Source organism: Marmota monax, unplaced genomic scaffold (assembly GCF_021218885.2).
Source record: "Marmota monax isolate L192 unplaced genomic scaffold, Marmota_monax_Labrador192_F-V1.1 WCK01_AAM20220418_F8-fsc00033, whole genome shotgun sequence".
NCBI classification, from domain to species: Eukaryota; Metazoa; Chordata; class Mammalia; order Rodentia; family Sciuridae; genus Marmota; species Marmota monax.
The window spans coordinates 7,499,193-7,571,281 of record NW_026694282.1 but is presented as its reverse complement, the minus strand read 5'-3'; the positions used below and the strand labels follow the sequence as shown (position 1 = coordinate 7,571,281).

Sequence of the window (72,089 nt, the reverse complement as noted above, 5' to 3'; positions counted from 1 at the left end):
ACTTTAATGTTTGTACATTGTTTTCACTAGTTGTTTGCTGAGCAATGCATTCTTGTTTCACCTGAATTAGGTTCTTATGATGAAGACAAAGGACAGTAAAAGAAAAGCAAAATGCTGCACTGGTTTTTCTCTATAATTTTCACAACTTCAGATTTTTTTTCTTATCAACTTCCATAGAGAGCAAAACTAGACAGTTTGTGAGTAAAGTTGGGGGAAAAATGGAAGTCTTAATTTCATGAAAGTGAAAGAAGGAAGTGAGTTTTCCTTGACTAGTGGCAGAGTGTAACTTGGCCACATGCAATGTAGCACAGTTGTGCACCAGGGCCATGGCAGAGGGGAAGACTCGGGGCCAATTCTCAGGTGCCCAAGGCTGGGAAATGTTTACTTTTCACAGAGGCTCAAAGACAAGGATCTTGTGTGTCAATGGACTGCCACAGCCTGGCACAAACAGCCACCTGACTATTTTTTCATTTAATCCAGATGTAATCATCCCTGAGAAGAGAGGGGATGTCACATCAACCAGCAGCAGGCTGACCACCAGGTCCTAGTACTAGCACACTCACCCTGTCTGGCAGGACAGTGGATATAGGCCTGCATGTATAATATGTCCAAAGACACAAAAGACATGGGATTTATGAACCAAGAAGAAGCCTGCAAGAAATCAGTAGAGCAAAGAGATTTAGATGACAGAGGATTCTGTATTACTCCTCAAATGCCAAGATATTGCTGTGTGTTGTTTTGTAGAAGAGGTATATTGTGGGTGAATGCAACTGACAGAATTCCAACTAGGTCATAATCTACTCCGACTGCCTTAAGAAATTTAGAGTTGAAAGTAGGAAATTAGATGATTCTAAAAGATTTTAGTCTTAGTCTGGGTAATACTAATACACTACTAATAACAAAATTAAAAAATTATACCACCAGATACTGATCCATAATGGTGGAGGCAAGGGAAGAATAGAGAAACTGGATTGGGTGGAGGGGAGTGAGGGGAGGAGAGGGTATGGGGGTGGGAAAGATGGTGGAATGAGATGGACATTATTACCCTATGTACATGTGTATGAATGGTATGAGTCTGCATCGTATACAACCAAAGAAATGAAAAGTTGTGCTCTGTTTCTATACAATGAGTTGAAATGCATTCTGCTACCATGTATAACTAATTGGAACAAATAAAAGAAGAAGAAGAACAATCCCCATTAGACAAAGGGGACTGAATGGAAGGGAGGGGGATGGGAATAGGAAAGATAATAAAATAAATTGGACATAACTTTCCTGTGTTCATATATGAATACATGACTAGTATAACTCCACATCATGTACAACCACAAGAATGGGAAGTTATACCCCATGTATGTATAATATGTCAAAAGATACTCTACTGTTATGTATATCTAAAGATAAAGAATTTTTAAAAATTTTAAATAATACCACCAAAATTTATAGCCAGATGACTATAGACCAACCACTATTTTAAGATTTTTGAAAGTGTTAACTCATATTTCTCAATAGCACTATTTGGGTTAGCTCAGCTATGCAGTTCTTTGGATACAAAAATAAATCTAGAGGAATAAATTATTCCAAACATATCAATGACCCAAGGTCAGATAATGACTTACCTGAAAGTTCTTTTTAAAGGACATTTAGAATAGATGTGGACATGGGATTTATGAACCAAGAAGAATCCTGTCTGAAATCAGTAAAGCAAAGAGATTGAGATGACAGAAGATTCTGTATTACTCCTCAAATGCCAAGATATTGCTGTGTGTTGTTTTTTAGAAGAGGTATACTGTGGGTGAATGCAACTGACTGGCTATAAGTTCTAAAGTCAAAATAGATAGCACATCTTTCAAATACTTCTAGAGGAATAGGTTTTTCTGCCCATTGAAAAAGAGTCTAAAATTAATGAGTGATTTCTTCTTTGAAGACATCAAAGTAACTAGAGTACCCCATCAACTGCAGATTCTCAGAACCCTATTTATTTACGACTCTTGAATTTTGTTGAGTTTAAGAAAAATAAAACAAACATGAAGGAGGTATAGTTGTATGGGAGAACATGTGCCTAATGTGTTCCAGGCTCTGAGTTCAATCCATCACACAAAACAAAACAACCTAAAATTTTTCACTTTAAAAATAACCCAGCCATATGGACACTGACTGACCACCTTTCTGTCCTCAGTGATTTCCATATAGTCTCTGAGAGTATGCAAGGTAAAGTCTCCACATTTCCTTTCTCTTTCTTTTTTTCCTTTTTAATTGATTTTTTTAAAAAAAATAAATGGCAACGGAATGTATTACAATTCTTATTACACATATACAGCACAACTTTTCATATCTCTGGTTGTATACAAAGTATGTTGACACCAATTCATGTCTTCATTCATGTACTTTGGATAATGATGTCTATCACATTTCACCACCATCCTTGCTAATCCCCTGCCCCCTCCTTTGCCCTCCCACCCCTCTGCTCCATCTAGAATTCATCTATTCCTTTCATGCTCTCCCTCCCTACCCCACTATGAGTCAGCCTCCTTATATCAGAGAAAACATTTGGCATTTGTTTTGGGGGGGATTGGCTAACTTCACTTAGAATTATTTTCTCCAACACCATCCATTTACCTGCAAATGCCATAATTGTATTCTCTATTATTGCTGAGTAAAATTTCATTGTGTATATATTCCACATTTTTTATCCATTCATCACTGAAGGGCATGTAGGTTGGCTCCACAGTTTAGCTGTTGTGAATTGTGCTGCTATAAACATTGATATGACTGTGACCCTGTAGTATACAGTTTTTAAGTCATTTGGGTATAGCAGGATCAACTGTTGGTTCCATTCTCAGGTTTCCAAGGAATCTCCATACTGCTTTCCATATTGGCTGCACCAATTTGTAGTCCCATCAGCAATGTATGAGTGTGCCTTTTCCCCCCACATCCTCGACAACACTTATTGTTGTTTGTCTTCACAATAGCTGCCATTCTGATTGAAGTGAGATGATATCTTAGAGTGGTTTTGATTTGCATTTCTCTAATTGCTAGAGATGATGAACATTTTTTTTTTCAGAATAGTTAAAGCAATCCTTAGCAGGAAGAGTGAAGCAGGTGGCATCACTATACCAGAACTTAAACTATACTACAGAGCAACAGTAACAAAAACAGCATGGTATTGGCACCAAAACAGACTGGTAGACCCATGGTACAGAATAGAGGACACAGAGACTAACCCATAAAACTACAATTATCTTATATTAGACAAAGGTGCCAAGAACATGCATTAGAGAAAAGATAGCGTCTTCAACAAATGGTCCTAGGAAAACTGGAATTCCATATGCAACAAAATGAAATTAAACCCCTATATCTCACCATGCAAAAAACTCAACTCAAAGTGGATCAAGACCTAGGAATTAAACCAGAGACTCTGCCTCGAATAGAAGTAAAAGTAGGCCCTAATCTCCATCATGTAGGATTAGGCCCCAACTTCCTTAATAAGACCCCTGTAGTGCAAGAATTAAAATCAAGAATCAACAAATGGGATGGAATCAAAGTAAAAAGCTTCTTCTCAGCAAAAGAAACAATCTGTGAGGTGAACAGAGAGCCTATATCTTGGGAGCAAATTTTTACCCCTTACACATCAGATCAAGCACTAATCTCTAGAGTATATAAAGAACTGAAAAAGCTCAGCACCAAAAAAAAAAAAATAACCCAATCAACAAATGGGCCAAAGATCTGAACAGACACTTCTCAGAAGAGGATATACAATCAATCAACAAATATATGAAAAAATTTTCCCTTCTTTCTCTTTCCATCCAGTGATTGAATTGTCAATGCTGAAATGACCTTTTTTTTAAGAAAATCACCTCAGTGGAAGAGTAGGATGTTGTGTCAGCACAGAAGTCCTAAAAGGCTGTTTAAAGCTTACTTACCAAGAAGATGGTTTGCTGGGGTTTTATTGTGTGGTACTGGAGATTGAACCCAGAGTTAGCTTTACAATGGAGCCAAATCCCTAGCCCTTTTGATTTTTTATTTTGGGACAGGGTCTTACTAAGTTGCTTAGGTCCTTGCTTAGTGGCTAATGCTAACCTTGGACTTGTGATCCTCCTTCCTCAGCCTTACGAGTTGCTGGGATTATAGATGTGTGCAACACCACATCCAGCTAAAGAAGCTGACTTTTTACTCAAAATTTAGCCACAGTTCATAGACTGGTTGTCCATATGAATTTTTCTAGAATCTTTCTATTAAAAACTCATAAAGCAGTATTGCATAATTGAAATAAATATGCCATTAAAGCTAACAATAAATGAGAAGGTGATCAAATCTTATTAATGAAGAACATTCTTTGCTTGTTTTTTGGACTCTAATCTTCAGGATTAATAGCAAACTCTTAAAATTAAATGTCTCTCTATTCAGGGCAGATGCACCTGCTAGATAGAAAACAAAAGAACTGCTCCATCAGTTTCCTCCTTTCAATTAATCCATCTAAATAACTGAATCCTCATAAGTCTTTGTTTCCATTAGAATTTGTGATTGTGAGCTTCCAATATGTGCATTATTAACATCTGTCTTGGTGGGAACACATTGCTTCATTTGTTTCTAAATGTGCTTACTTACCTGTTTACATCCTTTCTACTCAAGTACCGTTTCTTTTTGTTTTTTAAGGAAGGATGCACAGTGACATAGTGACTATAATTTAAGATCACGGCTCCATGCATGTTTTACCCCATGCTATGTTCATTTGCTGGTCTCCATGGGAATCACGCATGGCCCCTCCAACATCCTATGGTTTGCTATTTTCTCAGTATCACTGCACTGGGGACAGTGTTTTTGTATGCATCAGAGAACTTTGTGCTATCATCATGTACTTTGGTATTCTCTTCCTCTGAAATGAAATTGCTTCAACCACAGTCTCAATGCTGCCCATTCATATTCATTCATGTCTTGAGGCCGAGGACCCCCTATATCAGACATTTGTATTCTCCATGCACACTCTCAAGCTACTGTCTTCATGTGTGTTGATGTGAATTATGGTGTTTTTTCTTTTCTTTTTTTTTAGAAAATGATAGTCCTAATGCTCTGTACAATCTTTTCATTTAAAGTTTCCCAAATGGGGACAGAGGGGAATTCCTGGACTCTTCATCAGCTCATTGGGAGAGGGGTTTTATTTAATGTTTCTGTACCCGGAGGACCTCTGTGCAGCACTGAGATTGACAGACAGGAAGGGTAGAGTTGTGGCCACCTTTATCCTCTTCCTTCATACACTCACAAAGCTCAGATTTCTCCGTGATCTGTTGTAGCTCCAGGGGAACCACAATAGACTAAAGGCTCTACTTGTATCATTCTTCAGTCCTGCTTCCCTGGGACCTGGGAGGAACAGACTGTGATAGATCTTCCTGCTGCTAGCTCTACCACTCCCTTGCCTTGGTTTTGCAGTACTTTACAATATATAATAAATTAACTTCTGGATGTGATCAGGATGTGGTCAGAGTTTTTTTAAGGTAACATGAAAATATAAAGCCACATTTTGAAATTTTTAAATGTAGAATGATTTTTAGTATACTTACCTGTTAATTTTGTCTATTATGAAACAATAATTTTTAACCTCACTAGCTGTTGGATAATCAGCCTGAGAATGCTAACATTTTTTATTTTCATCATTTAACAAAATTACTGTTGTGGCCTGCTGACCAGCAGATCCACACTGGAGCCTAGGCCCAGGCCTAGGATTGCCCCTGCCAACTGGAAGACCCATGACAGAGCTCTGGCCAGAGCCCACATTCATCTTGGGACACTGCAGCCATCACCGTAGTCCTGCCCATGCAGTAACCTCCACCTTGGGACAACGAATAGGACATGGAGGCAGCTGCATCTCCAAACAGGCAGCTCACCCTTTCAGCCCCATCTCTGAACGTGGTTGTATCCATCTTGGGATATCCTCACTGCTATGTTGTGTTACCTTGGCTATTGCCACTATTTAGATGCAGTAGCATTTATCGTGGGAAACCAACCCAGGGTCTAGAAGCCCAACTCCAAGGTGAGGTACAGGTAATCTGCAGCAACATTATAATATTATAGGTTAGAAACTGTAATACCTTATACCTGCACCACAAGAAAGGAGGACACATAGACAAGATGAAAAAAAGGGGAGAGGGGAGGAAAGTGCCCGAAACAAACCAACAAACTATAATAATAGAATCCATGGACAGCACAGTTGATAAAATGTCAGAGAAGGAGTTCAGAATGTACGCAATTAAAATGATCTCTGAATTAAAGGATGACCTAAGTGAGCAAATACAGGCAAAAAATGAATACTCCAACGAAGAGATAAGAATAAATACAGGCAACCATCAATCACAGCAACAAAGAGATAAGGGAGCAAGTACAGGGAGCAAAAGATTACTTCAGGAGATAAAAATTTGAAGGAAAAAAATCAGAAATCCTTCAAATGAAGGAAATAATAAATGAAATAAAAAACTCAATAGAAAGCATCACCAACAGACTAGATCACTTGGAAGACAGAACATCAAATAATGGAACAAATACGCTTTCTTCTCAGCAGCACATGGATCCTTCTCCAAAATAGACCATATGTTATGCCACAAAGCAAATCTTAACAACTACAAAAAAATAGAGACACTACTCTTAATTCTATCTCTCCATAATGGAATGAAATTAGAAATCAATGATAAGATACATAATAGAAGTTATTCCACACATGGAGACTAAACAATATGTAATTGAAGGACACATGGATAACAGAAGACATCAGGGAGGAGATAAAAAAAAAATTCTTAGAGGTAAATGAGAACTCTGATATAACTTATCAAAATGTATGGAACACTATGAAGGCAGTGCTAAGAGGAAAGTTCATTGTATTAAGTTTATTCATTAAAAGAAGAAAAAGCCAACAAAAAAACCACCTGTCATCTCAAAGTCCTAGAAAAAGAAGAACAAACCAATACCAGAAGTAGTAGAAGACAGGAATAATTTAAATCATGGCAGAAATCAATAAAATTAAGACTAACAATTCAAAAAACTGACAAAACAAAAAGCGAGTTCTTAGAAAAAATAAATCAAATTGACAAACCCTTACCCACCTGAATGAAAAGAAGGAGAGAGAAAACTCAAATTACTAAAATTCATGATGAAAAAGGAAATATCATGATAAATACTATTGAAATACAGAAGAAAATTAGAAACTATTTTGAAAATTTACACTCCAGTAAAATAGAACACCTTAAAGACACCAACAAATTTCTGGAGGTCTATGATTAACCCAAACTGAGTCAAAAAGAGATACACAATTTAAACAGATCAATTTCAAGCAAGAGAATAGAAGACCCAACAAGAGCCTACCAACCAAGAAAAGCCTGGGACCAGATGGATTCACAGCTGAATTCTACATGACCTACAAAGAAGAAATAATACCAACACTCCTCAAATTATTCCATGAAATAGGAAAGGAGGGAACCCTTCCAAACTCATTCTATGAAGCTAGTATCATCCTGATATCAAAACCATGCAGAGACACATCAAGGAAAGAAAATTTTAAACCAATGTCCCTGATGAATATTGATGCAAAAATTCTTGATAAAATTCTGGCTAATCACATATAAAAACATATTAAAAAATAGTGCACCATAGTCATGTGGGGTTCCAGGGATGCAAGTTAGTTCAACATATGGAAATTAATAAATATAATTCATCACATCAATTGACTTACAGATAAGAATCATATGATTATATCAATTGTTGCAAAGAAAGCATTTGACAAAATGTATCATGTTCAAAACAATATGAAAACTAGGTATAGTAAGAACATACCTCAACATTGTAAAAGCTATCTATGCTAAACCCAAGGCCAACATTTTTCTAAATGGAGACAAATTGGAAGAGCATTCCCTCTAAAAATTGAATCATATGATTCTTATGTTGAACAAAACTTGTATCCCTAGAACCCCACCTGATCATGGTGCACTATTTTTAATTTGAGGAGTATTAGTATTAATTATTTTCTTAATACTGTTGTATTTTGGATGTATCCACATCCATATATAACAGCCAGCTTCTTTGGTAAATGTTGTGTTATTATGATTGTTCCACTGATCTCCAATTCCCCCATTTCTATCCCTTTGTTTGCACTTCTCCTATTCCCTGAGACCAAACAAATTTGAAATTAGACCAATGAATAGGCCTATAATGAACTTTAGGAGTTCAAGTAGAAGGAGGATTTGTAGGTCTCTTACTTTAAATCAAAGGTAGACTTGAGACTTAATTTAACTTGTGAGCAAGTTCTATCAAAAACTGAAATAGGAAAAAAGTTAGACTGCTTTAACAAATAGTCAACCTTTGTAAATGCAAAGGGAAAGTTTCCCAAAGAAACTCAAAGGGCTAATCCAGTTAATGCATGAAGGACAAGTATGGAAAATAGCTTTATTGCTAATATGGGGCAAGTTTTTTTTACTGGTCTCCATAGAAGAACAAACTAGTTATAATGTTGCCTTCAATCAAAGTCTTTTCCAGAGAAAGCACTTAACTCTCGTCAGTTCTGTGAAGGATGAGAGATGGGGAAGATGCAGAGGAAAGGTATGAAGCCAGCAGAGGTTGGTTCGTGAGTTTTAAGGAAAGAAGCTATGTCCATGACATAAAAGTGCCAGGTGAAGGAGCAGGGGCTGAGGTAGAAGCCTCAGCAAGATATCCAGAAATCCCAACACACTTGATGAAGGTGGCTATCTCAAACAACAGATTTTCAATATGGACAAAACAATCTTAAATTGGAGGAAGATGCCACCTAGGACTCAAGAGAAGTTTATGGCTGGCTTCAAAGCTGCAAATGACAGACTGACTTTCTCTGCATTAATGAATAACAGTTAGTGATTTAAGATGAAGCCATTCTCATTTGCCATTCTGAAAATCCTAGGGTCCTTAAAAATGAGTAATTCCTAATTTACTCAGCCTTTGTTCTATAAAACAAACAGAAAAAGGATCAAAGAGATCCTATTCATATATACGATAGTTTGCTAAATTTTTAAATTTACTGTTAATATTTGCTGCTCAGAAAAGATTTCATTCTAAATATTGCTACTCATTGACAAACCTGAGCCCCTAAGGGTTCTGATGGAGATGTACAGCAGATTTTTATTGTTCTCATGCCTAGTAATACTAAATCCATGCTTTATCTGATACATCAAGGAGTAACTTTTTTTAAAAGACAGATGAAAAGCACCCCCTCTCAGAAAAGTATACACTGAGTTCCAACATGGGCTTCACCTATTCATGAACCACCTGTGCTTTCATTTTCTTTTGTAAATGATAACAACAGTAGAAGCTCTCACTGTTTTGGTCACTTGTGTCTCTAGTAATTCCATAGGCTGAGCATATGGTACATATTTGACATGTATGAAAAGCAAAAGTATTGCTATTAATAAGATAAGGATAAATTTTGCAAATTCTTAGTGTCTGACTCACAACAAACACTTTACACAACTTAGATATTTCTTTTCATTAACATAATCTATATTATTTAACTCCATTATCTTGGGGGAAATAAATTTTGAAAGCATCAATTTTTGCTTCTTGTCAAAAAAATGACAGGAAGAATATTATCTTTGAATTTTTTTTCCTAGGGGAGCACATGGTGCATCTAACACTTATCCATTATCCAGAGGAAAACAGATTTCACAAGTTTATTGCATATGAACTTGTGATTTAGTTGTCTTGTGCTTCCTGACTCTTTGAAGCCTGGATTCAGCAAAGCTTAAAATAAGCCTTGGATCACGGATTAGTGACTCTTCTTTTGGCCCACACCTGCTTGATTCTTTATAGTCTTTTATCTATCTCACCTCTCCTCTATCCCATCCCATAATTTCCATCTCTGCTAAGATGAATGTAGTTGTTATTTTTGGTATTTTTCACCCCAGCGGGGTAGAGCATTCCTTATATTTTTATCACATTTAGACACACATTTGTATTCATTTTCTGTCCCCAATCAATGGGATACAAAAAGTGAGAACTTTGGTTTTCTGTTAAAAGAAAATGAGAAAGAAAAATACCTTGTGCCTTGCATGACAGAAAAATACATTGTGCCTTGTGTGCTATATAGAACAATTACACAGGCCACTGACCTGTATATCTTTAGATTCCAGTATTGGCATTTAGAAAAAATTGATTTCCTTCAGTTTTATAAGACACTATGAGGATTGGACCTCTGCAAATTCTTGAAAAAAATTGGTAATTACATGAAAAAATAAATAAAATTGATGACTTTTTCTCAAATTTGTTTTCTCATTGTAATGATATTGGTTCCAAAAGTGTTAAATTACTCATTTAAGGTATGAATAAATCTTAGTTATTATAAAGGTTTGTGGTGCACAAAGCTCTACCCTATTTGACAAACCTTATATCTTAGTATCTTTCTCATTGGGTTTTCTAGACTGGAGATGTCGCTACCTGGTAGAGTACTTTCCTAGCCTCAGCAGGGCTCTGGATTTGATCCCCAGCACTGGGAAAAGAAGTCACTAGGCTTTCCTTCATATGATATGAAAAGCATGCATGCTGAGATCATGGAGATAAGAAAAGTGTGTGTAAGATTAGTGCTCCAGTCCTGTGGCAAATAGATGACTGGGGTTGGAGGACATCTTGGGTGGCTTGATCTCCAAGTTACATCCTGAGAGGTGGCCTCCCTGTAGGGATGGGCTGTCATTGTCTTCCATATATATGCTTTTTATGTTTGAAATTCAATACTTACTAATGTGTTGTGGGCTTTGAGAATTAAATGCAAAGTTTTATAACTTATTATTTAATTCAATTAATGTTAATCAACAAATAAATAATTATGTAGTGAACTGAAGAGTAGGCAATAAAAATTGTCTAAATTATATCCAGCAAAGAGCAAATTCAATAAGTTTCTTATTGAAGATAAAACAAAGTACAACCGAAATAAATGTTACGAAAACAATTTTTGTAGCTTGTAGCACTTAACTGATTTTTAAGTATTTCATTATGTTGCTATTATTATATTTTTATAAAATGTTTATTTGCACATGAACTTGATACATACAATTTCTGTAAGTTAGTTTTATTAAAGACACTCAGTAAATTTATTTGGAAAATTAAGTTCAATGCCAATAACTTTTCAGCTTAACTTTTAGCTGAATTTTAAAAAGACATTTGAAACTCTGTATTGAATATAAAGTTAAATTCAACATTTAAACTTAACTTAAAAACTACTCATATCTAGTGGGTACATAAATACATAAGTAGTATATCTGTTATTAAAATTTAATGGGCTGAGTGTGGTTGTGCACACCTTTAATTCCAGTGACTCTGGATGCTGAGATAGGAGGATCACAAGTTCCAGGTCAGCCTCAGGAAATAAGTGAGGCTCTAAGTAACCTAATGAGACCTTCTATCAAAATAAAATAAAAGAGCTAGGGGTGTGGGTAAGTGGTAAAGCTCCTCTGGGTTATATCCCCAGTAACTCCCCACACCAAAATTAAGAAATTAATAGAAATTTCAGTTCAGAATATAATATTAAAATGTGGTCTGAGAGCAGTTGAAGGGTAACCAATAATGAAAAAAAGGATTGGAAACTCTCCTCTAAACACATGTTGCAAAAGCATAAAGGAAAGCAAAAACAGAAGTAGAAAGTTCTGGGGATGACATTCAGAAAACGGAAATCATATTGGTTCCTATTTAAGACATAGGAACAAGTCAAGGGCTTCAGAGAACCTAGAGGCAAAGGTGCAAGATCACCCATCTCAAGCAGCCCAGCAGCATCTGCAAGATCCCCAATGGCCTTGCCCTTGCCTTTCCTGCTGGCCCTGGTGGTGCTCAGCTGCAAGAACACCTGCTCTCTGGGCTGTGACCTGCCTCAGATACACAACCAGGGTCTTGAAACTCCTGAGAAAAATGAGGGAGGGTCCCTGACACTCCTGAAAAATATGAGGAGAATTCCCATTTTCTCCTGCCTGAACTACAGAAAGGACTTTGCCTTCCCCCAGGAGCAGTTGGAGGGTGAGCAGGTGCAGAAGGCTCAAGCTGTTGCTGTCCTCCATGAGATGACCCAGCAGATCTTCAACCTCTTCAGCACCCAGAAGGCCTTTGCTGTTTGGGACAAGACCCTTCTGGACACCTTCCTCAGTGGCCTCTATCAGCTGCTGGATGACCTGAAAGCCTGTGGGTCCAAGCAGGTGGGGGTGGAAGAGGCTGTGAGGAAATACTTCCACAGGATCACTGTCTACCTGAAGGAGAAGAAATACCTGCCTTGTGCCTGGGAGGTGGTCAGAGCAGAAATCATGAAATCCTTCTCTTCATCAGCCAACTTGTATGGAAGACTAAGGAGCATGGAATGAGACCTGGTCCAGCAAGGAAATGCTTCTCACTGATGAACACAACTTACCACACTCCCACAAGTTCTGCCATTTCAAAGACTGTTATTTGTTGCAGTAATTCAGAGAAGAATTCAACCAATTTGTCAAATCTATAGGCACTAGACCCTTACATCCTTGCAGATGTTATCTATTTATATATTTAAATGTTATTTATTTAACTATTTATGAAATTTTATTTATTTAATCTATAATATACTATGTATACCTTTACAATATGATTAATAAAACCAATCATTTCTTTATATTTAATCAATTGATTTTTGTTCTTCATTAATTCCTTCTTCAATTTTTTAAATTCTTTCAATCTTGCAGGAGGATGGGAGGTTAGGTAAATATTTCTTTTCATTCTCTCCCATTTTTGTGTTAAGCAGCAAAATTGAAATTTTAGTTCTAAATGCTGATTTCTTTGTTACGCTCCTTTCATGCACATCATTATATTTGCATTTTCCCATCAACTTAGTTGTGATACTTTCCGACAAGTTGAGATTTAAAAAAATCAACAAAATCTGGATATTATGAAATCTCACCCCATATAAAGGGAAAGATAATGGGATTTCTCTTACTCATCTCTCCTCCAACTCCCATGGGGTTACCACTTAAATATTATTCATCTCTCACTAATTATGCCAATTCCATCTATTTTCCTCTGCAGTGATGCTTTTAATACACACAACAGCTGACATATCTGGGTCTGGGAGGTGGTGCATATTAGTGGGGTACCGTATTATGTTTGGTGCAAAGTTTAAATCAAGTTAAACATGCTCATCTCCTTGAACATTTATCACGTCTCTGTTGTGAACATCTGAAGATCCCTCCCTCCAGCTTTTCAAATGGACAGGAGGTTCGTGCTCTGAACAGTCACCACATCCTGCAATTGCCCACCAGCTTCTTGCCCCTTTCCACCTGTATTGGGGAACCATTGATCAGCCTTTCCCATCTTTCCCCACCTTCTGATCTCTGTGGCCTCTGGTAAGCACCATTCCACTCTCAGCTTCTATGAGATAATCTTCTCCCTATTTCACTCCTGAGTGAGATCGTGTGGCACTTGTCTTCCTGTCCAGCTCATTTCACTTTACATGATGATCTCCAGTTCCATGCATGCTGCAGATCACAGGTTTTCATTCTTGTGTATGCATGTGTGCGAGTACATGCACATGCACATATATGTCTATGAATAATATATCATATAGTATGTAATATATAATTTAAAATATTAGCATAATATATATGTATATATACATGTGTTTGAAACACTTCATTTGTGATTGCTGTGACACTCCTCCTTGCTCCATACTTCCATGGATCCTGTCATGTCACTCCCAAACCACAATAGTTTCCAACCTCTCTGGTTCAGAAATCTCCTTTGTCCCTGGAGTGGTGGTGTGTGCCTGTAGTCCCAGAGGCTCCAGGCTAGACAGGAGGATGGCAAGTCAGAAGCTGGCATCAGCGACCTAGCTAGGCCTTAACCAATGTAGGGAAACACTGCCTCAAAATCAAAAAGTAAAAAGATCCTGGATGTGACTCAGGGTTTAAGTAGCCCTGGGTTCAATCTCTGGTACCAAAACAAACAAACAAACAAACAAAACGACTGTGATGTCCTCCTTCATTTTCATTAACCTGCCTGTGTATACATCTTTTTTTTGTGTGTGTGTGTGTTCTGTTAGGGTTTCCAGCTGTAAACTTTCTCTGAAATTGTATGCAGCCACCAACTGAAAGCAATGGTTAAATGAAAGTTCTAGGTTTTCCAGAAACCTCCAAGAGAAGTTTTAGTTCCTCCTGGTTAATATTTTTGGAAATAAAAGCCTGTAGTTATTACAGTGGTATAAGAGTAGTTGTGACACAAATAAACAAAGAGAAAGCATGATTTGTTTTACTGTGGAAGCGATTAAAATATTGACAGAAGAAGACAGAAGCCTACAGGCCAAGATGGACAGAGAAAGAGTCCAAGTCTGGCAATTAAGCTTCTGTTCTATGCATAATTCTGCGTACTGGCAAGACCTTTTTTACATAGAGCTAAAATAGGCTGTTCTCCTGGGAGGAAGTGACCCAATATTGGAAGAGTCCATTTCCTTAACTTTTCATCTCAGAGAAGGAAAAGACTCCTAGCTCCAGGCAGGTAGTGTCCTCTTTGGGCAAAGGACAGGTTTGTGGGAGAAAGGGTCAGAATGTTTCACTTCTCTCCAGCCTGATCAGCCTTCCAGAGTCTCCTGGCCCTTCAGTTTCTCTGTATCCTATGTGATGCTAGGAGCCAGGAGAGCACACCTGAAGGGAAATCAGGAAAAATCTAAGTGGCTAGTTTTACAATTTTACTCCTAGTATATTACCCAGCATGACTTTATAGTAGAGAGAAAATTATTTTCTTGGAAGGAGGGATTGAAATCAGGACACTTTACCACTGAGCCACAAACCCATCCCTTTTTATTTTGAAACAATGTAAAATTTGCCAAGTTGCTTAGGGTTTCACTAAGTTGCAGAAGCTGGCCTTGAACTTGCCATTTCTTCCTTCCTTAATTTCCTGAACCACTGGGATTTCAGTGTGTACTTAATGCCAGATAAAATTCTGTCTCTTTGAATAATGACTTGGAAGTCTTACTCCACCTTGATTCAGGACTAAGACACAGCAAGAGCCAATTAAAGAGTTTTTAAGGAATGCAGAAATAGCCTGGTGACAGCCTGTGGAAGAATCCATTGGGAAAGACTCTGGGAAGTTTAAAGAAGTCTGAATAATATTGTTGCTTAAGAGGATGATCGAAATTGCCTGTAAATTGCTGAGCTAGCAGAAAAGGGCTTGGAGGGAGGGAGGGATCACTCAAACCTTAGCTCATATCACAGACCCAAACTTTAGAGTTCTTCTCTCCAGATGAGAGGAGGGAGGGTGGGATACTCAAAATTATATTCATCTTGAGGGCTTCCTTTCCCCCTCCCCCGTTCTCTCCCTCCCCGTCACTCCCCTCCCCACCCCATGGGGAAGACTGCCAGCATTTCATTGGAGGGTTTTTCTGCCCAGAGGAATCCAAGCCACCCTAAGTCTCACCCTCTCAAATAATTAAGCCACCCTAAATCTTAATATCTCAAATAATTAATAAAAAATAAAGCACAAACACTCAGAAATATATTTACAAAAGTGAAGCCTCTGATAGATCTCGTCCACATGGGTTCTTGAACTAGACAAAGACAAAATGGCTCCCATAGTTTATTTAAGGGGGTACATCAAAGGTAGGGGTAAGATTTCAAGGGCATAGTCTTGCTTTGTGATGTCTTGCATCCAGCAGGTTGATTGACATCTTGGCAGGTCACACCCTTCTCAGGTTCTGTGTGGGATCTTAGGCAGAGTTTGAGGGGGAAGTCCACCTGTATCAGGCAGTCAATCCCTGTGGGGAATGCCCCAGGGAGTTCCCAGTGCCAGACTTAGCCTCAGGAGGCTACTATGCTCAACAATCCACACATAACCCACAGAGGGCTTGTGACAAAATCAGTCAATCTCAATATCTCTCTCTCTCTCTCTCTCTCTCTCTCTCTCTCTCTCTCTCTCTATCTCTTTCTCCCCCCTCTTCTCTGTCTCCGATTGCTCAACACCTTTCAACATTATTTCCTGTCCATCCTTTGATTAATTTTTAATGTTGTTTACTTCTTTAATGTCATTTTACTTCTAATACTTTCACATGTCATGCTCCCGTGCAGAAAATTGCACAATTAGTCTCTGAATTCTCAACTTACACTGAAAAGTCTCCGGAACCATCTTTCTGACATATCCAGATGTCAATTTATTATATAGTGGAAAGTGTTGGAAAACAGATAAGAAAGTGGTGAAGCTGGCAGCCAAAGGGTTTATCTCAGCCTGGGAAACAGGACTAGAATAGGACACAGGGAGCCTGCTTGGTCCTACCCTGGGTGCCTTGAGCAGTGGCAGTTCATGGTAACGCATGAGCTGGAGAAAGCTTGTGTGTATAAGAAGTAAGAGGGAGAAGATGGCTGCACCTCAACCCTCCCTGCCTGCCAAGCCTCACACTGCACAGGGCAAGAAAGATATTCCACAGACAAAAACCAGATGCCAGATCCTTTGGCATCTCAATCTCTCTGCTGTATGGATTCAATGTCACACTTTTCTTGGTTCATAAATCAAGTCCATTTCTGTTCTTTCAGTCCTTAATAGGACCTTCCAGACAAGCCATTACCTCAACTACCCCTGAGGTGCTAACCTTGGATCATTGGTGAGTTTGGAATAGTTCATCTCTCCAGATTTATTTTTGTCTCCAAGGAGCTCTCTAGATGACCTAACACAAATAGTGTTAATGGCAAGTAGGAGTCAATACTTTCAGAGATCTTAGTCTATAGTCAGGCTACAATAAATTTTGATGGTAAGACTGAAGACTAGAACTAAAATTTTTGAGACCTTAGAGCTTCCTTCTTTCAATTCTAGGTTTCTCAGGGCAGACTTTTCATTGTCTTAGTAGATTATGACCAAGTTGGAATGCACAGCCAAGGTCAACATCCACAGTCCTACCAGACTCGATGAGTGTGCTAGTCCTGGAGCCTGGTGGCCAAGCTGCTGTTGATGGGGTGACTCCCCTCTCTTCTCCTAAGGGCTTATCACATCTGGATTAAATGAGAGAACAGTCAGGCAGTCCATTGAGTGGTCTTTGAGCCTCTGTCAGAAGCAGACATTTCCCTGCCTTGGGCACCTGAGCATTGGCCCTCAGTCTTCCCCTCTGCCATGTCCCTGGGGCTCAATTTGGCTGCATTGCATGTGGCTAAGTTACACTCTGCCACTGGTCAAGGGAGAGTCATTTCCTTCTTTCACTTTTATGAAATTACGACATCATTTTTTTCCCATTTTACCCACAAACTGTCTAATTTTGCTTTTTAGGAAAGTTGAAATGAGAAATGAAATCTGATACAGAAAAGCAGTGTAGCCTTTCACCTTTCTTCTACTTTACATTATTTGTCTGACTTCATGATAAAAGCCTAATGCATGAGCAGCAACACAAAGTTTTCCTGGTAAACCATTATTAAAAAAATGTACAAAAAATTAAAGTGATAAATCAAAAAGAGGAACGAGGGCTTTTTCTTCCTGACATAACAGCCTGGGTCTCACCACCCTGTGTTGTTAGAGTGAGACAGAGACCAAGGAGCAATGACCCCAATGGAGCCACACTAACTATTATCAACTGAAAGCCATATGTTTGTGTATGATAGCTTCACATGAGTGACAGAGTCATCAATGAGTGCCCTTGCCCAGCTCAGAAAATCTGAGGAAGACAAGAATTCTAAAAAGTGGAAGAATTAAACAATAAAAATATAATTAGCAAAATAAATTTACTTGGCTACTGAAGGTAAAATGATTCTAGTAGTCCTCTAGCTACCTACACATAACAAACTTTTAATCTCAGGAAGAAAACTATTGATACTTTTATTACCCGGATACATGTATCAGGAGAGAAGTCACTACTGAGCACTAGGGTCTTTGTGACAAGAACTCTAGTGACAGGGGCAAGAATCATGGAGAGTTTGTCCTTTTGTCAACAAAGGAATAGTTCCTTTCTCAGTAATGGAGTCCTCATATGGAATCCTCTGGTGGTGCACCTGCTCTCTGAATGAGTTTGATGAGTGTCGATTGAGGACACTTTGCCATTTGAGAGCAGAACTTGTTACTAGTTGTGACAATCACCTTGAGAGTCTGGTGATTTGGGGGAAATATTATCATCTTGAAATTAGTATCGCCATACTCATAAGAAGCTGAAGAAGTCCTGGATTTCTCCCAGTATTATTGGCAGACTGAGGAGCAATGTAGACCTCAGTAAGAAAATGATGGACAGTAAAGACAGTATCTACATTAACTCTGATCCTGTGGCTCAGTGAAGCATAAGCACACAGAACTGCAGGAATATGTTCTAAAAGGAGAGGAATAGAGTGAAACTCATTTGTCAGTAATCATCAGCTTTTGCTGTGAATAAATCAAAAAGCAATCAGATTCAGGTAGAACTTTATTGCTAAACATAATCTGGTAAAACATGGAATAAATACAGGGACTCATAGGCCTGAGGGAGCAGACTTTCTATATCAAAGAAGGAGGGAACAATCAATGTTAGGATCAGTGCTAAAAGTTTGTATCTAGAACAGAGAATATTTATAAATATTTATAATATTTATAGATAAAAAAGTGTGTGTGTTTGTGTGTGTGTGTGTGTGTGTGTGTTTGATAGATTGGAATTATAGTCCTATATGGCAACTGGCAACTAATCCTGTATAATCACTAGTTTTTGTAACATGGGTTCTAAAGGAGGACAGTGTCGTCAATGAATCCTCTGTGCCCATCTCAGAAATGTAAAAGATAAAATTCAGAGGTTTAAGCAGATTAATTGGAAATTAATATAGTACTTAGCAAACTCAAAATTATTTGTGTATTAAAGTTAAAACAACTGTTATAATCACTCTAGATTCACAAACAGAACCAACCTTTGCAATCAGCATCTACTTCTATACACACTGTTGTCTTTAGATCAAAGATACTTCCCATTTGACTGATAAGTAGGCATTTGGACCCAGCATATCTGAAATTTACTTTTAAAACTATCTTCTAGTGTATAATCAATAAATTAGGTTGAAATCATTTTTTGATTACCTTCTGATTGTTTCAATATGCCTGAACTACTGAGCCGACTTCCATTTTCCTCGAAAAACAGGGAAGACCACCCAAATTCAGAAGATGGAAACTAGCTGTCTTGCTGGAAGCCATCCATGAACTGTGCATGAACTAAAAGGATGTTGAAGCCATTAGGCAGGAAATCCTGGTATCAGGAACTCTCAGAAGCAACCTTGCTGGTTTGAGAACACCTTGTTCATGTGCCTTCCTACCTAGCTCCATCACAAGTTCTGCACAGCATTAGAGATGGGGTGACCTGCTGGAGCCACACAGCCTTTCAGACATGGGTGTGGCTTGCCAAAATACCAATCAACCTGTTTACTGCAAGGTCCTTGCCACATAGAGAAGCGAGCACCAAGCAAACACTGAATCAATACTCCTCCTGAAACCTTATCCCTTCCTTTGATGTATTCCTCTTTAGGTACAGAATAAGAGCCTTTATTTTCGGTGGTTCAGTTCCAGCTCCCATCAGGACTCGAAGACCCATCAGATGGTCCCTTTCTATCTAATTTCTGGCTGTTTTAATTCTCATTAATTTTATTTCCCAAGTGGCTCACATCTCCTGAGCTGCCGCAGTCCGGCTGCAGCAAAATAACCAGGGGGTGACGACGAACAACTTGTGTAAGTTGATATAGCAGGAGTGGGAGCCATTTATTGCAGGACAGGAGCAGTATTTATACATTCCACACAGCTTATCTAATTAGCATAAACTAGATACATCAGTCTACCAATAAGAAATTTCCACACTTAATGGCTCCTTGGCGTTACTTCACAAACCACTCCCTCTGGCATTTTGCCAGGCGCCATCCAGACTTGTTTACAGACTCTAACAATTCCCCCTTTTGTTTAATTTAAATAATGACCATAGTGGTTTTTACATAAACACCACAAATAATCTGCTATGAGCAGAAGGGGAGGATACAAAATGTCACAATACCAAGCCAGTTGATGGCTCCATGCAAGAAGCCCTTGGAAAAATTATACCAGCAATGACACCATTTGCAAAGATACCGAGTTACAATTTGTTGTAGATTACAGTTTGTTATCTCAGTCCAGGTAAAGCAGTGTCTCAATAGATTAACTCACAGTCCAGGTAAATCACAGTCCAGGTAAGTTTTGCAGGCAGCTAGCTTAAATCACAGTCCAGGTAAGTTCTGCAGGCAGCTAGCCTAAGCTGTAGCAGCAGAAACAGCAACAGCTCCGAAGTATAGTCTGTTTCTCAGCCGAAGTTTCGTCCAGTTTTCAGCAACACTGGAAATTCTTCCACCCTCCTATGGCAATATGTAAATCAATGGATGTGTAACTGATGTGATTCTGCAATCTGTACATGGGGTAAAAATGGGAGTTCGTAACCCACTTGTATCAAAGTGTGAAATATGATATATCAAGAAATTTGTAATGTTTTGAACAATCAACAATAAAAAAATTTAAAAAAACTCAATAAATTTCAAAGTTTTAAAGGGCCATAAAAAAAAAAGATGAAGCCATTCTCATTTGCCATTCTGAGAATCCTAGGGTCCTTAAAAATGAGTAATTCCTAATTTACTCAGCCTTTATTCTATAAAACAAACTGAAAAAGCATCAAAGAGATCCTATTCATATATATGATAGTTTGCTAAATGTTTTAAGTTTACTGTTAATATTTGCTGCTCAGAAAAGATTTCATTCTAAATATTACTACTCATTGACAAACCTGGGCCCCTGAGGGTTCTGATGGAGATATACAACAGATTTTTATTGTTCTCAGGCCTAGTAATACTAAGTCCATGCTTTATCTGATACATTAAGGAGTAATTTTTTTTAAAAGACAGATGAAAAGCACCCCCTCTCAGAAAAGTGTACATTGGGTTCCAACATGGGCTTCACCTATTCATGAACCACCTGTGCTTTCATTTTTCTTTTGTAAATGGTAACAACAGTAGAAGCTCTCACTGTTTTGGTCACTTGTGTCTCTAGTAATTCCATGGGCTGAGCATATGGTACATGTTTGACATGTATGAAAAGCAAAAGTATTGCTATTAATAAGATAAGGATAAATTTTGCAAATTCTTGGTGTCTGACTCACAACAAACACTTTACACAACTTAGATATTTCTTTTCATTAACATAATCTATATTATTTAACTGCATTATCTTGGGGGAAATAAATTTTGAAAGCATCAATTTTTGCTTCTTGTCAAAAAAATGACAGGAAGAATATTATCTTTGAATTTTTTTCCTAGGGGAGCACATGGTGCATCTAACACTTATCCATTATCCAGAGGAAAACAGATTTCACAAGTTTATTGCATATGAACTTGTGATTTAGTTGTCTTGTGCTTCCTGACTCTTTGAAGCCTGGATTCATCAAAGCTTAAAACAAGCCCTGGATCAGGGATTAGTGACTCTACTTTTGGCCCACACTTGCTTGATACTTTATAGTCTTTTGTCTATCTCACCTCTCCTCTCTCCCATCCCATAATTTTTATCTCTGCTAAGATGAATGTAGTTGTTATTTTTGGTATTTTTCACCCCAGCGGGGTAGAGCATTCCTTATATTTTTATCACATTCAGACACACATTTATATTCATTTTCTGTTCCCAATCAATGGGATACAAAACATGAGAACTTTGGTTTTCTGTTAAAAGAAAATGAGAAAGAAAAATACCTTGTGCCTTGCATGACAGAAAAATACATTGTGCCTTGTGTGCTATATAGAACAATTACAAAGGCCATTGACCAGTATATCTTTAGATTCCAGTATTGGCATTTAGAAAAAATTGCTTTCCTTCAATTTTATAAGACTCTATTAGGATTGGACCTCTGCAAATTCTTGAAAAAGTTGTTAACTAAATGAAAAAATAAATAAAATTGATGACTTTTTCTCAAATTTGTTTTCTCATTGTCATGATATTGGTCATAAAAGTGTTAAAATTACTCCTTTAAGGTATGAATAAATCTTAGTTATTATAAAGGTTTGTGGTGCACAAAGGTCTGCCCTATTTGAAAAAGCTTATATCTTAGTATCTTTATCATTGGGTTTTCTAGACTGGAGATGTTGCTATCTGATAGAGTACTTTCCTAGCCTCAGTAGGGCTCTGGCTTTGATCCCCAGCAGTGGGAAAAGAAGTCACTAGGCTTTCCTTTATATGATATGAAAAGCATGCATGCTGAGATCATGGAGATAAGAAAAGTGTGTGCAAGATTAGTGCTCCAGTCCTGTGGCAAATAGATGACTGGGATTGGAGGACATTCCTGGATGGCTTGATCTCCAGGTTACATCTTGACAGATGGCCTCCCTGTAGGGATGGGCTGTCAATGTCTTCCATATATATGCTTTTTATGTTTGAAACTCAATTCTTACCAATGTGTTGTGGGCTTTGAGAATTAAATACAAAGTTTTATAACATTATTTAATTCAATTAATGTTAATCAACAAATAAATAATTATGTAGTGAACTGAAGAGTAGGCAATAAAAATTGTCTAAATTATATCTAGCAAAGTGCAAATTCAATAATTTTCTCATTGAAGGTAAAGCAAAGTACATCAGAACTAAATGTTAAGAAAACAATTTTTATAGCTTGTAGCACTTAACTGATTTTTAAGTATTTCATTATGTTGCTATTATTATATTTCTATAAAATTTTTATTTGCACATGAACTTGATACATACAATTTCTGTAAGTTAGTTTTATTAAAGACACTCAGTATTTATTTGGAAAATTAAGTTCAATGTCAATAGCTTTTCAGCTTAACTTTTAGCTGAATTTTTAAAAGACATTTGAAACTCTGTATTGAATATAAAGTTTAAATTCAACATTTTAACTTAACTTATAAACTAGTTATATCCAGTGGGTATATAAATACGTAAGTAGTATATCTGTTATTAAAATTAAAATTTATTAGAATTCCCATTTTCTCCTGCCTGAACTACAGGAGAGGCTGAGTGTGGTTGTGCACACCTTTAATTCCAGTGTATCCCCAGTAACTCCCCACACCAAAATTAAGAAATTAATAGAAATTTCAGTTCAGAATATAATACTAAAATGTGGTCTGAGAGCAGTGGACAGGTAACCAATAATGAAACAAGAATTGAAAACACTCCGCTAAACACATGTTGCAAAAGCATAATGGAAAGCAAAAACAGAAGTAGAATGTTCTGGGGATGACATTCAGAAAACGGAAATCATATTGGTTCCTATTTAAGACATAGGAACAAGTCAAGGGCTTCAGAGAACCTAGAGGCAAAGGTGCAAGACCACCCATCTCAAGCAGCCCAGCAGCATCTGCAAGATCCCCAATGGCCTTGCCCTTGGCTTTCCTGCTGGCCCTGGTGGTGCTCAGCTGCAAGAACACTTGCTCTCTGGGCTGTGACCTGCCTCAGATACACAACCTGGGTCTTGAAACTTCTGAGGAAAATGAGGAGGGAGCCCTGACACTCCTGGAAAAAATGAGGAGAATTCCCATTTTCTCCTGCCTGAACTACAGGAAAGACTTTGCCTTCCCCCAGGAGCAGCTGGAGGGTGAGCAGGTGCAGAAGGCTCAAGCTGTTGCTGTCCTCCACCAGATGACCCAGCAGATCCTCAACCTCTTCAGCACCCAGAAGGCCTTTGCTGCTTGGGACAAGACCCTCCTGGACACCTTCCTCAGTGGCCTCTATCAGCTGCTGGATGACCTGAAAGCCTGTGGGTCCAAGCAGGTGGGGGTGGAAGAGGCTGTGAGGAAATACTTCCACAGGATCACCGTCTACCTGAAGGAGAAGAAATACCTGCCTTGTGCCTGGGAGGTGGTCAGAACAGAAATCATGAAATCCTTCTCTTTATCAGTGAATTTGTATGAAAGACTAAGGAGCATGGAATGAGACCTGGTCCAGCAGGGAAATGCTTCTCACTGATGAACACAACTTACCACACTCCCACAAGTTCTGCCATTTCAAAGACTGTTATTTGTTGCAGTAATTCAGAGAAGAATTCAACCAATTTGTCAAATCTATAGGCACTAGACCCTTACATCCTTGCAGATGTTATCTATTTATATATTTAAATGTTATTTATTTAACTATTTATGAAATTTTATTTATTTAATCTATAATATACTATGTATACCTTTACAATATGATTAATAAAACCAATCATTTCTTTATATTTAATCAATTGATTTTTGTTCTTCATTAATTCCTTCTTCAATTTTTTAAATTCTTTCAATCTTGCAGGAGGATGGGAGGTTAGGTAAATATTTCTTTTCATTCTCTCCCATTTTTGTGTTAAGCAGCAAAATTGAAATTTTAGTTCTAAATGCTGATTTCTTTGTTACGCTCCTTTCATGCACATCATTATATTTGCATTTTCCCATCAACTTAGTTGTGATACTTTCCGACAAGTTGAGATTTAAAAAAATCAACAAAATCTGGATATTATGAAATCTCACCCCATATAAAGGGAAAGATAATGGGATTTCTCTTACTCATCTCTCCTCCAACTCCCATGGGGTTACCACTTAAATATTATTCATCTCTCACTAATTATGCCAATTCCATCTATTTTCCTCTGCAGTGATGCTTTTAATACACACAACAGCTGACATATCTGGGTCTGGGAGGTGGTGCATATTAGTGGGGTACCGTATTATGTTTGGTGCAAAGTTTAAATCAAGTTAAACATGATCATCTCCTTGAACATTTATCCTGTCTCTCTTGTGAACAAATCAAGGTCCCTGCCTCCAGCTTTTTCAAATGAACAGGAGGTTCATGCTCTCAACAGTCACCACATCCTGCAATGGCCCACTAGCTCCTTGCCCCTTCCCACCTGTATTGGGGAACCATTGATCAGCCTTTCCCATCTTTCCACCTTCTCCTCTCTGTGGCCTCTGGTAAGCACCATTCCACTCTCAACTCCTATGAGATAATCTTCTCCCTATTTCACACGTGAGTGAGATCCTGTGGCACTTGTCTTCCTGTCCAGCTCATTTCACTTTACATGATGATCTCCAGTTCCATGCATGCTGCAGATCACAGTTTTCATTCTTGTTTGTGCCTGTGTGTGTGCACGCACCTACACATATGTGTCTATGAATAATATATCATATACTATGCAATATATAATTAAAAATATTAGCATAATATATATGTATATATACATGTGTTTGAAACACTTCATTTGTGATTGCTGTGACACTCCTCCTTGCTCCATACTTCCATGGATCCTGTCATGTGACTCTCAAACCACAATAGTTTCCTCCCTCTCTGGTTCAGAAATCTCCTTTGTCCCTGGAGTGGTGGTGTGTGCCTGTAGTCCCAGAGGCTCTCCAGGCTAGATAGGAGGATGGCAAGTTAAAAGCTGACGTAAGCGACCTAGCTAGGCCTTAACCAACCTAGGGAAACACTGCCTCAAAATCAAAAAGAAAACGATCCTGGATGTGACTCAGGGTTTAAGTAGCCCTGGGTTCAATCTCTGGTACCAAAACAAACAAACAAACAAACAAAACGACTGTGATGTCCTCCTTCATTTCTCATTAACCTGCCTGTGTATATATCTTTTTTTGTGTGTGTTTGTGTTCTATTAGAGTTTCCAGCTGTAAACTTTCTCTGAAATTGTATGCAGCCACCAACTGAAAGCAATGGTTGAACGAAAGTTCTAGGTTTTCCAGAAACCTCCAAGAGAAGTTTTAGTTCCTCCTGGTTAATATTTTTGGAAATAAAAGCCTGTAGTTATTACAGTGATATAAGAGTAGTTGTGACACAAATAAACAAAGAGAAAGCATGATTTGTTTTACTGTGGAAGCGATTAAAATATTGACAGAAGAAGACAGAAGCCTACAGGCCAAGATGGACAGAGAAAGAGTCCAAGTCTGGCAATTAAGCTTCTGTTCTATGCAGAATTCTGCTAATTGGCAAGTCCTTTTTTACATAGAGCTAAAATAGGCTGTTCTCCTGGGAGGAAGTGACCCAATATTGGAAGAGTCCATTTCCTTAACTTTTTATCTCAGAGAAGGAAAAGACTCCTAGCCCCAGGCAGGTAGTGTCCTCTTTGGGCAAAGGACAGGTGTGGGGGAAAAAGGGTCAGAATGTTTCACTTCTCTCCAGCCTGATCAGCCTTCCAGAGTCTCCTGGCCCTTCAGTTTCTCTGTATCCTATGTGATGCTAGGAGCCAGGAGAGCACACCTGGAGGGAAATCAGGAAAAATCTAAGTGGCTAGTTTTACAATTTTACTCCTAGTATATTACCCAGCATGACTTTATAGTAGAGAGAAAATTATTTTTTTGGAAGGAGGGATTGAAATCAGGACACTTTACCACTGAGCCACAAACCCATCCCTTTTTATTTTGAAACAATGTAAAACTTGCCAAGTTGCTTAGGGCTTCATTAAGTTGCAGAAGCTGGCCTTGAACTTGCCATTTCTTCCTTCCTTAATTTCCTGAACCACTGGGATTTCAGTGTGCACTTAATGCCAGATAAAATTCTGTCTCTTTGAATAATGACTTAGAAGACTTACTCCACCTTGATTCAGGACTAAGACACAGCAAGGGCAAATTAAAGAGTTTTTAGGGAATGCAGAAATAGCCAGCTGACAGCCTGTGGAAGAATCCATTGGGAAAGACTCTGGGAAGTTTAAAGAAGTCTGAATAATATTGTTCCTTAAGAGGATGATCAGAAATTGCCTGTAAATTGCTGAGCTAGCAGAAAAGGGCTTGGAGGGAGGGAGGGATCACTCAAACCTTAGCTTATATCAGAGACCCAAACTTAAGAGTTCTTCTCTCCAGATGAGAGGAGGGAGGCTAGGATACTCAAAGTTATATTCATCTTGAGGGCTTCCTTTCCCCCTCCCCCATTGTTCTCTCCCTCCCAGTCACTCTCCTCACCCCCCATGGGGAAGACTGCCAGCATTTCATTAGTGGGTTTTTCTGCCCAGAGGAATCCAAGCCACCTTCAATAGCCACCCTAAGTCTCACCATCTCAAATAATTAAGCCACCCTAAATCTTAATATCTCAAATAATTTGTCGCAGTCCAGCTGCAGCAAAATAACCGGGGGGTGATGAACAACTTGTGTACGTTGATACAGCAGGAGTGGAAGCCATTTATTGCAGGACAGGAGCAGTATTTATACATTCCACACAGCTTATCTAATTAGCATAAACTCCATACAGTAGTCAACCAATCAGGAATCTCCACACTTAATGGCTAGCTTTTGTTACTTCTCAAACCACTCCCTCTGGCATTTTGCCACGCACCATCCAGACTTGTTTAGGAACTCTAACATTCCCCTGGCAAAATGCCAGGTGTTATTTTGACTTGTTTACAGACTCTAACAATAATTAACAAAAAACAAAACACAAACACTCAGAAATATATTTACAAAAGTGAAGCCTCTGATAGATTTTGTCCACATGGGTTCTTGAACTAGACAAAGACAAAATGGCTCCCATAGTTTATTTAAGGGGGTACATCAAAGGTAGGGGTAAGGTTCCAAGGGCAGAGTCTTGCTTTGTGATGTCTTGAATCCAGCAGGTTGATTGACATCTTGGCAGGTCACACCCTTCTCAGGTTCTGTGTGGGATCTTAGGCAGAGTTTGCAGTGGAAGTTCACCAGCATCAGGCTGTCAATCCCTGTGGGGAGTGCCCCAGGGAGTTCCCAGTGCCAGACTTAGCCTCAGGAGGCTACTATGCTCAACAGTCCACACATAGCCCACAGAGGGCTTGTGACAAAATCAGTCAGTCTCAATATCTCTCTCTCTCTCTCTCTCTCTCTCTCTCTTTCTCCCCCCTCTTTTCTGTCTCTGATTGCTCAACACCTTTCAACATTATTTCCTGTCCATCCTTTGATTAATTTTTAATGTTGTTTACTTCTTTAATGTCATTTTACTTCTAATACTTTCACATGTCATGCTCCCGTGCAGAAAATTGCACAATTAGTCTCTGAATTCTCAACTTACACTGAAAAGTCTCCGGAACCATCTTTCTGACATATCCAGATGTCAATTTATTATATAGTGGAAAGTGTTGGAAAACAGATAAGAAAGTGGTGAAGCTGGCAGCCAAAGGCTTTATCTCAGCCTGGGAAACAGGACTAGAATAGGACACAGGGAGCCTGCTTGGTCCTACCCTGGGTGCCTTGAGCAGTGGCAGTTCATGGTAACGCATGAGCTGGAGAAAGCTTGTGTGTATAAGAAGTAAGAGGGAGAAGATGGCTGTACCTCAACCCTCCCTGCCTGCCAAGCCTCACACTGCACAGGGCAAGAAAGATATTCCACAGACAAAAACCAGATGCCAGATCCTTTGGCATCTCAATCTCTCTGCTGTATGGATTCAATGTCACACTTTTCTTGGTTCATAAATCAAGTCCATTTCTGTTCTTTCAGTCCTTAATAGGACCTTCCAGACAAGCCATTACCTCAACTACCCCTGAGGTGCTAACCTTGGATCATTGGTGAGTTTGGAATAGTTCATCTCTCCAGATTTATTTTTGTCTCCAAGGAGCTCTCTAGATGACCTAACACAAATAGTGTTAATGGCAAGTAGGAGTCAATACTTTCAGAGATCTTAGTCTATAGTCAGGCTACAATAAATTTTGATGGTAAGACTGAAGACTAGAACTAAAATTTTTGAGACCTTAGAGCTTCCTTCTTTCAATTCTAGGTTTCTCAGGGCAGACTTTTCATTGTCTTAGTAGATTATGACCAAGTTGGAATGCACAGCCAAGGTCAACATCCACAGTCCTACCAGACTCGATGAGTGTGCTAGTCCTGGAGCCTGGTGGCCAAGCTGCTGTTGATGGGGTGACTCCCCTCTCTTCTCCTAAGGGCTGATCAAATCTGGATTCATTGAGAGAGCAGTCAGGCAGTCCATTGAGTGGTCTTTGAACCTCTGTCAGAAGCAGACATTTCCCTGCCTTGGGCACCTGAGCATTGGCCCTCAGTCTTCCCCTCTGCCATGTCCCTGGGGCTCAATTTGGCTGCATTGCATGTGGCTAAGTTACACTCTGCCACTGGTCAATGGAGAGTCATTTCCTTCTTTTACTTTTATGAAATTACGACATCATTTTTTTCCCATTTTACCCACAAACTGTCTAATTTTGCTTTTTAGGAAAGTTGAAATGAGAAATGAAATCTGATACAGAAAAGCAGTGTAGCCTTTCACCTTTCTTCTACTTTACATTATTTGTCTGACTTCATGATAAAAGCCTAATGCATGAGCAGCAACACAAAGTTTTCCTGGTAAACCATTATTAAAAAGAATGTACAAAAAATTAAAGTGATAAATCAAAAAGAGGAACGAGGGCTTTTTCTTCCTGACATAACAGCCTGGGTCTCACCACCCTGTGTTGTTAGAGTGAGACAGAGACCAAGGAGCAATGACCCCAATGGAGCCACACTAACTATTATCAACTGAAAGCCATATGTTTGTGTATGATAGCTTCACATGAGTGACAGAGTCATCAATGAGTGCCCTTGCCCAGCTCAGAAAATCTGAGGAAGACAAGAATTCTAAAAAGTGGAAGAATTAAACAATAAAAATATAATTAGCAAAATAAATTTACTTGGCTACTGAAGGTAAAATGATTCTAGTAGTCCTCTAGCTACCTACACATAACAAACTTTTAATCTCAGGAAGAAAACTATTGATACTTTTGTTACCCGGATACATGTATCAGGAGAGAAGTCACTACTGAGCACTAGGGTCTTTGTGACAAGAACTCTAGTGACAGGGGCAAGATTCATGGAGAGTTTATCCTTTTGTCAACAAAGGAATAGGTCCCTTCTCAGTAATGGAGTCCTCATATGGCATCCTCAGGTGGTGCACCTGCTCTCTGAATGAGTTTGATGAGTGTCGATTGAGGACACTTTGCCATTTGAGAGCAGAACTTGTTACTAGTTGTGACAATCACCTTGAGAGTCTGGTGATTTGGGGGAAATATTATCATCTTGAAATTAGTATCGCCATACTCATAAGAAGCTGAAGAAGTCCTGGATTTCTCCCAGTATTATTGGCAGACTGAGGAGCAATGTAGACCTCAGTAAGAAAATGATGGACAGAAAAGACAGTATCTACATTAACTCTGATCCTGTGGCTCAGTGAAGCATAAGCACACAGAACTGCAGGAATATGTTCTAAAAGGAGAGGAATAGAGTGAAACTCATTTGTCAGTAATCATCAGCTTTTGCTGTGAATAAATCAAAAAGCAATCAGATTCAGGTAGAACTTTATTGCTAAACATAATCTGGTAAAACATGGAATAAATACAGGGACTCATAGGCCTGAGGGAGCAGACTTTCTATATCAAAGAAGGAGGGAACAATCAATGTTAGGATCAGTGCTAAAAGTTTGTATCTAGAACAGAGAATATTTATAAATATTTATAATATTTATAGATTAAAAAAGTGTGTGTGTGTGTTTGATAGAGAGATTGGAATTATAGTCCTGTAGGGCAACTGGCAACTAATCCTGTATAATCACTAGTTTTTGTAACATGGGTTCTAAAGGAGGACAGTGTCGTCAATGAATCCTCTGTGCCCATCTCAGAAATGTAAAAGATAAAATTCAGAGGTTTAAGCAGATTAATTGGAAATTAATATGGTACTTAGCAAACTCAAAATTATTTGTGTATTGAAGTTAAAACAACTGTTATAATCACTCTAGATTCACAAACAGAACCAACCTTTGCAATCAGCATCTACTTCTATACACACTTTTGTCTTTAGATCAAAGATACTTCCCATTTGACTGATAAGTAGGCATTTGGACCCAGTACATCTGAAATTTACTTTTAAAACTATCTTCTAGTGTATTATCAATAAATTAGGTTGATAACATTTTTTGATTACCTTCTGATTGTTTCAATATGCCTGAACTACTGAGCCGACTTCCATTTTCCTCGAAAAACAGGGAAGACCACCCAAATTCAGAAGATGGAAACTAGCTGTCTTGCTGGAAGCCATCCATGAACTGTGCATGAACTAAAAGGATGTTGAAGCCATTAGGCAGGAAATCCTGGTATCAGGAACTCTCAGAAGCAACCTTGCTGGTTTGAGAACACCTTGTTCATGTGCCTTCCTACCTAGCTCCATCACAAGTTCTGCACAGCATTAGAGATGGGGTGACCTGCTGGAGCCACACAGCCTTTCGGACATGGGTGTGGCTTGCCAAAATACCAATCAACCTGTTTACTGCAAGATCCTGCCACATAGAGAAGCGAGCACCAAGCAAACACTGAACCAATACTCCTCCTGAAACCTTATCCCTTCCTTTGATGTATTCCTCTTTAAGTACAGAATAAGAGCCTTTATTTTCGGTGGTTCAGTTCCAGCTCCCATCAGGACTCGAAGACCCATCAGATGGTCCCTTTCTATCTAATTTCTGGCTGTTTTAATTCTCACTAATTTTATTTTCCAGGTGGCTCACATCTCCTGAGCAGGAATCTACCCTGGTGGGGTGCTTGTCCCCTTGCAATAAGTCTCTACCATCTGATGATCCAGCAGATGTTCAATCTCTTCAGCACGGTGGACAACCATGCAGACGGAAATGAGTTCTTCCTTGATCAACTATGCTCTAGGCTTCATCTCAGCCTGGATCAACTGAAGCCAACATTCATAGAAAAACTGTGTCCCATTTGGGATTTGCTCCACCAGAAGTATTACCATACAATCATCGGCTATTTGAAGGAAAAGCAGTATGACTCCTGGCCTGGGAGGTTGTCAAAGGGGGGATTGAATTGTGTCACAAGCCAGCCATGAGCTGTGTATGTGAGCTATATGCATTTGAGCATATATAAGGGAACTGCACTGACATGGCCGCCTGATTGTGCGACATATGTTTTTTTCACTGACTCTGCCTATGATCCCCACAGGGCACCTGAGATGGGTGTGGCTTTACAAAATGTCAGTCAATCTGCTAACCACAAGACATCACCAAGCAACCCCTGAAACCCAATCCTTTGCCTTATTTGGGTTGAAATTTTTCGAATGTCTTCCCCCCAATAAATAGGAAGGTTTCAGGCATGTTCTCTCTCTTTTGCCTGCCTCTCTTGCCTCCTCTGTGGGAGGAGCCATCACTGAACCCCAAAAAGGCATTTCTATCTCTGTGTGGTTATTTAGTAGCCAATGCAATTCATCTGGAGTGACCTTGACTGATTCAGTTGCGTGTCGCTGTAGAATTGCCCTTTTTCAACATTAGAAATCATCAAGGAAAATTCAGCAAGAGAGAGAGAGAGAGAGAGAGAGAGAAGAAACTCATGCTCCTGACTCCCTCTAATGAATTACATGACTTGTTTTTCTGAACCCCAAACACAAACTCATCTGAGAGTTTTGCACTAGCAGAAAAACACCTCAAACCTAAATCATGAGAGTATTTTAAATAGATGTAATAGGTCATGCATTTTAAATTGACCAAAAACTTTTAGAGAGACTAGCATGGTTTATTTTTTAAAGAAATAATATTATTATTTATAATTTTAATTTTTCCTAATAAAATTCTTGAAAGCAATTTGCATTTCCAGAAGTTTGAAATTTAGTTTTCTCATAGAAAAGATTCATCAAGAGTGCCAATTTCGAGTGACAATTGTCAGTTAAATTGATGCTAGGTTCCATTACAGATAACAAAAACATAAGTAACTCTATCTTAATACAAATTTATCTTTCTTTCAATAAGAGCTCTGTGAAGGAATTCCTGTCAGATGACCTCTTGGTTGGCCCTCTCCCAACAGTGATTCAAGAACCAAACTGTAATGTTCAAGTCATATTGGGGCAGAGAAGCTTCCGCTAAAACTTCACTGGGAATTTTCTTGGGAATTATTCATTTTTTTCTCCAGAGGTTTTCTTTTCTAAGTAATAGGAATTTCTCAGCTCCATTATAATCTTATTATGTGGTTGATTGTTAACCAAAATGTCATTGTGTGGCACATAATTGTGTTCTTTATTGAACTGATGCAGGAAGTTCTTTCAGTTAATAAATCTCAATGTCAATATTATTCCCAAGATTTGGGAGGTGTCACACAATTTTTACTTGACTATGCTTTCTGGTCCTCTCTGTTGTCACTTCTCACATTCCTTTAAGTCACATATTCATATGTTTGATGGTGTATGTACCATAGTTTCCCTTTGCTTTTGCCTTTCATTTTAATTCTCTCTTTGTTTCTCTAATTGACTGATTTCAAACAGCTTGTCATTAAGTTTATTCTGTTTTCAACCTGATTGAATCCACTGTTGAAACTCTCTATTAAGGTTTTTAGTTTTGTCAGTACATTTTTCTGTTCCAGAATCTATTTGGTTCTTTTACATGTCATCTATTTATTTATCAAACGTCTTATTTGGTTCATAAATTGCTCTCTTGGTTTCATTTAGCTGTCTGTCTTCTCCTGTACCTCATTAGCCTTCTTTAAGGTATTTAATTTTAAATCTTTTTTTTTTTTCAGTAATCCTTATATAGCTATTTCCTTGGAACCAGTTTACTGGTGTTTTTTTTTTTTTTTTTTTTTTTTGCTGTGTTGGTGATGTTTTTGACTAATACCTCATGATCCACGTATCTTGCATTAGTGTCTGTGCATTTGAAGGAGCAAGAAGCTGTTCCATTCTTTACAGAGTAGCAGATAAAGATCTTCTCCATTGCTTCTCAAGGAATGCTACTGGGATCACAATCAAGTGCAAATGGAATCAGATCATGCTGTAACTGCTTAATCTGTAGCACAGAAGAAAGTTCAGAAGCTGGTTTCTAGGGAATAGGCAGTTGGCATGGACCCTGCCTGATCACTTGATGGATAAGACAAGGACTTTGTTCAGTAGGGCTGGCACTGGGACAAGCCTTGCTTTAGGATCCACAGTTGAGTCTGCAAAAGGTGGGCCTGTTATCAGTTAAATAGATGGAAATACTTTCCAATGAGTCTTTGGAAGGACTTCTCCCAGTCCCTAGGCAAGTTATTGCATGGCCTGAGAGGCCCCAGATTATAGAGAGCAGTATTCTTCAGGATATGTACCTGGACTGAGGTTGGTGAACTTGCCTTCAGAGGAATGTAGGAGCCTGCCTCCTGCCAGTTCTCTGGGTAGATAGGATTTCTCCTGTACAACAGCTGAGAGACGGTTGATCCACATCATAGGGCTATTTCAGGATCCACAGTCAGACCACAGTTGGTGAGTTTGCTTCCATAGGCTCAGATGGGTTTAAACTTGCAGTGGTGGAATGAGGGGGCTTGGCATCTCTACCACCTTGTCAAGCAATCAGTGGATGCTGTCAGCCCCAGGAAGTATCTGAACAGATTTAAGACATTTGAGATAGATAGATAGATAGGGGATTTATTGTAGGAATTAGCTCACATGATTTTTGTGGTTAAGGAATAACAGGACAGGCTATCTGTAACTGGAGATATTGGGATGCCAGTGGCATGACTCCACCCAATTTTGGCAGACTCAGAACCAGGGAAGCTGATGTTGTAATTCTCTCTGAGGCCAAAGACCTGAAAATCCAGTGTGGCTGCAGGTATAAATTTTGGAGTCCATAGAGCCAGGGAACATGAGTTCTGAAGTCCAAAGGCAGGAAAAAAAAAGTATGGTAGTTTTAGGCAAGGCAGAGATAGAGGGAGACAGACAGAGAAAGAGAAAATTTCCCTTTACCTTCTGCTATGTTTGAGACTCCAGGTGACAACATTGATTTTCCCACTCAGTCACTGAATCATGCACCAATTTCCTCTAGTCACACTTTCACAGAGAGACCCCCCCCCAAAAAATGCTTTATCAGTTTTTAAGTATTACTTCATCTAGTCAAGGTGACAGCTAAATTTAACCATCACAATCAAGAGGGATTATGAGAATTAAATATGGCACAGAGAACTGCCTGGAATCTCAAAAGAAAAGTAAATCCATGCTTGGGCCAACAATATCTGTATCTGAGAGGGCTCCTTGGGATTTTCTAGAAGCAGGCCCTGATGGCACATGTTGGAAATGTTGGTTGGGCAGCTCTTGTCTGCCCCAGGGCCACTGAACCACCGATGGGAGTCTTCCAATGTGGCAGGGGGTACAGACTGGATGGTCTTCTGATAATCTTCTGATAATAGAAAGGTGGAAGAAAATAAGTCTTTTTCTAAGCAGTTGTGAAGTTCAAGGCTAATGTTCCTGTAATAAAAGATAGATCAACAAGAAAAAAGCAAGACAAATTTATTTAGCCAAAGTTTACAAGACATAGGAGGCTTCCAAAACAAAGATTAGAAGACCCAGGGAAACTGCCTTTCGTGCTTAGAAGATTGAAAGAGCACAGCCCTGTGGCAGGATCATTGTCCTAAAGGGGATTTGACAAATTGTACCATTTGACAAATGGTAACAAACTGGGGGACTCCCCAAGGCCTATTTGCTCAGATTCTTCTGAGAGTCTCTGGGTTTCATGCCTGTTCTCTGGGCATAGGGCAGGATGCTCATTGCATGTGTTATGACCCACTTTAGGGGAGGAATTTCAGAGAATACTTTATGGCCAGAGCATACACACAAAAAGAGAATGACTTTCTTACTTCTGTAGTTTTCTCAGTTTCCAGGGGGTCACTTTTGGGGATATCATATTCCAAATCCTAACTTTAGCAAGAGTTGGGCACAGTCCCCAGCACAGTGGCCTATTGACATCTGGATCTGGTGGTGAGTAGGACTGAAACTGAAGAAGCAGTCTGGCTAAAGGCCTGTGACAAGACATGCAGAATGTGGGAAAGGACAAAGGAACAGAAAGTGTCTGAACCCCATGGCACACAGATCTAGGCTGGCACTGCCCCTCCTCACACAGCTCAGATGGAGAATTCTCTGCCCCGCCAGCTGCTCCTGGGGTTTGCCGAGAACCCACAGCCTGGGCAGGAGCAGCTTGGTCACCCAGTGAGTGGCGTGAGTGAGGCAGCAGGTGGGAGACAGGAAGACAGGCTCTTCTCCCTTTCCCTGAACATAAGCTTTTCGTGTGGTTCCCAAGTTTCACAGAAACTCTATGGCTGAGCAAGCTTCTCCAGTGAGATGAAGAGTTTTGGTGAGATTCTCACTCTCTGTGTTCAGGTGGATGATGTTGTCTTCCAACCAGGCGCTTCCTACATTTTGCATCCTCCTCCCTCCCATCCCCAACTGTTTTCATGGACTGGGCTCTAAGTGGAATGTGGAATCAAGGTCATTACATCTGGTCAGAAAAATGTCATATTTCTCTTTCTTTGATTTTAATAGGCAAACCAAAAAATAAAGAGATTGATATTATAAGCCCTTAATAATCACCTCCAATTAACCATGCAAAAGGCACTTGTAAATATTATCAACATCAACACCGCTCAAGTGTTTTGTTTTTAGGACCCACTGATGCATTTTGGAAATTATGGAGACCTCCAAAGAGATTGTGATTCTCTGTTTCTATATATTGATATTTGCCATATAAAAATGTAAAATGAGAAAGTCTTAAATTTTTTTCATTAAAAATACAGCACACATGTAAATAAAATTGTTATTCCCTTTCAAAATTAGAAAATGTAATAAAATTTAATTTTATTCTTAACCACATCAATAATAAAGTATACAATACAATGTTTTCAAAAACATGTCAGAAAATTAATAATAAAATATGTTGGAATAAACCTCAGAAGGAATACAGAAGATGTATAATTAAGCTAATATTAAAACTTTATTGAAGGTATTCTTCAAGAAGTGGAACCAGGGTCTTTACACTTACTGTATATTACAAAATATAACAAAAGCATTTTTATTTATGCAGTGCTTAATAAACATTCATTAATATGTCAATTAAGAATAGGCATGTATTCAATATATTAGTTGTATTTTTCCAGTGGGAGAAACCAGAGCCTTACCTTGCTGTGCAGCCTGCTCTGCAGAGTCTGATTTCCTTCCTCCCTAGGCTTCCTATCCACCATATGCTAAAATGTGCATCATTCACTTAAGACGATAACAGGTGGAACAACTTGCTTAACCCTCATTGGATGAACAAGGTGAAAAAATCAATCTCAGTTTAAGAAGAAAGGCTATATAACTGCTTTTTATTATATAAATACTTTGTATTGGTTTTGGCCATCATAATTAAATTAAAATTTCATTTAAGTCTGTTCTGCTTGTAAGGAGTTTGGAAATGTCTACCCTGGCTTGACAACCAGTAAAGTGCTGAACAGACCGAAAGATAAGCACATGTGAAATGCATTAGAAGTGAGAACAATGGGCCAACTGCTCTCCAGTCTTCTTATCTCTGCAAGATTTGAGAGGCAAGAATACATGAAGTCCAGCTTGTTGGAGCAGGGAAATAAGTGGGAAACTGCAGTATGATCAGGTGTTTAAGTAAGAAAATGTGACCAATAATTGATACATTGCTGATGACTTAGGGTGGACAATAAAGAGTGAAAACTTTAGAGGACCCAGTCTTAGGAAGGACCCTGCATTGCATGAGATGAACTTGTTCTCATAGTAAATATCACAGTAGAGTCCTCTAGTACTTCCAGCTGGGAGAGAGAAATAAACCATTTGGTCCTACTCCTTTCTTCTGAAAAGATTTGCCATCAGGAGAAAATAATTAGTCAGAGCCCAGGCTGCTGGATTGTTTGAGAGCTTACTGAGAGCTGGGAGGGAAATACTCAACCTGAGCCCTTTGCAGCATTTCATATGGAAAAAGGAAATACCAATTCCAACTCATTCCAGTTTTCCAAAAATGTGGGAGAAGGAAAATACTCATCTCCAGTCCAGTGTAATACTGCTGTCCCACCTAACAGGTGGGGAAAAACCATTAGCTAAAACACAGCATGTAAATCTCACAATCCTGAGCATAGGTTCCATAAACACTGAGAACTGATTAGAGGACAGTATCATAGGAATATGATAGGACACCTCCCCAGTTAATTTTTAAAGGTTTAACTGTAGTAATAAATTACAAGGCACACTTGAAAAAAAACACATTGCAATTTCAAAAAAAATATAGGGAGCATCAGACATAGCGACAATGTTGGAATATCAGACCAGTAATTTCAAACAATGGTGATTAATATGCCTCCACATTTAATGGGTAAAATGCAAAAACTGGAAGAACAGGTGGCATTGTAACCAGGGAGAGGAAAATCTGTGAAGAAACCCAAAAGTTATTATGGAGATCAAAAACAGGGTATGGAAAATGAAGAATACCTTTCTTGAGCTTATTAATATACTGGATGGGGCAGAGGAAAGACTCTCTGACCTTGAGGTTAAGTCAATAGAAACTTCTAAGAATGAAATGCAAGGAGAATAAGGACTGAGTATTTGGGTTTGGAGGTGAGGTTTTGCCCCAAAGCCTCTGTGTTAATGCAGGAATATTCAGAGGTAAAGACACAGAATTATGAGAACTCTAATCAATCAGTCTATCCTAGTGGACTGGACAAACTGGGCGGAAACTATAGTCAGGAGGGGCATGGCTAGAGATGGGTCACTGGGGCTGTGGCCTAGCAGAGATCGTCTTCCCTGTGACTAGTACCCCTTTCCCTTTGCTTCCCAGCTACCCTGTCCTGAGATGTTTTCCTCCACCAGCCCTTTCCACCATGATGTCTGCCTCACCTGGGCTCAGAGCAATGGAGTCAGCCCACCATGAAGTGAATCTATGAAACCATGAGTCAAAATAAAATTTTCTTTTCTAAATTTTCCTTGACAAGTATTTTTGTCCCAGAAATGTAAAGTTGACTCACAGACTACAAGGTTGGGGACAGACCAGAATATCCAAGAACTGAGGGAAAACTTCAAAAGATACAACATAGAGGCACTGGAATTCCCAGAAGGAGAAAAAGAAAGGAACACAAGAAACAATAATGACATAATTTCCTCAAATTAATGTGAGACATTAATCTTCAGATGCACAATGTCAAGTACAACCAGGTTTAATGCCAGAAAAAGCTACACCTTTCCATGTTGTTTTCAAACTTCAGAAAGTCAAAGGTGAAGGGAAAGAATTATGAAAGAAGCCAGAGAAAAATCAACATCTTCCTTATGGAGGTTCAAAGATAAGAATATCTAGCTATCTTCTCCCCAGAAGCTGTGCAACCAAGAACAGAGAGAATTGAAAGGTCAAGCACTGGGAGAAAAACCTACTAACTTAGAACACTTTACCTGGTAAAATCATCCTCAAAAAAAAAAAAAAAAGGAAAATAACGACTTTCTCAAATAAACATTGAAAGAATACCAGTAGGCTTGCTTTGCAAAAAAAAAAATGTTAAAAAAATTTAAAGAGAAGGAAAATAGTATCTATGTCAGAAACTCATATTTGTATTTTTCAAAAAGGAAGAATACTAAAGAAGAAATAAGTGAAGGTAAAATACTTTTCTATTCTTAATTGATGTAACATACAATTTATTCAAAATAATTATAGCAAGATGACTTTAGTCAATATTGCATGTTTGTGCCTACATTTTACAGAATGTTTAGACTATGCTAATTTTGCAGTATGAGTAGACTGATCTTTATTCCTCTTGGCAAGATTGTTGGGGAAATGTTTTTCTTTTTTCTTCTTTGCTGGGGTTTCATTGGAACGTTAGGAATATTGTTTCAGTTCTGTAAAAAAAATGCCAGGGATATTTTGATAGAAATTGTACAGAATGTATAGATGACTGTGGATCGTTTGAATATTTTAACATTATTAGTTCTTTCAATCCACTAATGTAAGATCTCTTTCTATTAATTTATCTCCTCTGCCAATTCTGTCATCAGTATTTTCTAGTTTTTGATGTACAGAGCCTTTGCTTCCTCAGTTAAATTTGTTCTTTTGATTTCACTGTTAGCATGTAGAAATGCTCCTGATTTTTGTATGCTGATTTCATATCCTACAACTTCTTCAAGCAGTGTTCTGATGGGAAATTTAGAGTTTTCAATACTCTGTATAATCATGTCATTTACACATCCATTCCACTTCTTCGTTTCTTATTTGGATGGCTTTTCAGTTTTCTTGCCTAATGGCTCTGGTTAGGAATTCCACTCGAATATTGAATAGAAGTGGCCCAAGTGGGCATCCTTGTCTTCTTCCTGATCTTCAGGAAAAGATTTTACTTTGCACTATTAAGTATGATAGCCATGTCATTGATAGCCTTTGTTATGTTGAAGTACATTCCTTCTATATCTCATGTGTTGATAGTTTTCTGTTGCAGTTGTTTTGTTGCATTGTTTGTTTTTTCTTCTTTGTTTTCAGTAGTGGGGATCACACCCAAGGCCTTGCACATGCTAGGCAAGTGCTCTACCACTGAACTGTATCTCTAGTCCTTGTTGGCAGTTTTTGTCATGAATGAATGTTGAATTTTATCAAATGGTTTTTCTGCATTTATTGGAATGGTCATATCATTTTTAATCCTTTGTTCTCTTAATGTGGCATCATATTTATTGATTGGTACATATATGTTTTATCATCCTTGCATGCCCAGGGGGAATTTTATTTGATTGTTTTTAGGATCTCATTAGTATACTTGTGAATTTGGTTTGCTAGGTTTTTGTTTTTTTTTACCTATGCTCCTTGGGGGATATTAGCCAATAAGTTTTTATTTTACTATCTTGTAGGGTTTTCATCTCAGGGTAATATTGGTCTCATAAAATGAATTTGGAAGCATTTCCTCCTCTTCACTATTTGGGAAAATTTAAGTAGGGTTGATGTATTAGGCAGGTTTCTCTAGAGGAACAGAACCAACAGGAGGTATGATTATAAAAAGAGGAATTTATCAGATTGGCTTACACAACCAGAAGCTGGATAATCCACCATGGATGGTTGCAAGCTGGAGATCTGGAGAAACCAGTAGCTGCAGAGTTCAAGTTGCAAAGACCCAGAACTAGAGGGATCAGTGATGCTAACCAAGTCTGAAAAGGCTTCTGGAAACTCCCTGGAGAATCACTGGCAGACACTGCTTTGGAAGAGTGAAAGAAAGAGAGTATGACAATTGCAGCAGCAATTAAGAACCTGTGCAAGAAGAAAAGAGCTTGCATCTGCATTTGCTTCCTTCTTCTTCCAACTTTTATTCCAGTCAAGCTTCCAATCTATTGGTTGGTGCTGCCCACACTTAGGTAGGGTCTCCACTTCAGTTCAATATCCCACATGCCAATCATTCCTAGATATTTCCCTCACTGATACAGACAGAAGCTTCTTAATCTTCAGCATCTCTTAGTCCGGTCATTGACATTAATTTGAATTTGACAATTGAAATTAACCATCTCAATTTGACAATTCAAATTAACCATTGACATCAATTTGAATTTGACAATTCAAGTTAACCATTACAGTTGGTATTCATTCTTCTTTTTTGAAATGTATTATTTGTTCCTTCTAGTTATACATAATAGTGCAATGTATTTTGAGATAAACTCATGGAGTATAACTTCCCATTTTTGTGGTTGTACATAATGTGGAGTTACATTGTCGTATATTCATATAAAAATCTAGGAAAGTGATGTTTAGTTCATTCTACTGTATTTCCTCTTCTTGTCCCCCTCCCTTCTCTTCATTCGATTTGTCTAATCAAATGAACTTCTATTCTTCCCAACAGCCCCACTTATTGTAAGTTTGCATCTGCATATCAGACAGAACATTCAGCCATTGATTTTGGGGGATTGGCTTATTTCACTTAGCATGATATTCTCCAGTTGCATCTATTTATTGGAAAAATGCCATAATTTCATTATTCTTTATTCCACTGTGTATATACACCAAATTTTCTTTATCCATTCATATGCTGAAGGGCATGTAGGTTGGCTCCATAGTTTAGCTATCATGAGCTGAGCTGCTATATACAATGATGTAGTTGAGTCACTGAAGTATGCTGATTTTAAGTCCTTTAGGGATATAAGGAGGAGTAGGATAACTAAGTCAATTGGTGGTTCCATTCCAACTTTTGTGAGGAATCTCTGTACTGCTTTGTAAAGTGTTTTCACCAATATGCAGTCCCACCAGAAATGCATGAGTGGACCTTTTTTCTCATATCCTCACCAACATCTGTTGTTACTTTTATTCTTGATAACTGCTATTCTGACTGGAGTGAGATGGAATCTCAGTGTAGTTTTAATTTCCATTTCCCTACTTGCTAGAGTTGTTGAACATTTTTTCATAGATTTGTTAACAGTTTGTATTTCTTCTTCTGTCATTGTTGTTAATTTTGGTAGCATTTATAAGTGAATCTCTCGAGTCCTGGACTTTTTGTTGTTCTGTGATTTTTGATTATTGAGCAGAATCCCCCTTTTCATTATTTGTTCAAATTTTCTATTGTTCATGATTTATTCGTCACTGTTAATGTATTAATAGTCATGTATCCATTTCTTTTTGACTATTCAATTTATTAGCTCTTGTTCATAGTAGTCTCTAATGCTCCTTTGCATTTCTGTGGTATCAGTTGTAACCTATCCTCATTTATTCCGGATTTTATTTATTTTGAGTCTTCTCAGTTACTGTAAACAAAGGTTTGTCCACTTTGTGCTGATCTTTCCTATTGTTTTTGTACTTTCTTTTTCATTTATTTCTGCTCTTATCTTCATTGTCTCTCTTCCTCTACTCACTGTGGGGGCTTCCTTTGCCTTTCTGTTACTAGTTTATTGAGGTTAAAAGGTGGTTTGATCATTTGAGATCTTTCTTTTTTCCCTTATGTAGGCATTGATCCCATCAACATCACTCTTAGAACTGGTTTTGCTGCATTCCATGTTTTGGTATGTTCCATTCCCAATTTTGTTTGCTTTCAGATACTTTCTAATTTCCCCTTTGAGTTATTTTTTACTCACTACCTATTCAGGAGGGAGTCACTTAATTTCCACTTATTTTTCTGGTCTTATATCACTGATTTTGGAAATAATACTGATATGGTATAATTGTAATCTTAAATTTGTTCAGACTTGTTTTGTAGCCCACCATATCTATTCTAGAGTATGTTGTATATTCAGTTGAGAAGAATGGGTTTCTGGTGTAGGGTGGGAAGTTCTTTTAATGTATATTAAGATCATTTAGTCTGAAGTGTAGCTCCACTCCAATATTGCCTCATTTTCTGCCTGAATGATTTATCCATTGTCCAAAGTGGTACAGAAATTGCTATTAATATTGAACTGCAGCTTGTTTATCTCCTCAGATTCATTAATATTTTCTTTGTATATTTTGATGTTCTGATGTTGGATGTATATGTTTTTGTGATTGTTAACATTGTGTAAGGACCTTCCTTGTGTTGTAATACTGTTTCTGATGTAAGTAAAGCTACCTATGTTCTCTTTTGGTCAGTATCTGTGTGGAATAGCTTTTTCCATCCCTTTGCCTTCATTCCTTATGTGTTTGTGAAGCTGAAGTCTCTTGCAGACAGCATACTGTTGGGCATTTTAAAAGAATCTGTTCAGACACTCTCTATTTTTGATTGGAATATTTAGTCCATTGGCATTTATACTAATGATTGGTAGGTAGGGGCTCACTATTGCCATTGTGTTAATTTCTTTCTGATTGTTTGATAGTTGCTTCATTCCTTTCTTCCTGTATTATTATGTCCTTTAGTGATTTGATGATTTTTAAGTTGTATGTTTTTATTCCTTTCTCTTGATATTTTTATACAGAAAATAAGTGTTTGCTTTGTGGTAACCATGAAGCTTACACAGAATATCTTATACTTGCAGTAGTCTGTTGTAAGGTAATAACTTGATTCAATTGTGATAAGAAGCAGTATATGTTTAATCCTCCTGTTACAGTGTATGTTTCGATATTATATTTTTCATATTGAGTATCCATAAACAAATTGGGTACCCATAAACAAATATTTGTAGCTGCCTCTTACATTTTATTGTTTGCATGGGAGTTCATAACTGTGGCTTAGCTATTTCCTAAGTTCTAGGAAAAAGTAGACTCTAAAATAATGAGGTTTTTAAAAAAGAAAGTCATCTTGCAGCTGTTTCACTTATGAATGTCTTATTATGTCAGTGACTGAGAAATTCCTTGGGAAAACTCCATTTTGAAAAGCATCTTAGGATAAGTCTGGAATCATCCATGGCTCACAACACAAAGACCAATGCGAGGTGTTTCAGAGATCAATCCTTTCTACTCAGAGAGAGAACAATCCAGGGAGTCTGGTGATTAGGACCTGCCAGTTCAGGATGACTTTTGAGCTCATTTAGAGTTGACCTCTCCTGGTACAGCAGTGGGCCCACAGAAGAGGCAGAATTTCCTTGACACTTGTGGTTGATTGTTCCTCTTTTGTGTAGATTAGTCTATAACAAGAGAACACATGTTTAGCAGTGGAAAACTGGAAAACCACACAAAGAAAAAAGGGGGGAAATCAGCCTTTAGTGTCAAAATCAAACAAAATAAATGAGTTTTATGAATTTGCTATACTTCTTTTTATATATTTTCTCTCTTCATTATTATATATCTGTTTCTCATAGCATTTTATTTTCTTTATGATAAAAACAAATATTTGGGCTTTTTATTGACATAGGCATGATAATTGTAAGCATTTATATTGTACAGTGGGATAATCATTATGCATGTTTATAATGTGTAATGATTTAAACAGGGTAATTAGAATTTTTACCATTTTAGTCAGTATTCTGTTACTATAACAAATACCCTAGATAATTAACTTTTAAAAGGGATAATTAACTTTTAAGTTCTGGTGGTTGCAGTCCATGATTAATTGGCCCATTGCTTTTTTTTTTTTTAACTTTTTTTATTGGTTGTTCAAAACATTATAAAGCTAATGACATATCATATTTCATACATTAGATTCAAGTTGGTTATGAACTCCCAGTTTTACCCCAAATACAGATTGCAGAATCACATCGGTTACACATCCACATTTTTACATAATGCCCTATTAGTAACTGTTGTATTCTGCTACCTTTCCTATCCTCTACCATCCCCCCTCCCTCCCCTCCCATCTTCTCTCTCTACCCCATCCACTGTAATTCATATCTCTCCTTGTTTATTTTCCCATTCCCCTCACAACCTCTTATATGTAATTTTGTATAACAATGAGGGTCTCCCTCCATTACCATGCAATTGCTTTGGGTGTCTGGAGTGCAGGGTGTCACCACAGGATTGCTTCATAGGCCAAACCCAACCACCTTCTGTCCAGGGAGTTAAAGAGAGTGAGGAGTGGGCCAGGGTCCCAAAATGCCCTTCAAGGACCCACCCACAGTGACCTTCAAACCTTCCACTAGAGGACACCTCCAAAAGACTCCACCACCTCCCTTTGGCAGCTCCCTGGAGATCAAGTTTAATACGTGGCCTGCAGGGGACATTTCACAGCCAGAATATGCCACCATCTCCTGAAACAGTGTCATGTTTTTGAGTTGGGAATCTTCAAACTCTTCTCTTCAAATTCTTTTAAAATATCTAATAAGTTGTAATGAGCCAGAGTCACCTCCTGTAAGTGCTGTAGACACTAAGACTTACTCCTCCTCTATAACTGTGTTTTCTAATGATACCAATAATGTGTATTTGTTATAGAAAAAAAAATAAATGTAAATAAAATAGGAGATATATTAAACAGAGTAAGGGTTTTTCACTTTCCTCAAACAAAGTGTACTGAATGATTAGGATGCCTCATGTCTCTTCTTATCCTGGAGAAAACTCATATGTGATTGGGATCAGGGGAGGCAAGAAGGAAGGAAAGGGAAGGCCCTGGTGAGTGAGTTGCATCCAGTTATGTTGTATGCATGTATACAAATAGGGCATAATGAAATCCACTATTATGTATATTATAATACACCAATAAAAAATTATACACTAAAAAATTACCATATTTCTAAAGTTACAATGTGAAAATGGAAAAACTTTATCTTTCAAGCCACATTCTCACCCCCGTCAGCATTGTCACTGCAAGTAACTACTATTAATATTTGAGTGAATGTACCTGGTGAAAAAGATAATATTCATGTGTCAGCATATGTATTCATGTAAATTTGTGTTTGTGTGTGTCTTTCAGTTAATTTATACAACAAACAATATTACCATTTTCATTATTTTATAGATAATCTATAATCTATAATATACAATCATTATGATACTCATTATACTATATATGATATGTATTACATTTTACTGATATTATATATTTCATATTATCTATTTATTTTATGTTATATATTAATGAGTGTAAAATTATATATTTCATATATTATATTCATTTCATTAAGCATTTGTAACATAGGTTTATATCAGCTGTTTCCATTTTAATATGCAAGAATATTGCATTTCGTCTGTACTATGATATTACTTAGCCACTTTTCTCCTGATAAGTATTTGTATTTTTGATTATGATGTTGCTGCAATGGGCATTTACAGATATTATGTGTGTTATACACTCACACACATTTCTGCAGGGACAGCCATAGGTAAATTTCTAGTCATAATATTGCAAATTAAAGGGATTCCATTGCTGAAACATTTAAATTATCTTGCCAAGTTCCAACTGGCCTCCTCTGAGCTAGTTTGGGCTTTCCTACAGTACAGTAGTCTCAGGGCAGTCAGACCCCTCACATGGTGGCTAACAATTTCAAGGGCAAGGATGTAAGCCAACAAAATGGAAGACATGTCACTATTTCAGACACAGTTGGTTTGAAACTTTCTCTTCCCTGCACTATTCCAAGGTCGCTCAGAACTCCCCCAGACCCTCTCACACAAACCTACCATTGCAGTAGGCAAAACCCCCCAATCCAGCTGCTGTTCTATGAGTGGCTTTTCAGTTAACACCTCCTGGTTATTTGGGGCTTCTTTGTTTCCTCTCAAGTCCCTTCTTATCCTTTCCTTGAGAAATTACTGAAACTATACAATATTAGAAATTCTTACAGTTTGTATATATTTCCCCTAATGTACATTATATAGAGTAATCAGGAGTTTAAATAAATAGGGTTTTAAAAACTCTTAAGAATGCAATAAGAATAAAGTGACATAGTAAAAACGAAAGGGAGAACTGAAAGTGGGAAACTCCTCTGAAACAGAGAGGACCATCCCATATAAATAGCCCATCCCCATGGAGCCAGGACATTCACATTGCAGACCTTTGCAGTCTGTGCAACCTTGCATAGACTGTAGGCAGCGCTGTTCTGGTTGTCATCATGAACAACAGGTGCATCCTCCAACCGGCTCTCCTGTTGTGCTTCTCCACCACAGCTCTTTCCCTACGTTACAACCTGCTTCGACTCCAACAGTTCAACAGCAGTGTGGAATGTCAGAAGCTCCTAGAGCAGTTGAATGAAAGGCCTGCAGAGTGCCTCAGTGACAGGATGGACTTCAAGATCCCCAAGGAGATCAAACATCCACAGCAGTTCCAGAAGGCGCAGGCTGCCTTTGTCATCTATGAGATGCTCAAGGACATCTTTCATGTTTTCAAAAAAGGCTACTATAATCCTGACTGGAATAACACCATTGTCACAGACCTCCTTCGTGAACTCCATCAGCAGATGGTCCTCCTGAACACAATGGTGGTAGAGAAACTGGGGGAGGAAAACAAAAGACAGGCATACTCCATGATTATCCTGCGCCTGAAGAGTTACTATGTGAGGATCCGGATGTACCTGGAGGCCAAGGAGTACAGCAGCTGTGCCTGGACAGTCGTCAGAGAGGAACTCTACTGGAACTTCTCCTTCATTAACAGACTTACAGACAATTTCCAAAACTGAAGATGGCCCAGTAGGCACCACGTCTTGACCAGACGATGAGATCAGGCATTCTTCAACCAGCAGAGGCTCATTAAGTGACTGACAGCAAATGGGGTGCCTTTGAAAAGACAATAGACGTTTTTAACTTTTTAAATTAATTTATGAATTAAGTTATTTTTAATCTTTTTTTTAAATATTTATGTTGGAAAATAAATTATTTAAGATGCAAAATCCTTGTGGCAGTTTCAATTTCAACTCGATTTATAAAACCCCTATGTTCACATATTCAGAGCCCCTCTTAGATGCTCTTTGTAAAATGTGCCTGCAAAGTAGTAGAGTTTCTAGCTTATGCCAGAATTTAAAATCCTGACATTTATATTCCCCTGAGAAATTTATATTCCAAAGAAGCACATGTAATACACAAGGTACTACATAATAAGGGGATCTGAATCTTCTAGGACAATAAATGTGCAGTTGAAGCATTTGGATTGGAGGAGAGTCGGTATGCAAATGATTTGGGAGTGGAACCTGGGGTGCCCACTGCTTCTGCTCTGTGCTCCAGGGTCTATGGTCTTGAAGTTAGAATTTAGCACTCGGGAGAACCAAAGGAATATGCTAGCTCTTGTAGTCAACCTAAGCCCTTCCTTGTCTGGGGGATGCTCTGCCCCTGTGTGCCCTCAAGATTGAGGGTGAGTTATTTCCCAGACACTTATGAAGTACCTTGATTTTGGTCCTCATACTAGTCAAAAATTATGGAATTCTGAGGGTTTCTGTCAGTTTCCAAGGAAAGCGAATAGAGGGAGGGGGACCTTCTTTCTACTCTACCCATCTGTCTAGTTTTGTTTCCATGTTTCTCAAAAACCAAGTCTGCTCCTGGTCTCCCAGCTTGGTCAGACAGAATTCTGGGAATATCTTATGTAGTTTTCCTGGTTACCAAATCTCCGAAGCCACACACTCCCCAAAGCATAAACCCAAGACAGGTACACAGGATTAAATCAAATTTTTAAGCCAGGCTAAAAGCACTGGGATAATGAAACTTTCCAAGGAATTCTGGGTTTTACGTGACCAGCATATGCCCACTGGGTAGATTTGGTTTTCATACCGATTTCTTGGAACTTGGGCTATTTTGGCTATTACTGTTATTTGCAGCTGCCATTTACTCAGGGATTCTAATGAAACAGGAACTGTGCTGAGCACCTATGTACATATTTCAATTTGATCCTCTTCACATACACCCTTATATAAGCAGTTTGCCTACATAGTAGATACCTATTCTATATTTTTCCATTTTACAGGACAGGAAACTAAATATCAGAGAGCCTTAGTAATCAACTAATTTCACAAAACTTTTGAGTGGGCGTTTATAAAAGTTTTATTTGAAAGTATGCGTTTGTTCTGAGAGCATCATGAAAATCAGATTCTTGAAAAGAGTAAGACTTCAGGAGAAGAAATCTGAGAGCAGGTCCAGGGTAGTTACTATTAAGGTGACAAGGAGCTCGGGGACCCCACTTCCTACTCAAGGTGGTGACACATCAGCTGTACAAAAAATGTGCCAATCTGGTAGGCCTGCAGCCATTAACTCAAACTAGTCTGGTCCTCTGTGAAAAAGTCAACCTTCCCCCTTCTTCCAACTACCGACATCAGCTTTTCCAAAAGCTGTGGTGAAGCAGGATTATCTTCTGCTATGGTACAGATACAAGAGCACCATGTAGAAATACAAAGTCTCTGCTGTGTCTAGAGCAGTCAGGAGGAAGCTGAGGAAGTTGCTGCAGTGGGACTTGGCGCCGACTACCTTCTCTGGCCATGTGGGTACCCTGGACCAGAAACCGGTTGGTTTATGAAAAGCCTGTTCTTCCTGTGTGCATTGACCAAAAGGACAAGGGAGGCTTCTGTAAAATTTAAGTACTGTGTCAAATTGGAGTTGTCAGATCACCCACCTACATCACTGGCATAGGATAAAGGATGCCTTAATTTAATTCCAGCAAGAATGAGGAAGAGGAGCCCTAAGGTAATATTTACATAGGTTATAAGGTAAGTATGGATGAGGGCTAACCCTCCTCCTTTCTGCTTTCCTCCCTGGGTGAAAGTACCATCTCATCCTGACCAGAATCTGAGACAGTGCAGCTGTCTGATCTGCCACTTTCCAGCCTCCAGAACTATGAGCCAATGTAAGATCCTTTTCTGTATTAATTGTTGTACATAGTTATAGCTAGAGAAAATAGACCAAGAGAGCATGGTTTTGAGTGTTGGCTTGTTCTGAGGAGACAAAGAGAGAGAAAGTCCCTGGATGATCTGGAACTGCAATACTCCTCAGATTAAGGCAGTGGTGACTCCCTGGTGGGAATGAAGAAGAGCTTTTCAGAACAGGTTGTCTCTTGAACAACTTGAAATTGTGTGCACTGGTGTGATGAAATTTCTTCCATCTTCCCAAAACCTTCAGTGAAGAAAGAAATGTTTATTTTTTTGGTTTTTTTTTTTTTTTTTTGTACTCGGGATTGAACCCAGGATTGCTTTGCCACTGAGTAACATCCCATTTTCAATTTTTATTTTGAGACAGTGTTTTACTTAAGGTCTCACTGAGTTGCAAAACATGTGATTCCCCTGCCTCAGTGGCTAGGATTACAGGTGTGTACCACACTCCTGACAGTTAAGTCCTCATGTGTATAGCATTTTTGTGCATGAATCAGAGATAGTGTCCTGGTCCATGATTTAAAGAGTATGTGGAATCAACTGCATGGTGGCCAGACCTTTATGATGAGGCAAATTTTCAGGACCAGACAGCAGAGCAATGACAACAGAGCTGCCTTCCCCCTTCTTACTTTGTACCTCAGGACTCCAAGGAAATCATGCAGAGGATGCTGGACTTCTATGGAGAAAGATTAGGTGGTGGAGCCACCTTATCCAGTCTTTAAGTGATAAGAAGACCGAACCAAACAAATGGGCCACAAGCACATATATACATGTTGCCTAAATATATGGAGCTCTACTTCATCTTCTAGATGAAGTGCAATAACAGCATGCATGTGTATCATCATTTTTGCAGTTAATAATGCTGTTGTGGAGGCTCTTTAGGGAACATTAGACACTTTCACTCTGAAGGAAATGAACAGTATGCCACAGACTAGGAGAAAACATTTGCAAGTCACATATCTGGTAAAGTACTTGTACCTTTTGATATATGTTTTAAATGCTTTGAAAACACAATTATAAAAAACCAAACCAAGAAAAATTGGTAAAATATTTAGATGGACATGTCATCAAACTAGAAACATGACCATTAAATTATTATATATGTGGAGATGGTAGAACCTTCTTCAGAAATCATGGTAGTTTAGGACAGATAATGAATATAAAATGGCATGTTATTACAGAGGAGCCCATGCCAGTGTGAGGCCTTGTGTATCCACCACCCTTTCTGAGGAAAGCCCACCAGCATGGTGGCTGAGTCTATGGTGAAGCATGGGATGTGGCCCAGCAGAGGTGACAGGACCCTCATCCATCTGGATTTCTGTTTTGGCTGTTGTGGTTGTGAGACATGCGGAGAGCATGGTGACAGGTTAGAAGACTCCTGGCGCCAAGATCCCAAATCTCAACCACTGTAAGCATTTTCTCTAAATCCTTCATAATGATGTTTGTTGAGCTTAAAATAATCATTTTGTTCTCAATATTAATTGTTGATTTTAAACATTAGTTTGTCTCTAATCTCCTTGAGTAGTTTGATTAAAACAAACTCCAACATTGTACTGAAAGTGTCGGTAGAACATTCTTCTAATTTAGTAGGATCAAGTTAATAACATAACTTATTCATTGACTTGATGGTGAGTACTCCAGAAACTTGGTAAAATCAAACATTTATTACCAAATCAGAAACTTTGCTTCAATTGAAATTTGGTCTGAAAACCCTGTTTATCTTTATAACTCTGTATTGCAGGCTCTTAGAAAACCAAAAATGCATCATATCAATGATATCCTTCAACAATTAACTTAGGAAGTTTTAGAAAATGAACCTCATATTTACAAGTCACACAATTGATAAAGAACTTATGTGTGTGTGTGTGTGTGTGTGTGTGTGTGTGTATATATATATATATATATATATATATATATATATATGAATTCTTAAAACTCAGAAGAAAGCAAGTAACTCCAAAGACTGAGAGAATATATAAAAAAATGTTTCACCCAAAGAGAGAGACTGATAGCAAGTAGGAAAGGAAAAAAAAAGATCATTATGAAGCATCAGAGCAATGAAAATAAAACACAAGTTGACACAACAACATATTTATTGGACTGGATATAGGTAAAAGTTCTTGTCATGGAACTTTGGCAAGATTGTGGAGCAATTGGAAGGTTTATAACCTGCTGCTGAAATTAAGAAATCATTCAACTAGTTTGGAAAACAATTTTATACTTTCTTAGGAAGGAAAAACCTATACCTACCATATGAGTCAGCAAGTCCATTACCAAGAGAAAAGGAAGCACATATCTATGTACAGACTTGCATATGAATGTTCTAGGAGCTTTTTTGGAATAGTCTGAAATTGGAAACAATTCATTGTCCATCATGAGTGAATGACTGAAGAAATCATAGCATATCCACATGACAGAACACTAATCAGTGATTGAAAGCTGTGAATCATGATACACAAGCATAGGGATAATTATACTGAGGATAAGAAGACAGACCAAAAAGGAGTAAATTCTGTAATATCCCATTTTGAACAAATTCCTGATATATAAAAGGAAAACTAATCTATAATGACACAATTTACACTACTATTTATAAGGAAACAGAGCCTCTGATATTTAGAAATGAGATAGTCAGAGTTTACAAAGGGACACAGCAAGATTTTTAAGGTGACATGGCCATATTTAGTAACTTTTTGGTGGTGATGGTAAGGTGAAGGACAGGGCATTCATAAATGCCTTCATTAAGTTATATACTCAGTGTGTTCCCTAATAAAGTCATATATATAGAGCAAGATCTTCAGAGAAGTTGGAGACAAAAGTTAATGTTCATTCACCCTATACGGACAGCAGCTTCTCCAAGAGATGGTGCAACCTGCAATCGCAGTGACTCCAGAGGAGGCCAGCCTCAGCAACTAAGCAAGGTCTGAAGCAATGTAGTAAGAACTGTCTCAAAATAAATATAAAAAGTTCTGTGGATGTGGATTAGTGCTAAAGCGCCTCTGGATTCAATCCCAGGAATATCATCAAGAACAAAAATTTAACAGGAGTTTAATTTGGAAAAATAATTCTAAAAGGGGGCCTGGGGGCAGGGCAGAGGAAATAATAATGAAAAAAAAAAAACGGTTGAAAAACACTTTTCTTAATATGTAGTGAATGTGTGAGGAAAGTAAAAACAGAAGTAGAAAATACTGGGGTGACGTTCAGAAAAATGAAAGCATATTAGATACTACTTAAGACATAGGAACAAGTCAAGGGCTTCAGAGAACCTATAGGTAAAGGTGCAAGATCACCCATCTCAGGCAGCCCAGCAGCATCTGCAAGATCCCCAATGGCCTTGCCCTTGGCTTTCCTGCTGGCCCTGGTGGTGCTCAGCTGCAAGAACACCTACTCTCTGGGCTGTGACCTGCCTCAGATTCACAACCTGGGTCTTGAAACTCCTGAGAAAAATGAGGAGGGAGCACTGACTCTCCTGCAAAAAAATGAGGAGAATTCCCACTTTCTCCTGCCTGAACTACAGAAAAGACTTTGCTTTCTCCCAGGAGCAGTTGGAGGGTGAGCAGGTGCAGAAGGCTCAAGTTGTTGCTGTCCTCCATGACATGACCCAGCAGGTCTTCAACCTCTTCAGCACCCAGGAGGCCTTTGCTGCTTGGAACAAGACCCTCCTGGTCACATTCCTCAGTGGCCTCCATCAGCAGCTGGATGACCTGAAAGCCTGTGGGACCCAGCAGGTGGAGGTGGAAGAGGCGCCCCTGAGGGCTGTGAGGAAATATTTCTACACGATCACTGTCTACCTGAAGGAGAAGAAATACCAGCCTTGTGCACGGGAGGTGGTCAGAGCAGAAATCATGAAATCCTTCTCTTCATCAGCGAACTTGTATGGAAGACTAAGGAGCATGGAATGGGACCTGGTCCAGCAGGGAAATGCTTCTCACTGATGAACACACCTTACCACACTCCCACAAGTTCTGCCATTTCAAAGACTCTCATTCCTGCTGGATTTGTGAAATGAATTCCATCAGTTTATCAGATGATTTCAGGAATATTAGGCAATATCATTTTCTACACATGACCATGATGATGTATCTGTTTATTTAAATATTTATTTTTATACTATTTATTAGATTTATTTTTGTTCATATAACATCAGATGTACCTTTACATTGTGGCTGAAAAAACAAAATATACTTTACATACATATATTTCTTATTTAGCTATGTGTATTAAATTTGTAGTAGTGATAACTTTTCTGTTCTTATTCTTGAAAAGACAAGTAAATCCTGATTTTGCTATTTTATTAAAAAATGAATGGTAGAATTGACTCACCACTAATGCTAAATTTACACTGTCCATAATAATTCACTTTATCTAAGCCAGCTTTTGTTTTTTCTTCAGGGTGTTGAGGTGAACATGACAAACACTAAACACAGTTATTGGTCTCTTCAGTCCCAGGTTTAGAGACAAGAAAATCTAAACTGAATGATCCTACTTAATATCGATTTTGTTAAAAGGTATAAGGAGGAGTATGAAAAACCAATTAAATTCTCTAAACAGAAGGTAATTGCAGTATGTTAGGAGAGAAAGGTGAAAGCAGGCACGTCTTCTATAAGTTGACTGCTAGACAACCAAGTTCAAATGCCCATTGGATATATTAGTTTGCAATTTACAAGAAATAAATGTCTGATGGGTTATAACTGTCAACTGGAAGTCCAGCAATGGAGGTGGTCTTGTGGAGAGAAACTATAGAGGAAGACAAGGATTAAAGTTTAACCCTGAGGACCTTCAACATTTAAAAGGATGAGAGAGAAAATTGAGGAAGGAGACAGAGTTGAATGATGCTGACATTAGAAGGAGAAGAGGAGAGAATGGCAGTAAAACAGTATCTTTAGGAAATAAACTTGCTTAGAAGAAGAGGAATGAATAGATTTATGGAAGATATGGATTGAAACACATTGGGAAAGTGGAGGGCAGGGAAAATCTTAGTGATCTAGAAGAATTGATCAGTAGAAACCATGTTAGCCAAGGTAGTAACGAATAAGAGAAGAGTAATTAGGGCGGAGATTTTTTAAAAAAACAAATTTAAAAAAGAATGAGAGGTTGTAATCTGAGGCAGAGGAGAAAAGTGGGTTATGATCTGAAAAATAGTGTAGGGTTTTCTTTTTCTATACACTTTTCACCTCTGAAATATATTTATGTTCAAATGGATTTCATATATTGGCAAGTCATATTAGTAACTTTTCTATTGTATTAATGTTAAATCATGATATCTTTAATTACAATGGTCATTTTTCCTATATTAGTAAGTACTATGTTAAATGTCAGTAAGCTGCTCTGTGGGTTGAAACCGTCACCGCACTGGGAAATTAGATAGAACTAATGACCTTGTGAGAGGTGGATCTTAGAATTAGTGAGTGGAAATGACACTGGAGAAGGTGGCAGGTGAGTAAGAGTAGAGAAGAACTCCCCTGCAGCACGTCACCTGAGGGGCCAGTCATTTGAATTTCCCTCCAATTCAGACTTACTTCTGTCTTCCTTTGGCTTCTGGTGCTATCATAGCTTTCTAGGAATATCACCACAGAACTAAAAATGGAAATATTTTTGTAAATACTGGCTCAATGTTGTTGCATTTTTATTTTTCTGTTGGAGTTCTAACCTCAAGATGAAAATGAAAGTAATTCAAAAACATCAGGACAACTCTTTGCTCAAGAAAATATAAAATGAATAAGAATGTGTAGGTACAACTAGGCAGCGACCTCCATCAGCAGAGAAAGAGGCAGTGAGGGAACAGCTGACTGCAGAGCTGACAGAGTAAATGTTCTAAGACTGAATATTTGACAGTCTGAGACCTGGAGGGACTTCAGTCTGATTACGAGAGCAGAGTTCCCTAACCTGAACCCAGACCAGGGTGGTGTGAGCAGGGAGGGGAGGAGAGAGAGAAAGAGGGAGAGGAAGATCATGTAAGCTCACTCCTTTACCCACAGCTGGGAAAAAAAGATGACCAAATTAAAATGCAAGAGGAACAACAAGGTCAGTGAAGTAAATAAAGCAGTTTAGCCCAAATTGTGGGCTCGAAGTCCTGCTGAGAGTCGCCAACATTTTGTGGAGCCCACAGCTGGCCTGTTGCCCTACAATAAATTAAATCAACATGGCATCTCCTCACCTCCAGGTAGCAACAAATAAAACCAAAGAGACTGTCCCTGCAGTGGGATGTCACTATAATCTGTGCAGAAGGACCTTGTACATGAGTCCCTCCTAGCCAAAAGTTGCTGAAACCCCCTACCCCTCAGCAGCCACCAGAGGTGTAGGGTGCAGACTGCCCTGAAAGTGCTATCCTAACTCCACATGGCCTTTGTGGCAGGCTAGATAGAGAAGGCACAGAAGTCCACATGGCAGGAAATGAAAGTGCAGAACCAGGCAGGAAAGCAGTCTGGGTCCCAGCAGCAGATGGGAACAGTCTCTGGAAGTTAGAGCTGCAGCAGGTTGGAGATTGGACATGGGTGGGATGGCTGTCTCACTCCCAGGCAGCAGAGGGGGACAACCCCCATGATTCCTGGCTGCAGCCAGCAGGAGCTTGGGCCATGTCTGTGTCTGTCCCAGTCAGTGGAGGGGAGCAGCTCTAGTGGTTTGTGACTATGGGCAGTGGGATCTTAAAGCCAAGCAAACTAGTTAAGCCTCTTTCTCAGTACCAGAAAAAGTGTCCCAGTGATCTGAGTAGGTCAGGGGGGGCACTTTTGCACCACTCACCACCCATGGAGAACCCACAATGACAGGCCCCATGGTTGCAGATAGCCACCAGGCTCTGTGTCACTTTGAAAAGGACCCTAGGAAGGTGAGTGGGAGGGGTAGTGACCCAGGACAGTCAGAGTGACTGTCCAGATCCAGGCATCCTGAGTTCCTGCACACAAGATAAACAACCAACAGACAGAGTGCCACACCCTTGGAGCATCCAGCTTTAGGCCATTGGGTTGATAAATGAGAACATGCTGGTGGGGACAACCACAGCAACTCAAGCATTGGCTCCTGGGCCCCAGCACCTCTCGGGGTGACTCAAAGTTGAGAGAGGTGGACATATTTTAAAGTTCCAAATCCTGACAAAATCAAAAGAGCATGCAATAAGAATGTTCTTCACCTTGGCATGTTTAAGTATAAATAGCTCAGCCATCAACTTTAACTACATATGTATTACTCTTCACTTTAATTTCATATTTGTGACCATAGTATTTGATATTGTGCCTCCAACAGGTTTCACTGTATTTCTACTAATGTTTTAAAGCATTTATTGAAATTATTCTCTTTTTTTTTTTGAGCTCAGAATTGTATTTTCTTCCCTTACTCCCTCTTTTCCCTCTTAGATTACCTGCTGTCAATTGCCCCCATACATTTTTTCTTCTTCTTGCCTTGATGTGCGTTTTAGTTTTCTATGTTATCTTCTTTCATTCTTGTTTTCTCTTTTCTTTTGTCCAAATTTTCTTTCCTCTCCTTTTCTGTATATATATATATATATATATATACACATACATATATATATATATATATATATATATATATATATATATATATATATATACACACATATATATATATATAATGTTATGGCAATATTGGTATATTTAATTGATAATAATGATAATAATATTTTTTCAGTCTATTCCAGAACTGTACTACAAGTTTATACCTGGATTAGAAAAACTGTGGAGAAAAGTTCCAACATGTTTTTGGTGTTTTCCTAAGGTTGAATAGTATGTGGCTTTGCTATGAAGTGATTGTAATAAACAGGGATCACTAGCTACTCTCAAAGTGATAATAATATTTATCTTAAAGTGATAATGAACTGCAGAAGACATACATTCAGTGAAAGTATCAACAGAGGCGTATTTGCCAAGCCTGTGGCTCTGAGGGGAAAGAAGATCATTAAATAGTCCCTTACATAAATAAAACAATAATCATTGTAATAGATGATTGGATATATACTAGCAGTATAAAAAAGGAGGGGAACAAACCACACCAAAGAAACCAGAACAATTGATCTAATATCTACCATATTGGAAGAAATGACATTAAAAATATTTAGAAAGTTCATAGTGAAAATCTTTAATAAGCTAAAAGAAGATAAGTAATGAACTTAGAATAAGCGAGAGATACTTTCAATAAAGATGTAGAGATTCTGAAAAATACTAAACAGAAATACTAGAAATGAAACTCAATAAAACAACTTAAGTTTTCAGCAGAAAGCTTCACTAATAGATAAGATCACTTTGAAGAGAGATTTTGAGGAATATGATACATTATGATTTATACAAATTAGTTATACTAAAGTCATTGAGTAAATTTATTTAGAAAGTTATGTTGATACTAATAGCTTTTCAGGTTTACTTTTGACTGAATGTATAAATTTAGACATTTTTAATTCAGTATTGAATACAAAGATTAAATTTAACAATTTTACTTATTTATATATTTACTTATAATATTTTCACTTATAATAATGGCATATTCATTGGGCAGATAAATACATACACATGTATATTAAAGCTTAATAGGCTGGACTTGGTTGTGTGCACCTTTAATCCCAGTGATTCCAGAGGCTGAGACAGAAGGATCACACGTTTGAGGTCAGCCTGAGGAACTAAGGGAGGACATGGTACCTTAGCAAGACCCTGTGTCAAAATAAAAATTAAAAGGGTTGGGGACGTGGCTCAGTCATAAAACGCTTCTGGGTTCAATACCTAGTAAGCTCCCCTACCACCCTAAAAAATAATAGGGGTTTCAGTTGGAACAATAATTCTAAAAGAGGGTCTGGGGGTAGGGAAGGGGGAATAAATAATGAAAATATGGTTTGAAACATTACTCTAAACACATGTAGTGAAAGCATAAAGGAAAGCAAAACAGAAGTAGAAAGTACTGGTGACATTCAGAAAATTGAAAGCATATTGGTTCCTATTTAAGACACAGGACCAAGTCAAGGGCTTCAGAGAACCTAGAGGCAAAGATTCAAAATCACGCATCTCAAGCAGCCCAGCAGCATCTGCAAGATCCCCAATGGCCTTGCCCTTGCCTTTCCTGCTGGCCCTGGTGGTGCTCAGCTGCAAGAACACCTGCTCTCTGGGCTGTGACCTGCCTCAGATTCACAACCTGGGTCTTGAAACTCCTGACAGGAATGAGGAGGGGACCTGGATGGTCCTGGAAAAAATGAGGAGAATTCCCACTTTCTCCTGCCTGAAGTACAGAAAAGACTTTGCTTTCCCCAAGGAGCAGTTGGAGGGTGAGCAGGTGCAGAAGGCTCAAGCTGTTGCTGTCCTCCATGAGATGACCCAGCAGATCTTCAACCTCTTCAGCACCCAGGAGGCCTCTGCTGCTTGGGACAAGACCCTCCTGGACACCTTCCTCACTGGCCTCCATCAGCAGCTGGATGACCTGAAAGCCTGTGGGACCCAGCAGGTGGGGGTGGAAGAGGCTCCCCTGAGGGCTGTGAGGAAATACTTCCACAGGATCACTGTCTACCTGAAGGAGAAGAAATACCTGCCTTGTGCCTGGGAGGTGGTCAGAACAGAAATCATGAAATCCTTCTCTTCATCAGCCAACTTGTATGGAAGACTAAGGAGCATGGAATGAGACCTGGTCCAGCAGGGAAATGCTTCTCACTGATGAACACACCTTACCACACTCCCACAAGTTCTGCCACTTCTAAGACTCTCATTCCTGCTGGAATTGTGACATGAATTCAATTTTTCAGATGTGTTCAGGCCTTTGCCCAACATTGCTTTCAAATCTATAGGCACTAGACCCTTACATCCATGCAGATGTCTCTATTTATCTATTTAAATATTTATTTAACTATTTATATAATTTTATTTATTTTGTCTATATGATATTATGTATATGTTTGCAATATGATTAATAAAGCTGAAAATTTTCTTTGTATTTAAGAAGTTGATATTTTTGTTCTTCATTACTTTTTAATTTTTTTAACTCTTTACATTCTTGTAGGAGAATGAGGCATTGGATTCATTTTTTTTTCATTCTTTTCCATTTTATGTTAAATAGCAACCAAAATTTTAGTTCCAAACGCTGATTTCTAGGTTGAATTTACTTCATGGCCATCATTATTTTTGCCTGTAGACAAAGTGAGTATAATAGAAATTCAATAAACTCTGGATATGATAAAGGAAAACCATAAAAATTACCCCCCAGAAGAAGAAAAAGATAACGGGACTTCTCTGACTCATCTTTCTGCTTACTCCATTGGGGTTTATGCTTAGATACTCTTCATGTCTCACTCATTATCCCAATTCCATCTATTTTCCCTCTGTAGTGATGGTTTCAATTCACACAACTGCTTTCTGATATTCTTGCTTAATTTTTTTAACATACATAAAAACACAAAAGTGGTGCACATTAGTGCAGCGCCATGTTAGATGTAATGTTTAAATCAGGTCAACAAATCATCTCTTTGAACATTTATCATGTCTCTGTTGTGAACCTCTCAAAATCCCTCCCTCCAGCTTTTGGAAATACACAGGGGGTTCATGCTCTGAATAGTCACCACATCCTGCAATCGCCCACCAGTTCCTTGCTCCTTTCCAGGTGTATTGGGGAACCAGTGATCACCCTTTCCCATCTTTGCTCACCTTGGTGCTCTCTGTGGCCTCTGGTAAGCACCATTCCACTCTCAGCTCCTATGAGATCGACTTCTCTCTAGTTCCCATGTGAGTGAGATCTGGTGGCACTTGTCCTCCTGTACTGGTTCATTTCACTTTACACATGATCTCCAGTTCCATCCATGTATGCGATATATAACAGCTTTTCATTCTTTTCCACTTTCATGCTAGTGCACATGTGTGTGTCTGTATAATATATCATACAGTGTATAATATACAATTATTTAAAATATATATATATATATATATATATATATATATATATATATACACACACACACTAACGTTTCATTTGTGGATTGTGATTCCTGTGACACTCCTCCTTGTTCCCTAATTCCATGGATCCTATCATGTCACTGCCTTATCACAATTGTTTCCTCCCTCTCTGATTCAGAAACCTCCAGTGTGCCTGGCATGGTGGTGCATGCCTATAATCCCAGAGGCTCTCCAGGCTGAGGCAGGAGGATGGCAAATTCAAAGCCATACTCAGCAACCCATCCAGGCCCTCAGCAATGTAGGGAGACACTAACTCAAAATCAAAAAGTAAAAAGTGGTAGAATGTAGCTCAGGGGTTATGTGTCCTTGGGTTCAATCCCTGGTACCAAGCAAGCAAACAAACAAAACACAAAACCAGAAAGAAAAAACAACAAAAACAAAATCAACCAAGTGTGATTTCCTCCTTTATTTCTCATTAACCTGCTCATGCATATCTGCTTCCTGTTCTATTATGGTTTCCGGCTATAAATTTTCTCTAGAATTGTATCCAGTCACCAACTGAAAGCCATAAATGAATGAGAGTTCTATGCTTGGCAGAAACCTCCAAGAGAAGTTTTAGTTCCTACTGGTTAATATTTTTGGAAATAAAAGAATGTTGTTACTACAGTGATATAACAGTAGCATGACAAATAAACAAAGAGAAAGCATGATTCATTTCACTCTGGAAGCCATTAACATATTGACAGAAGAAGACAGCAGCCTACTGGCCCAAGTAGACAGGGAAAGAGTCCAAGTCTGGCAATCAAGTTTCTGTTCTATGCACAATTTCTATGTCCTGGCAAGAGACTTTTTTCCACAGCTAAAATAGACTGTTCTCCTGGAAGGAAATGACCCCAATACCAGAAGAGTCCAACTTCTCAACTTTCCATCCCAGAAAGAGCAATGACTCTCAGCTCCAGGCAGGTAGTGTCCTCTTTGGGAGAAAGGGTCAGAATGCTATCACCCTTCACTTCAGCCTGCTCAGCCTTCCAGAGTCTCCTAGCCCTTCAGTCCCTCTGCTTAGTGTATGATGCTAGAAGGCAGGAGAGCATGTCTATTGTATATAGGAGGCAGGACAGTATACCTGAAGGAAAATGAGGAAAAATCTAAGTGTCTACTTTTACAATTTTACTCTTAGTAAATTACCCAGCATGCCTTTATAGTGAAGAGAAAATTCTGTTTTGAGAAGGAAGGATTGGACCTAGGGTGCTTTATCACTTTGTCATAAACACAGACCTTTTAATTTTTTTTTAAGTTTTTAACATTTATTTTTTGGTTGTAGGTGGACACAAAACTTTTCTTTTATTTTTATGTGGTGCTGAGGATCGAACCCAGTGAGTGCCCCACATATGCTAAGTGTGTGCTCTTCCTCTGAGCCACAACCCCACCCCAAACCAAGCCCTTTTATTTTTTATTTTAAGACAACTTGTAACTTGCTAGGTTGTGTAGGGCCTCACACTAAGTTGCAGAGGCTGGCCTTGAACTTGCCATCTCTTCCTTCTTTGGCCTCCTGAGCCAGGTGTGCACCACTATGACCAGAGAAAATTCTGTCTCTTTGAATAATGACTTGGAAGATTTGCTCCACTTTGATTCAGGAGTAAGACACAGCAAGGGCAAATGTAAAGGGATTTCAGAGGGTGCAGAAATAGCCAACTGAAAACCTGTGAAAGAATCCATTGGGGAAGACACTGGGAAGTTTAAAGAGGTTTGAATAATGTGGTTACTTATGAGGATGATCAAGAATTGCTTGTGAATTCTGAGCTAGCTGAAAGGGGCTTGGAGTGAGGGAATCACTCAAACTTTAGTTCAGATCACAGACCCAACCTTTTCTCCAGATGAGAGGAAGGGTGCAGTTTGAGAAACTCAAAGTTGCATTTAATTTTTTTTAATTTTTCTTCTTTCTTCCCGTAAAACTTAAGGGACTCTCAATTTACAAAAAGGCAAAAAACACTGCAATTTCTGTACCTTATGGGTTTCCTTTTTCCTCATTTCTCTGTCTCTTTGTTTCTCTTTCTTGTTGCTTAACACCTTTCAACATTATTGCCCTGTCCGTTCTTTAATTATTTTTTAGTGTTGTTTACTTCTTTAATGTCGTTTTACATTTAATTCTATATCACGTCATGCTCCCTGTGCAAAAATCACAAAATTTGGCTCTTTAGTCTCAATTCACACTGAAACATCTCTGGAACCATCTTCTCTGATCATATCAGATGTTAATATATTATACAGTGAAAAGTGTTGAAAACCAAGATGAGAAAGTAGTGAGTCTGACAGCAAGGGGCTCTGACTCAGCCTGGAAACAGGACTAGAGAAGGACTCAAGTCTGCCCTGGGTGCCTTGGTAAGCACCAACTGGAGAAAGCGTGGCTCTGTGTATGTAAGAAGCAGGAGGGTGAAGGTGGCCACACCTCAACCTTCCCTGCCTGCCAAGCCTCACACCGCAAGGGGCAAGGTAGGCTTTCTGAGCCCAGAAAGACAGAACACAGAAAAAAAACCAGATGCCAGATCCTCTGGCATCGCAATTTCTCTGCTATATGGATTTGATATCACACTTTACTTGGTTCATAAATTCAAGTCCATTTCTATTCTTTCAGTTCTTAATAGGACCTTCCTGACAAACCATACGTCAACTATCCCTTAGGTGCTGACCTTGGATCATTGGTATGTTTGGAATAGTTCATTTCTCCAGATTTATATTTGTCTCCAAGGAGCTCTCCAAATGACCTAACAGTGTTAATGGGAAGTATGAGATACTACTTTCAAAGATCTTAAAATGATGGTTTTCTATATTCAGCCTATAAATCATTTTGATGGTATTATTTTTAATATCATTATTAGGAGTTTAGGAGTATTTTCCAGACTAAGACTTAACTTTTTGAGATTTTCACACTCCCTGTTTTCAACTCTAGGGTTCTCAGGGTAGACTTTTCTTTGAGTAGATTATGACCAAGTTGGAATGCACAGTCAAGGCCAATATCCATGTCCTGCCAGACTTGGTGAGTATGCTAGTCCTGGAGCCTAGTGGGAAGGCTGCTGTTGGTTGGTGTGACTCCTCTCTCTTCTCCTAAGGGCTGATCACATCTGGATTAAATGACAGAACAGTCAGGCAGTCCATTAACTGGTCTTTGAGCCTCTGTCAGAAGTAGGCATTTCCCTGCCTTGGGCACCTGAACATTGGCCCTCAGTCTTCCCCTCTGCCATGGCCCTGGGGCTCAAGTTGGCTGCATTGCATGTGGCTAAGTTACACTCTGCTAATAGCCAAGGAAGAGTCACTTCCTTCTTTCACTTTCATGAAAATTATGACATCCGTTTCTTTTCCCTTTTACCCACAAACTGTCTAATTTTGCTTTTTAGGAAAGTTGAAATGAGAAATGAAATCTGATACATAAAAGCAGTGCAGCCTTTCACCTTTCTTCTACTTTCCGTTATTTGTCTGACTTCATTATAAGAGCCTAATGCATGAGCAGAAACACAAAGTTTTCCTGGTAAACTGCTATTAAAAAGATTGTACAAAAAATTAAGGTGACAAAATCACAAAGAGAAGGAGAGGAAAGAAGTCTTTTTCTCCTTGGCATGATATCCTGGCTCTCACCACCTTCACTGTCAGAGTGAGACAGAGACCAAGGAGCAATGATCCCCAATGGAAACACACTGACAAGCTGAAGGCCTTGTGTTTCTGTAAGATTAGTTTTACATGAAGGACAGTATCATCCATGAGTTCCCTGTGCCCAGCTCAGAAAATCTGAGGAAGAAAAGAATTGTAAAAACTAGAAGAATAAAACAATAAAATTGTAACTAGCAAATAATCTTATTTGGCTATTGAAGGTAAATGATTTTTATTAGATAAGTCCTCTAGGTAACTAATCATAACAAACCTTTAGTCTCAGAATCACAAGAGTTTGATACCTGGGTACATGTATCAGGAGAGGAGAAGTCACTACTGAGCACTAGGATCCATGGGATAAGAACTCTAGAGACAGGGCAAGAATCATGGAGAGTTTATTATTTTGTCAATAAAGAAATGAGTCTCAGTAACAGAGTCCTCCCCTCATGAAAAGGTTGTGCACCTGCTCTCTAGATGAGTCTGGTGAGTGTGGACTGAGGACACTTTGACATCTGAGAGCAGAACTTGTAACTAGTTGTGAAAACCACCTAGAAAGCCAGGTGGTGCTGGGAAAATATTATTATTTTGAAATTAGTATCAACATACTCATAAGAAACTGAAAAATACCTGGATTTCTCCAGGTATTATTGGCAGATGGAGGAGCAATGTAGACCTCAGTAAGAAGATGGTGGACAGAAAAGACAGTATCTACATTACCTTTGATCCTGTGGCTCAGTGAAGCATAAGCACATAGAACTGCTGGAATATCTTCTAAAAGGAGAGGAAAAGAGAGAAGCTCATTCACCAGTAATCAGCAGCTTCTGCTGTGAATGAATCAAAGAGCAATCTTATTCAGGAAGAACTTTATTGCCAGAGATGATCTGGTAAAACATGGAACAAATAAGGGATTCATAGGTTGAGGGAAAAAGAAGGAAAGAAAAATGAATGTTAGGGTCAGGGCTCAAAGTTTGTTTCTAGAACAGAAAAGAGTAATATTTAGAGATGAAAATGTGTGTGTGAGTGAGTGTGTGTGTGTGTGTGTGTATGTATGTGTGTGTATGTTAGAGAGATTGGAACTATTGTCCTGTATGGCAACTGGATGTCACATTTTTTTTGTAAAGTTGGGTTCTAATGGAGGGAAATGTCATTAATGAATCCTCTGTGCCCAGATCAGAAATTTAAAAGATAAAATTGAGAGGTTTAAGGAGATAAAATGGAAATAAAGTAGTACTGAAAAAACTTAAAATTATTTGTATACTGAAATTGAAATGACAGTTACCAGCCCTTGGCTATACAAACAGAACCAACCTTTGCTATCAGCATCTGGTTCTACAGACACTTCTGTCTTTAGGTCAAAGACACTTCCCATTGTACAGGCACATCTGCTATTTACTTGTAAAACTACCTTCTTGTGTAAAATCAATACATTAGGTTGATATCATCTTGTTTGATCACCTAAAGATGGTCTCACAAATGCCTGAAAGACAGAGCTGACTTCCACTTTTTCTGAAAAACTGGGAAGTTCATCCAAATGCAGAAGACAGAAGCTACCTGTCTCTCCCATCCGATGATCCAGCAGATGTTCAATTTCTTCAGCACAGTGGGCATCCATGATGATGGCAATGAGTTCCTCCTTCAGCAACAATGCTCTAGACTTCAATTAAGTCTGGATCAACTGAAGCCATCACATATAGAAAAAGTGTGTCTCACTTGGAATTTTCTCCCCAGACATATTTCCAGATAATTATCTGCTATCTTAAGGAATAGGAATACATCTCCTGTGCCTGGGGAGATTGTCAGAGGGGAACTTGAATTGTCCTTTTTTGACATTAGCAATTGTCAAAGAAAAGTTAGCAAAGAAAGAAGAAACTCATGCTCATGGCTTCCTCTACCAAATTATATGATTTTCTTTTATGAACCCCCAAACACAATCTCATCTATGAGTTTTGCACCAGAAGAAAAATATCTCAAACCTAACCATGAGAGTATTTTAAATAGATGTTATACATCATGCATTTTAAATTGACCATAAATATATAGAAGAATAGCATGGTTTATTTTTTAAAGAAAAAAAATTATTATTTATAATTTTAATTTTTTTTCAATAAACTTCTGGAAGGCAATTTGCAGTTTCCAGAAGTTTGAAATTTAGTTTTCTCATGGAAAAGGTTCATCAAGAGTGAATTTTTGAGAGATATTTGACAGTAAATATTGATGCTAGGTTCTATTACAGGTAATAAAAACGTAAGTACCTGGATCTTAATACAAATCTATCTTTTTTGGAACTCTGTTTTTTAATTTATGTAGAATGACCCCTTGGTTGTCCCTCTCCCAATAGTTATTTAAGACCTGAATGGGAGGCTTCAGAAATGAAGATGACAAGACCCAGGGAAACTACCTTTCATGCTTAGGATAGAAGAAGAGGGTACAGCCCTCTGATAGGATAATTGCCCAAATGGGAGTCCTATTGAATGGTAAAACCTGGGGGTGTCACGAAGGCCTATTTGCTCAGATTCTTCTGGGAGTCTTTTGATTTCACACCTGTTCTCTGGGCATAGGGCAGGATGCCCACTATATGCCTTAAGACCCACTTTAGGGGAGGAATTTCAGAGAATACATTATGGCCAGAGCACACACACAAAAGAGAATGACTTTCTTACTTCTGTGGTTTTTTGTTTCCAAGGGGTCACATTTGGGAGTAAACATATTCTGAATCTGACAATAGCTAGAGTTGGGTACAGTCCCCAGCACAGTGGCATATTAACATCTGGATCTGGTGATGAGTAACATTGAAATTGAAGAAGCAGTTTGGCTAAAGACCTGTGACAAGACATGTAGAATGTGGGAAAGAACAAAGGAACAGAAAGTATCTGAACCCAGTGGCACACAGATCTAGGCTGGCACTCCCCCTCCTCACACAGCTCAGATGGAGAATTCTCTGCCCTGCCAGATGCAGCTGGAGGCTTACAGAGAACCCATAGCCTGGGGAAGAGCAGCTTGGACACCCAGTGAGTGTGGTGAGTGAGGCAGTAGGTGGGAGACAGGAAAACAGGCTCTTCTCCCTTTCCTTATGTAAGCTTTTCATGTGGTTCCCAAGTTTCATAGAAACTCTATGGATGAGCAAGAATCTCCAGGAAGATGACGAGTTTTGGTGAGATTCTCACTCCTTGCTTTCAGGTGGAGGGTTTTAGCTTCCAACCAGTCTCTTCCTACTCTTCTGTACCTTCCTTACCTCCCATCCCCAACTGCTTCTCTTGGATTTGTCTCTAAATGGAATCTGGAGCTGACCCATGGGTCACTACTTCTGTTCAGAAAAATGCCATATTCATCTTTGTTGGATTTGAAAATGACAATCAATTGAAAATAGATTAATATCATAATCCCTTATTAATCACCACAAGTTAACATAACTTGCAAATAGACACTTGTAAATATTATCAACATCAACTGTGCTCGGATGTTTTGTTTTTAGGACCCACTGATGCACCTTGAAAATTATGAAGATACCCAAATAGGTTGTGCTTCTGTGTTTCTATGTGTTGATATTTGTCATAAGAAAATTTTAAATGGCGAATTTTTAAATATTTTTTCATTAAAATAAAGCATGCATGTAAATGAAATGAAGTTAAAACTTTCAAAATTAGAAAATGTAATAAAATATAATTTTATTCATAGCTATAGCAACAATAAAGTATAAAATACAATATTTCCAAAAAACACATTGTAAAGTAAATAATGAAATACATTGGAATAAACCAGAGAAAGAATGCAAAAGATCTATAACTAAGTCAACACTATTCTTCAAGGTCATGCCTTACTCTAGTGCTCAAAGTTTTGTTCGGAGGTAAAATGATGGAATTATGAGAACTCTAAACAAATCAGTCTATCCTAGTTGGACTGGACAAACTGGACAGAAACTAGAGTCAGGAGGGGCATGGCTACAGATGTGTCACTGGGGCTGCGGCCTAGAAGAGATCCTCTTCCCAGTGGCTGGTACCCCTTTCCCTTTGCTTCCCAGCTACCCTGTCCTGAGATGTTTTCCTCCACCAGCCCTTTCCACCATGATCTCTGCCTCACCTCGGCTCAGAGCAATGGAGTCAGCTTACCATGAAGTGAATCTATGAAACCATGAGTCAAAATAAAATTTTCTTCTCTAAATTTTCCTTGTTAAGTATTTTTGTCACAGCAATGTAAAGTTGACTAACAGACTACAGGGTTCCGGGCAGACCAGAATATCCAAGAACTGAGGGAAAACTTCAAAAGATATAACATACAGGCACCGGAATTCCCAGAAGGAGAAAAAAGAAAGGAACACAAGAAACAATGATGACATAATTTCCTCAAATTAATGTGAGACATTAATCTTCAGATGCACAATATCAAGTAAAAGCATGTTTAATGCCAGAAAATGCTCCATCTTTCCATGTTGTTTTCAAACTTCAAAAAGTCAAAGGTGAAGGGAAAATTATGAAAGAAGCCAGAGAAAAATCAACATCTTCCTTATGGAGGTTCAAAGAGAAGAACATCCAACTATCTTCTCCTCAAAAGCTGTGCATCCAAGAACAGAGAGAATTGAAAGGTCAAGCACTGGGAGAAAAACCCACTAACTTAGAACACTCTATCTGGTGAAATCATTCTCTAAAAAGAAAAGGGAAAATAGTGACTTTCTCAGATAAACATTGAAAGAATGTGATACCAGTAGACCTGCTTTGCAAAAAAAATGTTAAAAAAATTTAAAGAGAAGGAAAATAGTATCTATGTCAGAAACTCATATTTGAATTTTTCAAAAAGGAAGAATACTAAAGAAGAAATGAGGGAGGGTAAAATATTTTTTTTTATTTTTAATTGATGTAAAATACAATTTATTCAAAATAATAATAGCAAGAGGACTTTAGTCAATATTGCATGTTTGTGTTTACATTTTACAGAATGTTTAGACTATGATAACCTTGCAGTATGAGTAGACTGATGCAGCATCTTTATTCCTCTTGGCAAGATTGCTGGGGAAATGTTTTTCTTTTTTCTTCTTTGCTGGGTTTTCATTGGAATGTTAGGAATATTGTTTTAGTTCTGTGAAAAATGCCAGGGATATTTTATAGAAATTGCACAGAATGTATAGATGACTGTGGATAGTTTGAATATTTTAACATTATTAATAATTTCATTATTAATTATTTTGTTGATTCCCAAGTATTTTGTTTGTTTGAAGCTATTGTGAATGGGGTAGTTTTCCTAAGTTCTCTTTCAGAAGATTCATCAGTTATGTATAGAAATGCATTTGATTTATGGTTTTTGATTTTATATCCTGCTAATTTGCTGAATTCATTTATTAATTCTAGAAGTATTGCGGAATTTTTGGATCCCTTAAGTATAGTATCATGCCAGCAGCAAATAATGATAGTTTGAATTCTTCTTTTCCTATTTGTATCCCGTTACTTTCTTTCATCTGTCAAGTTTCTCTGGATAGAGTTTCAAGTACTGTTGAATAGAAGTTTTGAAAGAAGGCATGCCTATCTTATAACAGTTTTTAGAGGAAACGCTTTCAATTTTTCTTCATTTAGAATGATGTTGGCCTATACCTTTTACAATGTTGAGATATGTTCCTAATATCCCTATTTTTTTAGTGTTTTGAAAATGAAAGGGTGCTATATTTTGTCAAATACTTTCTCTGCATCAATTGGTATAATCATATGATTCTTATCTTTAAGTATATTGATGTGATAATTTATATTTATTGATTTCTGTATGTTGAACCATATGTTTGTGTATGCAATTTGCCAGAATGTTCATCAAGGATATTGGTCTAAAGTTGTATGTATGCATGTGTATATATATACATACACATACAGAGTGGAATGCATTATAATTCTTATTATATAGAAAGAGCACAATTTTTCATATCTCTGGTGGTATACATACTATATTCACACCAATTCATGTCCTTATACATGTACCTTTGATAATAATGATCATCACATTCAACCATCATTAAGTACCCCATGTCCCCACCCTATCCCTCCCACCCCTCTGCCTATCTAGAGTTTGTCTATTTATCCCATACTCCCTCCCCCTATCCCACTATGAATCAGCCTCATTATATAAAAAAAAAAAATTCAGCATTTGGTTTATTGGGATTGGCTAACTTCATTTAGCATTATCTTCTCTAATTCCATCCATTTATCTGCAAATGCCATGATTTTATTCTCTTTTATTGCTGAGTAATATTTCATTGTGTATATATGCCACATTTTTTTAATCTATTCATCTATTGATTGGTTGCACAATAGGTTGGTTCCACAGTTTAGCTATTGTGAATTGTGCTGCTATAAACATTGATGTAGCTGTGTCCCTGTAGTATGCTGGTTTTAAGTCCTTTGGCTATAGGCCAAGGAGAGGGATAGCTGGGTCAAATGGTGGTTCCATTCCCAAATTTCCAAGAAATCTCCACACTGCTTTCCATATTGGCTGCACCAATTTGCAGTCCCACCAGCAGTGTATGAATGTACCTTTTTCCCCACATCCTCAACAACACTTATTGTTGTTTGTATGCATAAAAGCTGCCATTTTGACTGAAGTGAGATGAAATCTTAGAGTGGTTTTGATTTGAATTTCTCTTATTGCTAGTGATGATGAACACTTTTTCATATATTTGTCGATTGATTGTATATCCTCTTCTGAGAAGTGTCTCTTCAGGTCCTTGGCTTATTTATTGATTGGGTTATTTGTTTTTTTGGTGTTTAGCTTTTTGAGTTCTTTATATACCCTAGAGATTAGTGCTTTATCTGGTGTGTGAGGGTTAAAGATTTGCTCCCAAGATGTAGGCTCTCTGTTCACCTCACAGATTGTTTCTTTTGCTGAAAAGAAGACTTTTAGTTTGAGTCCATCCTATTTATTAATTCTTGATTTTAATTCTTGTGCCAGAGGATTCTTATTAAGGAAGTTGGGGCCTAATCCCACATGATGGAGATTAGGGCCTATTTTTTTCTTCTGTTAGATGCAAAGTCTCTGGTTTAATTCCTGGATCCTTGATCCACTTTGAGTTGAGTTTTGTGCAAGGTGAAAGATAGGGGTTTAATTTCATTTTGTTGCATATGGATTTGCAGTTTTCCCAGCACCATTTGTTGAAGAGGCTATCTTTTCTCCAATGCATGTTCTTGGCACCTTTGTCTAATATAAGATAATTGTAGTTTTGTGGGTTAGTCTCTGTGTCCTCTATTTTGTACCATGAGTCTACCAGTCTATTTTGGTGCCAATACCATGCTGTTTTTGTTGCTATTGCTCTGTAGTATAGTTTAAGGTCAGGTATTGTGATGACACCTGCTTCAACTCTTCCTGCTAAGGATTGCTTTAGCTATTTGGGGTCTCTTATTTTTCCAGATGAATTCCATGATTGCTTTTTCTATTTCTATGCCATTGAAATTTTGATCGGAATTGTATTAAATCTGTATAGTGCTTTGGAAGTTTGGTCATTTTGATAATATTAATTCTGTCTATCCAAGAGCAGGGCACATCTTTCCATCTTCTAAGGTCTTCTTTGATTTCTTTCTTTAGGGTTCTGTAGTTTTCATTGTATAGATATTTCACCTCTTTCATTAAGTTGATTCCCAAGTATTTTATTTATTTATATATTTTTTGAGGCTATTGAGAATGGAGTGGTTTTCCTCATTTCCCTTTCTGAAGATTTGTCACTGATATACAGAAATGCCATTGATTTATGAGTGTTGATTTTATATCCTGCTACTTTGCTGAATTCATTTACTAGTTATAGAAGTTTTCTGGTGGAACTTTTAGGGTCTTCCAGGTATAGAATCATATCATCAGAAAATAGTGCCA

At 38.3% G+C, this 72,089-nt stretch overlaps 4 protein-coding genes and 1 pseudogene across 4 annotated transcripts; all 5 read left to right on the top strand.

The window, feature by feature from the left end:
• The first annotated feature begins 11,786 nt into the window (after positions 1 to 11,786).
• LOC124108854 (interferon alpha-5) lies at positions 11,787 to 12,347 on the top strand. Its single transcript, XM_046467401.1, has one exon. The coding sequence runs from the start codon at positions 11,787 to 11,789 to the stop codon at positions 12,345 to 12,347; it is 561 nt and encodes a 186-aa protein (XP_046323357.1).
• Positions 12,348 to 23,310: 10,963 nt separating this feature from the next.
• LOC124108856 (interferon alpha-2) lies at positions 23,311 to 23,898 on the top strand. Its single transcript, XM_046467402.1, has one exon. The coding sequence runs from the start codon at positions 23,311 to 23,313 to the stop codon at positions 23,869 to 23,871; it is 561 nt and encodes a 186-aa protein (XP_046323358.1). The 3' UTR covers positions 23,872 to 23,898.
• Positions 23,899 to 47,010: 23,112 nt separating this feature from the next.
• Positions 47,011 to 47,574, top strand: LOC124108812 (interferon beta-like). Its single transcript, XM_046467363.1, has one exon. The coding sequence runs from the start codon at positions 47,011 to 47,013 to the stop codon at positions 47,572 to 47,574; it is 564 nt and encodes a 187-aa protein (XP_046323319.1).
• A 5,497-nt stretch (positions 47,575 to 53,071) lies between these two features.
• LOC124108865 (interferon alpha-2) lies at positions 53,072 to 53,678 on the top strand (annotated as a pseudogene).
• Positions 53,679 to 58,779: 5,101 nt separating this feature from the next.
• On the top strand, positions 58,780 to 59,352 carry LOC124108848 (interferon alpha-5). The gene has a single exon (XM_046467398.1). The coding sequence runs from the start codon at positions 58,780 to 58,782 to the stop codon at positions 59,350 to 59,352; it is 573 nt and encodes a 190-aa protein (XP_046323354.1).
• The last annotated feature ends 12,737 nt before the right edge of the window (positions 59,353 to 72,089 follow it).

Bases quoted from the DNA above. Each gene is read 5' to 3' on its own strand.
- LOC124108812 (XM_046467363.1), top strand. From the start codon at position 47,011: ATGAACAACAGGTGCATCCTCCAACCGGCTCTCCTGTTGTGCTTCTCC.
- LOC124108856 (XM_046467402.1), top strand. From the start codon at position 23,311: ATGGCCTTGCCCTTGGCTTTCCTGCTGGCCCTGGTGGTGCTCAGCTGC.
- LOC124108854 (XM_046467401.1), top strand. From the start codon at position 11,787: ATGGCCTTGCCCTTGCCTTTCCTGCTGGCCCTGGTGGTGCTCAGCTGC.
- LOC124108848 (XM_046467398.1), top strand. From the start codon at position 58,780: ATGGCCTTGCCCTTGCCTTTCCTGCTGGCCCTGGTGGTGCTCAGCTGC.